Source organism: Erythranthe guttata, chromosome 10, assembly GCF_056151865.1.
Source record: "Erythranthe guttata isolate IM_541 chromosome 10, IM_541, whole genome shotgun sequence".
Taxonomy (NCBI): domain Eukaryota; kingdom Viridiplantae; phylum Streptophyta; class Magnoliopsida; order Lamiales; family Phrymaceae; genus Erythranthe; species Erythranthe guttata.
In genome coordinates, this window is record NC_142542.1 from 14326140 (window position 1) to 14379239 (window position 53100).

General features: G+C 33.9%; 5 protein-coding genes across 5 annotated transcripts; 1 reads left to right on the top strand and 4 right to left on the bottom strand.

Annotated features, from left to right (window-relative positions):
• Positions 1–4944: 4944 nt before the first annotated feature.
• Positions 4945–8486, bottom strand: LOC105964987 (uncharacterized). The gene is made up of 5 exons (XM_088824705.1): positions 8072–8486; positions 7373–7919; positions 6832–7258; positions 6702–6768; positions 4945–6587 (listed from the first exon to the last, which is right to left on the bottom strand). Exons 1-5 carry the CDS (start codon positions 8484–8486, stop codon positions 4945–4947), a joined length of 3099 nt encoding a protein of 1032 aa, XP_088680831.1.
• Positions 8487–16733: 8247 nt separating this feature from the next.
• On the bottom strand, positions 16734–19081 carry LOC148767619 (putative disease resistance protein At3g14460). The gene is made up of 2 exons (XM_088824707.1): positions 18710–19081; positions 16734–18627 (listed from the first exon to the last, which is right to left on the bottom strand). The coding sequence occupies exons 1-2, from the start codon at positions 19079–19081 to the stop codon at positions 16909–16911; spliced, it is 2091 nt and encodes a 696-aa protein (XP_088680833.1). The 3' UTR covers positions 16734–16908.
• A 9630-nt stretch (positions 19082–28711) lies between these two features.
• On the top strand, positions 28712–29896 carry LOC148767620 (putative WRKY transcription factor 46). Its single transcript, XM_088824828.1, has 3 exons — positions 28712–28945; positions 29064–29168; positions 29324–29896. The coding sequence occupies exons 1-3, from the start codon at positions 28719–28721 to the stop codon at positions 29484–29486; spliced, it is 495 nt and encodes a 164-aa protein (XP_088680954.1). The 5' UTR covers positions 28712–28718; the 3' UTR covers positions 29487–29896.
• A 680-nt stretch (positions 29897–30576) lies between these two features.
• Positions 30577–34057, bottom strand: LOC148767621 (putative disease resistance RPP13-like protein 1). Its single transcript, XM_088824708.1, has 2 exons — positions 31189–34057; positions 30577–30644 (listed from the first exon to the last, which is right to left on the bottom strand). The coding sequence occupies exons 1-2, from the start codon at positions 34055–34057 to the stop codon at positions 30577–30579; spliced, it is 2937 nt and encodes a 978-aa protein (XP_088680834.1).
• Positions 34058–39267: 5210 nt separating this feature from the next.
• LOC148767622 (putative disease resistance protein At3g14460) lies at positions 39268–41592 on the bottom strand. The gene is made up of 2 exons (XM_088824838.1): positions 41151–41592; positions 39268–41071 (listed from the first exon to the last, which is right to left on the bottom strand). The coding sequence occupies exons 1-2, from the start codon at positions 41523–41525 to the stop codon at positions 39353–39355; spliced, it is 2094 nt and encodes a 697-aa protein (XP_088680964.1). The 5' UTR covers positions 41526–41592; the 3' UTR covers positions 39268–39352.
• Between the last annotated feature and the right edge of the window lie 11508 nt (positions 41593–53100).

Consider the following 53100-nt stretch of genomic DNA (forward strand, 5'->3'; position numbering starts at 1 on the left):
AAAATCACTAATATTGTGTAATAGAGTAATATTAATATGTTGTTCGTTCAACATAAGTAAACATAATAAAAAGCCAAAATAATTAATATTGATGTGGTTGAGAGTAATATTATTGTCATCCACAGTAATATTACTGTAACAACAGTAATATTACCGTCAACCATAGTAATATTATTGTGTTTACAGTTATATTACAATAGTAGACAATAATATTATTAAGTTAATCTGTCTACAACTCAAACAAAACAAAAAACCAAAAAAATTATATTTATGTGGTTGTCAGTAATATTATTGTGTTAATTTTACAGCCAACGACAGTAATATAATTACGTTGACTTGCCGAAAAATCAAACAAAAAAACCCAATAAAATAATAATATTGTTGTGGTTGACAGTAATTGTACTATCAACGACAGAACAACTACTGTCACCGACAGTATAATTACTGTTATTGATAGTACAACTACGGTCCATGTTCAGCGGCAAGCGTAAAAAAAAGGGAAACAATTTAGGGAAAAAAATATTAAAAAAGTTAACGCCGGAAACCGGCACCAGAAACAAAAATTGAGAAAAAATATATTCAAAAAAAGAAAAGGTCGAAATTGGATTTTTGTGGTCAAAATTGATTAAGTTGAAGTTAATTTGGGGTTACAATTAGTAATTGGTTTTAATACATTATTTCGCATTTATTTATAATACATATTTAAGGGATAAAATTGGCGAAAGAGATATAACCCTTGAACCTAGAATAATAAAAATGGTTGGTCAGGGACTTTGCATAAAAACACTAAAAAAAAAGGGTAAATTACAACCACACCCCTCAGGTATGCTTAAATAATTTTAAGGTCCTTATGGTATCGATAATTACATTCACCCCTGAAACGTAGTTAGAAACTCTAATGGGATAAGGCATTGGATACATTATTCCGATAGGGATATAACGGACTATTACTTTTAGCTAGTGGTGGAGATAACAATAGAGTTATGGGGTGACATAGCTCCCCCAACATTTATTAAGTCACTCATAACTATTTGTTGTCTCCACCACTTCCTGAAACCAAATAGTCCGTTAGAACTATATCGTAATAACGTATCCAATGCATTATCCCATTAGAGTTTATAACTATGTTTCAAGGGGGGGAGTGTAATTATCGATACCACAAGGACCATAAAGTTATTTAAGCATACCTCAGGGATATGGGGGTAATTTACCCTAAAAAAAACAATATACAACACATGGTTTTTGATATAAGAAAAAATGCAACAGATAGTTCTGAAGCTAATTTTTTTTTTCAAGGTTTTTAGTTTATTTGACCCTTATTCAAAATTTTCATATAAAATATAACATACATTATATTATGGAATTACAAAAATAAATCAGAAAATTATATTATATATTTCGAAAAACAATAAAAATAATTGTAACTAAAGTCGTCGGAATCGAAATTTTGGTAGTTTTATTTAAAATTCCAATTCCGTGCAAAAAATGTATGGTTTAAATTCGGATATTTTTTGATCGGAATTTGTGGAATTCCAAAATTGCACTCCGACACCTCTAACTACATTACATTTTTTCTTTTTCTTTTTCTTTTATTTTATTTTATGAGATATATGTATGATGATGTTTTTTTTGGTATGTCTCGTGATTTTAAAATTATTAAAATATATTATTGAAATGATGTATAATGATGTTAATTTTAAATGTATTAAAAATGCCCATACTAGCTTATCATTGAATCAACTACTGCTGAATCTTTAGTGCATTAAATATTAAGGGGTCATTAGCAATACACCCCTCATTTAGATAAAAACTAGTGATATGTCCATACCATAATTCTTTCTTTATGAAAACCCCCTAGAATATTTATTTCCAATCTTACCCCTCTAGTAGTGTATCACGTTTTTTTTTTAATTATCCAGTAATTTCGAAATCCCTATTAATGAGGCACCTAATCCTGCTAATTAGGCTTAATTATATATTTTCCCTAATTTATCTCAATTATTCCTTTTTTCTCTCTTTCCATAATAATTTAATTCCTAAAAATCTGTTCCAAATTCCTAAAAAATTGCTACGAAATCAAAAAAATAAAATAAAAAAATACTCGGATTTTATTATTTTTATTTTTTATTTTTATATTATTTTTGGAATTTATTTAGTCATTTTGAATTTATTTTTAATTTTAATATTTTTTAATAAAAATATTATTTTAATTTTTTTTTAAACTTTTTTTAAACAAAAAATTGAAATTTTTCTCTCGACAGGTTTGCAACGCCGAATATGACTATGGTTGAATATGACTATATGTGACTATAAACTGTAGTCATATTCTTTCTTTGTATTGTTGTTTTTTACATTTTGAACTTAAAAGTTCCGATTATATGGCATAGTCATGTTTACCAAATCATATAAATAACCAAATCATATAAAACAACGAAGATTCCCTATTTTTTATTTTTTATTTTATATTTTTTTTATTATTTATTTGTTTTAATATTTTTTTAATATTTTCTTAAATTCTTTTTAAACGAAAAATTGAAATTTCCCCGACAAATTTACTACGCTGAATATGACTATAGTTGAATATGACTATTGCCTAATATGACTGTATGTGACTATATCAACTGTAGTCATATTCTTTCTTTATTTTGCCTGTTTTTGCATTTTCAACGTTAAATACCTGATTATATGGTGTAGTACAGTCATGTTTACCGAATTACATTAAAAAAAACGAAGATCGCCTATTATTTACAAAAAAATTCAATCAACATCCACACAAAAAAAATCATAATTTTGAATTTTGTTATTACAAGTCAACTTGTAGCCACACAAATACATCGAAAAAATCACATGTATCAATTTTTCAACTAAAAACAACCAACAACATCATTGTAAATTAGAATAAAAACCTACAAATTTTATATATGACTATGTATGGCTACATATGACTATATATGACTACATAGTTGATTATCTCCAATTAGTCTGTTGTTCGACAATTAATTCGAGAAAAAAAATATATCAATTAACCTTGACTGTAGTCATATTAAGTCTATATTTATTCAATAACTGTGCATTCAATGTGACTCCAATGTGACTCCGATGTGACTACACTCCTAGTCTATATATATATATATATATATATATATATATATATATATATATATATATATATATATATATATATATATATATATATATATATATATATATATATATATATATATATATATATATATATATATATTGTTCCAGAGCACAAACACTCGAGAAATTCAATCCCTTGAGCACAAAGTTTGCCCAATAAGCTTCTTTCACACTCAAACAGACAATTTTATTTCGATTATCTACCTACCTACCTATTTCATATTGTGAACAACCAAACTGTTATCAAATTTTATTCCATAAACATTTACAGTTAGCAAGTGGTGACCTAGATATCTATCCTCTTCAGTCTTCACACACACACACACGCGCACACACACACAGTGACTAAAAAATAAATACACACACATCAGACAATTTGATGCAGAGTGAGTTCTCACACACACACACACTGAGAGTGAAAAATAAACACACACACATCAGACAATTTGATGCAGAGTGAGTTCACACACACACACACAGTGAGTGAAAAATAAATACATAGACATTATATATATATATATAATATATATATATATATATATATATATATATATATATATATATATATATATATATATATATATATATATATATATATATATATTTTGTGGAAAGAGCGTGAAAAAAAAAACTCACCCTCAAAGTTCTTTCACATATAAACACCAAAAAATAGTAGCAATTCTTTTTGCACCAAGACAGGAACACCAAGTTGTGTGAGATTGAATTGAATCTCAGACATTGAGAGATCAATGTTTCGTAAGCGCAAAAAGTAAAAAAAAAATATCGACCAATAATTATATAAATCTGCATTAGTTGATCAGAGAAAAGAATCGAGAGGTGTCTGTAATAATATATGATGATACCCCAATTCTGAGAGAACGAGAGGAGAGAGAACCAGAGAGATATGGAGATATAAAGAGAGAATTAATGTAATCCTACAATCACGTGAGAGGTTATGGAAAATAAATATTGCAATTATTTAAAAAACCTACTTATAAGGGTAGTTTCGACTTATCATATTTTGTTGAGGGGGTTTCACTAATTAAGATTGGATTTTGGGTTTAGGCAAAAGTCTTAAAAGTCAAATGGGTTTTACTCATAATATTTTCCATTTGAGGGGGGTATTGCACATTTCCCCAAATATTAAAACAATTAACATGGATCATCCAATTAATTCGCTAAACTTAATATTATCCATTTGTCCATTCTTTTATTTTATAACTAGTAATACACCCGTGCGATGCACGGGGTATTCATCGTAAAAAAAAATATTGAATAATAAAAAAGTTTCTCAAAATAGTGATATTAATTGTTAATAAGTAAAAAAAAGAAGTAAAACATATTCAAAAATAAAAATAATTTGTATGGTGTAAGTTCAAAATAAGTTGATATAAGTGAAAAAAACTAAATAACGAAGGTTTTGATTTCCATATACAAAAGAGCGAATATATAGTTGGTCCCAAGCTTGTACAACCATAATGACATGAACGTTGAAAACTTGAATTGTTTGATACCAACCGCCCTAAGCCCATGCAACAAATCCGATACAATGCAACTGACCTGCATATGTTGTAAAATGGTCACACGAAATATGTAAATTGTTACCAAAACAATACCAATATAATTGTTTAATTGCATAAAATTATTGTAAAAAAATTACCTTCATGAAATATAGCGAGCGGAGTCCATAGCAAGTTCCTAGTACAATTAAAATAAACCTACGAATGAGGAATAACAAAACATAAAAATAATAGATAAAAAATGTCGTCAATAAATATTGTAATTTTTTAATACTTACCTTCATATACGCTGAAAAACTTCATTGTATACAACATTATTTGTAACGTTGGTCGTATCACCAGATTCCGAGTTAATCAAAATCTTTATGCCACTTCGACTCTTAACCCTCGAGAGTGCGACATAGAGCTGTCCGTGACTGAAAACAGGTCTCGGCAAGTACAGGCCCACGTGAGAAAGAGTTTGTCCTTGACTTTTATTGATTGTCATTGCGAATGATACCATTAACGGAAACTGACGTTGCTGGAATTTAATAGGCAATGTGGAGTTGGACGGTACCAAAGTCATTCTAGGAATGAACACCATATCACCAACATGTTTACCGGACAGGATTCTGCAGTTGAGAACGTGTTTTCCCATATTAATAATCTGAAGCCTTGTTCCATTGTACAATCCTCTGACCTGATCGATATTTTTTATGAGCATAACGGGAACACCTCTTTTCAATGTCAACTTATGCGGTGGAATTCCGGAACATGATATGGTGTTGAGAAACTCCGGTGAGTATATTTCTGCGTTGACATCCGATAACAACTCCTCCTTGCACATACTATCTGAGCTGAAATAGACTTTCTCCTCTCCAGTTATGATCGACAAAAAATGATCGTTCACAAAACCGACACTTTCATTAGTGGGTGCAAGGATTGCTCTGCCTTCGAAATACTCGGGAGTGAAAAGGTTGGTCACCAGATCGGGATAGACAAACTCTATAAGATCCAAAAAGGGATCTGCAGAATTCCGAATCATCATGTCATCGGGAATTTCAATTGTGGCATCACCGTCATTTATTTCGCCAGCATCGCCATTGCCGATTCTCAATATCCAGTCCGCAAATTCTCTTATTTCATCTGCATTGGCGGAAGAGGAGGACGACTCAAGTCTCATGTTCTTGTTTAACTTCATAACCTTGCATTGTCTCCACAACGGTGATGAATTGATTGTAGCATGCACAATGTCTTGTCTCGATGCTTTCAACTCAACTGGCAGAATTTGCCGAAAGTCCCCTCCAAGCACTACAACCTTGCCTCCGAATGGCATATCTGAATCAAGTATAGATTTCATTGTTTTGTCGAGTGCTTCGAAACAGTACCTGTGCATCATCGGTGCCTCGTCCCATATGATTAGCTTTGCTATAGACAACAATTCTGCCTGTGGGCTCTGTTGTTTGATGCTGCATGTGGAGCTCTCATGTACAATTATTGGCAGTCCAAATCTAGAATGAGCAGTTCTGCCACCTGGAAGTAGAAGCGAAGCAATACCACTGGAAGCAACATTTATAACTATTTCTCCTTTTGAACGGATAGCAGCCGATAACGTTTTCCATATGAAAGTCTTTCCCGTTCCTCCATGCCCATAAAGAAAAAACAGTCCACCTATGTCATTTGTAACAACATCCATGATATCATCGAACACTTTTTTCTGCTCATCAGTAATGGATGAAAGGTATTTTTTAAGTTCTTCACGCGTAGCATCAACGTCATAGTCCAACTCGTCGAGAACTAATCTATTTACCGTGTCGTCCGACATCGACCCAATTGGAATCGGCATTGGGGGAAAGTTACTCAGGCTTTTGTTGTTGCTTTGCAATATATTTTCTATTTCGATCAAAGCGTAGTTTCTCAGAGTATTGTCTGACACAGGTGGACCTTCAATATAATATAATATGAAAAAATAACATAATGTGGCGATTATAAAAATATATAGTTTTAATTCAAACGTGTGTAGTAAACGGTGTAAAAACATAAGATGTATTCTCATACCTGAATTAGTACGACATTGTTGCAGCATGTACGCAATATCCTCGGTGAATTCTTTCCAGCAACACTCCTACACATGTTCCAGTCTGCTCATATTATTTGCGACCAAAAGTACGACGAATAATCGTCTCACATAGTCACCACTGGCCCACTCGTTTGCATCCTTTATGCCAGCTATGTACTCCTTGTCGTCATCTAGTAGTCCAAGCGCAAAGCACGCATCTTTGAAAGTTGGGTAGACGTGATCCTCGACTTTCCTAAGATCATCGTAACACGTCCAACCTCTTTGAAAGTTCAACAACAGTCTCAAGTAATAGTCCTCACCCCTGCCCGGCGGTACATTGGTAACATTTCCGATCGAGAATCCTATCTTTCTCGGCATCCAACAGCGAGCTTTTTCCTTATAGACAAATTTCTGTGGAAACTCTCCATACCTCAAATTTCTAGCTTCAGGGTACAGCTTATTGGCTTGGAACCAAGCAAGGAACATCGTTTGCTTTGCAGTCGGTCTGTTCAGCACATCAACTAATGAGTCATTATCTGTGAACACACCAGACTGACTGTCCAGAAGATGAAAGCTTAACCTAATCACCGGTGGGTCTCTAAAGTGAATGTCAAAGCTAAATAACCTCCAAGCAGCCTCGCATGCCGAAAGATATCAGCAGTCGTAGTACATCTTTATCTCATCGCGACATTCAGGAGTTGCACCTGGATTATTTGATTGATAAAATGCCGCCGTGACCCGATCGTGTCCTTTGTTGACATACTTGAATAAATACTTTATCGATTTATTCTGGTTGCACAACTCAACATTAATGTGTGCTCTGTACTTTTTCAGTAGAGTACGGTTATAAGGCACGACGAAACCATTGTCGAGATATGTTTTCTTCTTAACCACGGTCCTCCCATTTTCTCTTCTTCTGTACACCGGATAACCATTTGCATCGGCCTCAGTACGGTTTACAAAACTCTTTGGAAATCGCTTCGTGCAAATCCCGTCCTTCATGCATGGAGAGTTTTGATTGGCCAGACCGCACGGGCCGTGAATCATATACTTCTCAACCAAATCGTACATCTTTCGGTCTGTTATCTTATCTGGGATTTCGGCACATATGATTTTATCTATGTCTTTTGATGTCTTCGGTTTGTCTTCATTGTGAAGCCAAATCAATATGTGTGCATGCGGGAGACCGCGCTTCTGAAACTCAATTGTGCAAACATCTGAACATTTTACATTTTAAACGTATTTGGTTAGCATTAATATACAAAAATATTCAATGTTTGACGTAATAAAATATTTATAATATTATAAGAGTAGACAATGTCTAAAATATATATTATGTTATACTTTTATCTTATAAATTGATACTTACATGCTCTAATGCGACCAAATATTTTGCCCTTATTCAAATCTGACATCAGACTGTCGAGTTTCATCTTAAAAACTCGAGCAAGAATATCGGGACGGTCTTCAGGTCTCAAATTAGTACCTCTCAACGCCCTTTGAATTTCCGGCCACTGTGGATTGCAGGTTATAGTGATGAACAACGATGGAAATCCAATCCAGTTGCATATTTGAAGAGCATCGACGAAGTTGTTAAACATGTATCTTGGACCTTGGGTAAAACTGCCTGGTAGAATAACCCTCGTGCCAATGGATCTAGCATCCGTATCTCCCTTCAAAATACTTTCCTCGATACCCTTGTACATGTCAACTCTTAACTTATCCTGGTTAAATCTTATGAATTTCAGTCTTTCCGATTCAACCATTGAAAATGCGTCGACCATGAACTGCTAGCACAATTTTTTTGAGTGCAACAGAACCGCGCTGTCACCAAATCTTTTCTGGATCCTATACGCAAAGTACTGCCGCATTGTTAACTTCTTGCGTATACGTGTACCGCTCACTGATGTTTCCCTCAGTGGTATATCATCACTCTAACCATCCTCGCTGTAAGGAAATATTAGCGGATACTGCAATGGAAGATATAAATGGCGCAACTCACTGATTCGCTGGAGTTTTTTCGACCGTGTCTCAACCACTATATCTCTAACACCCTTCTGGGTATCAAAATCACCAACAATGAGTCCCACGATTTCACTGGAGTTCGGGAGATTGTAAGTACGGCCATCCGTACTCCGTTTCTTTATGAGTCTCAATTTGACATCTTCCATTCCTGTTTGTGCGAGCCTGTCCCGGGCAGCTCTGTAAGACTGAGCAAGCATATTTGAGCTATCGACCATATCCTTCAATGTAGAAACAATCTCAGGATCCAATTCGCTGGAACTGTCTCCGGATCTGCAACGATAAAATGAAACATAAAGTAAATTTCTTGTAATATAAAAAAAATAAGAACATATAACTGAAAGTGCTTTATACCTGACTGCATCCATTCGATTCTTGACTTCATTCTCCGTGTCAAATATATAAAGTTGAGCAAACTTGGGACGCGATCCTTCATCTGGCAACAAACTACCCATTAAATGGTAGTTTTGTCCATGGAGTAGGAACGTGTACGGACCGGATCCTCTGTTTATCGTAGTCTGTATCTTTCCTCCAATAGATGTGAATGAGAACATCATATTATACGACCGTATGTGTTCTTGGAAATGCTTGCTTCTTCGATCGGTACCAAATAGGAGAATCTTTAGGGGATCTGGTGCTTCTATTAAATTGGGCAATTCGACTTTTCCTCCATTACAACACATTGAAAACTTAGGATTTGATGTACCCTTTTGCTTATCGATCATTTCCCCGTACCACATCATTGCGCCACATGATTGGCATTCGTATGACTGATCACCAAGATCATCGTATTCTGCGTAGGAAAAAGACATCTGTTATTACGATGAAAACAACATGTTTACTTAATTAATATTGGAGTACTTACCATCATCGTCGTCGGAATCGGTGAATGTTTCGTCATTTGATACATATTCTGATTCTATTTAAATAAAAAAATAATGATATCAATTGATTATTATGAACAATTTATTCAAAACGAACTTTACGTGATAAATGTGTTCGAAATTATAACACATACCTCCACTATCCGAAGTAATTTTCCGTATAGTCTGTAAATCTTCATCGACCATAGTTACAGGTTTTGAATTCATATCTAAGCCACGTGCAACAAAATGTATGGTTTTTTGATTCTTCGATATCATCTTTCCGGTACGAACCGAATAACTATAAATTATTCAATGAATAAAAAAATATTATACTTTTACAATGTTGGATATGGTAACATATTAAATACAAATGTGTTATATAATTGTATTAATGTTGTGTTTCATACATATTACGAAATGTACCTTTTGTTGGTTTCATAGTATGTATTAACAGAAATATTTTGCACACTGCCAATGTTATGTAACCCATCTATCTGGTACGAATTAGTATCCGCTGGAAAAATTATTAAAGACATCCGTAAGAAAATGTTGAATAATTCGTCTAATGATGATAATTAATCAATAGAGTGCAAACCTTCACAATTTGCTGCAACATTGTTATATGTCACCTCACGATTTCTCTTATAGCTTTTTTTGTCGTTTGTATCTGTACTTAACATACTTTTAATGTTTAGAGTTCGAGTTTTTCCTTTATACTGGGCAACTCTCTTTTTGCTGACAGTGTATTCCAAATCTGTTTACATAATATAAAAATGTAATTCTCCATTATAATTTATATATTAAATTATGCCACATATGTGTAAGCAAAAGATAAATCTTATTTCATTATAGGTGAAATACTATTGATTTATTTATATATATATATATATATATATATATATATATATATATATATATATATATATATATATATATATATATATATATATATATATATATATAACTATAGTTTGAGTTTCGTCATTACAAATGGTAATGTTGTTTGTACCTGTTGTTGCGACATCCTTCACAGCTCTTCCATTGTTTCTTTTAGTTCTACTTACTGAAACACATCACAGTAATAATTTAAATTCATTTAATACAGATAAATTCATATTAAAAAATGAAAAGTGGGATTAAGTAACATGAAATGTATGTAAACTACAAATATAATAGTTAATCATTACCATTTGTAATATCAGATAGAATTAAATTTGTGGGTGTAGTTGGTGATGTCGGTTTATTTGGTGTATATAATTCAAGATCTTTGAATCGAATTCCAGCTCTCTGCCTAGATCGAAACTCCTCTGTGTTATAAAAATTTGATTTATCGATTGAAATTCCGCAAGAACCTGCATTTTTTTCCGAAAATTCTTATGTATATTATCAGAATATATATATAATAAGGATGCCCAATACTAACTTTTATTGATTGGACATTGTTAAATGATATTTGAAGCAGATATTTGTATTAACCGAACATATAAATGCATAATTTAATTGACATGAGGGGTCTATTGGCTTCTTTCCCTTGTCATTTCTATTTGTTTGCATGTTATACGTGTATCCATCATCTGTATGAATAAATTAAAAGTATTATTACATCCAATGGTAAATATATTATTGTATAACAAACGTAGGGAAACACATTGTGACAATATATAAATACAAATTAACAAAAATAGAAAATAAAAAAAATGATACTAACCATTTGTCATAGCAGATAGAATTGAACTGTTTATTGTGGTTGGTGTTTTCATAAAATTAGATGAGCACAATCCCACAGTTTTATTTCCATTTACGCAACCATGGATCGATTGAAACTCCTTCATGGTCTCATTATTTGATTTATCTATCAAGTAAGACCCATATTAGAGTGAAATATTAATACCATGTTTAGTAAAATGAATACTTGTGAATATACACCATAAAGAAACAATTTTCACGAATTTATTTGCAAACAACAAAATATTTGTTACCTTTCACCGGTGTTAATGTTCTCTTATTTCGAATATAATTTAAGCGATTTGTCCTTGCAGCTTTTGTGTCATGACTGTTGTTCTGGTCAAAAACATCTCGCGGGGGAACGTTTTCTTTCATAATTTGATTGTATATTCGTAAAAAATAAGATTAGAATGTGATACAACAAAATGATGTAGCGTATTTATATAATTGCAATATTGTTATTAAATCTATTTAAGACCATAAAATCTTCAAATATTACGATTAATATAAAATGATTTATTAAGATCTAATTAATTGGTATGTTCCCGTATTAGTGGATTGTAATAATAACTAAATATATAATTTGCAAGATATGTAAGACAAGAAATCAATTAGTTAATAATATATCTTATTTATAAGAATATATTAGAAGTAAATATATTCCTAAATTAGATTTTTGGTGGAACCTATTTTTAAAAGATTTAATACTCCTAAATTAGGAGTATTCATCGTAAATTTAAAATAGATTTCACATTGTTTTTATATCCATTATTTACGTTTGTTCCATTAATACTAAACCATGATTAATTTACTATTATTAATCTAATGTAGTCAGACCACATTAGAATTCTTAATCGTACATTATAATATGTTAACTATTTTTTATTGCTGATTTTTATTTACGGTAATAAATGTAGGATTTAAGTATTAAGATATAATTAATTTATTTTTGTTATTAAATTTCAATTCGGACTCCTTTTCCGGTTTAATTTTGCTATTTTTTTTTTATTATTTTCGTTTTAATTTATTTTTATTATTTTTGATTTAATCTAATTTTGTTATTAAATTAATGGTAATACATATATTTGCGATTAAATTTTTAGTAGCAGTAAATAAAACTGAATTGGGTTAAATAATTAAAACAAAAATTTGTTTTAGTTTTTTTTAGTAAATTATTTAACTAAATGTAGGCTATTTTGTTTGGTTGTTTTCTCTTAAATTATTTGTTTCGAGCAATTCTTTTGATTAATTGTTTAACATAATTATCCAATTAAAAAAATATTATTTTATACTATTTAGAATATAATAGTATTTATTATTTTAATATAACTTTTTATATAAACAACATATAACAGTAGGTAAAAAAACATTCTTTTACGAAAAAAAGGGGGAAAATTAGAGAGGAGAGATAGCACTTGTATTTTAACGGATTAAATGAAGTAAAAGACACATTAGTGATTTGAGATAAAAACACATACGAATTATATAAAAGAAATCTTAAAAATAGAATTATAGATTATAATATTAAATATTAATTCAAATAAATAAATAGTGCAAAATACCAAAAAAACAAAAAAGTAAAAGGTCTTAGCGAATAAAACCACGAACTAAGTTCCACCGAAAAAAAAGTATGTCAAAGGAAACAATAAGTAATGTTTAAAACCAAGGTTGTTATAAACGCGAAAAATATAAAATTAAAAAATATAACAAAACCTTGCTTAAATGGGACATGCTCAAATTCATTAACATCAATCTCTTGTACTTCACCAATGTGGTTACAATCATCACATGTATAATCTTCAGATTGATTATTAGAACTAAATTTTTTCCACATTCCGTCCATACAATATATGTGCATCATATCCTTCCAGTCCATACAATATATGTGCATCATATCCTTCCAATGTATACAACTACGCAATCCTACTTTGAAGCCGATGTCGCCGCATATGACACATACCTTGCTATCCGTGGATCTATAAAAGTACCGAGTAAACAAATATATTTAATATCGGTGTTATTTTATTTTCCCATAAATTGAAATACAAAAAAAATGAAAAAAAATGTAAAACATACACATTGTTCCCCAAAAACGAAGAAGGCAATTTGATGCGTTTTTCGATATGAGACTTTTTCATGCCTCCTTGTAGTACCACATCTTGCATTCCATCCATAAATTTCGGAAGATAAATCTTTCTGCAAATGACCTAATTCGAACATCTAATAAAAAATAAAATTAACAATTAAGTATGCAAGATAAAGGAAATTGGTAATTATTAAACGGAAAACCATACAAAATATATATATAGTATAAAAAATCAAAAACTACGGTATAAACTAATCGAATATTAACTAAATAATGAAAGAATGTAATTAGGGTATACAACATTTTTTCTTGCCGTGTGCTTTGTTATATGAATGAGAAATAATGGATGTGGGGTGAGGTATTTATACTTAGGTTTTATGTAATAAAAGGTAAATAGTACACATATTTAAGGAAATCAGTTATATGCATTTTGAACAATTAAAATTATTTTATTTTAGAATATAAGAATAATAATTGAATATATTATGGATTGAGGAAAATATTGTTACTAAAATAGTGTGATGTTTACAAATTATAATATATAATTACATATATATTACGGATTTTAATTGATATTAGATGACAAAATTAATCATTACCATAATAACCTATATAATATTAAGGAAATATATAATTGTCATAAAAAATGTCATTTTCTAATAAAAAATGACAAAATTAATCATTACCATAATAACCTATATAATTTTTCTTTTAATAAAAAATAAGATTTTCTAATTGGAATAAAAAAAATATTAATAATATTTCTTTATTAAATATAAAAATATTTTTATTACGCAATTGACGTACTATGAATATATCTCTATTAATAGAGTGGTAATAACTAATAATTGTCCTATATTATAATAAGAATTCCTTAATTTCTTAGTATACACTTATTGAAATTAATTTCTTAACGTAATGTATGCCGTAATTTAGGTATTAAATTTATAATAATATACAATTAATTACGATATAATTAAATCTGTATTAATTTAAAACTATTAATTCCATAATTAACTTCCATAATTTCGAATAAATATCCACAATTTAATATCACTACCGTAAATAATATGAATTGATTCAGATTTACTAAATAATGTTTGATTTATTCCGATTCTTGCAATCAAATCCGATTTTGAAAGTGAAGTTATTTATGGTATATGTAATGACACATGGGCAATGACTGGGATGGCTACATGGACACCTACGTGGATGACAAATGTCGAAATTCGAGGCTATGAGGGTTTCAATTTATATATTATATAGATAAAACTTATTTATTATTTGAAATTTGAAATATATATATTAACATTGTATATTAATGTACATTTTGGTAGAATTTTATACATAATGTATAAAATAATATATTTTTTGAGTTAACTACGGATAATTTAATTTAAACTTAATAATTTATTCATATCTTGAAATATTCTATTATCAACATATATAAGAATTTAAGAGAAACAAGATCATTTTAACCATTAACGTGTAGAAGAACCCATACAAATATTGTATTAGTGAGCAAACATTTACATTTTTATATTCAATATGATTAAAATATTTTATTTGATCATTCATATTACACAATAATTAGAAACTTATTTTATATAAAATTAATCATATATAATTTTATTTATTTATAAAACAATTAATAATGTGATATTTTAAGCAATTAAATCTTAAATAGTGTAAATTATCAACTAAAGTAGTAAGAATAGTGTGTATATATATATATATATATATATATATATATATATATATATATATATATATATATATATATATATATATATATATATATATATATATATAGATATACTAGGGGAGTTGCACCGCGCATACGTAATGCCCCGTAGATATGAAATTTCAAAATTTGTTATATATTTTGACGGTCTATTATATACAATATCATACAATTAATTTATGCAAAGGACAGTACAATAAAATAAACATAGTTTCAAGTAGCATATAACATAAATTGCTTAAGATATTGCCGTAAGCACAAAAGAAGTTCTCAGTTCTCAGCATTAAGAAACAAAAAGAAACAGTTGCTAAGAAGAAAACAAAAGTTGCTAAGAAAAAAATTGGGTAAATTACATCCACACCTCTATGGCATGCTTAAATAACTTTAAGGTCCCTGTGGTAACGATAATTACACTCACCCCCCTAAAACATAGTTAGAAGCAATAATTGGATAATGCATTTGATATTTTATTCCGATAAAATTCTAATGGTCTATTAGTTTCAGGAAGTTTGGAGACAACAAAGAGCTATAAGTGATTTAAGAAATGTTGGGGAGCCATGTCACCCCCTAACTCTATGTTGTCTCCACCACTAGCTAAAAGTCGTAGTCCCTTAGAACTGTATCGGAATAACGTATCCAATGCATTATCCCATTAGAGTTTCTAACTATGTTTCAGGGGGTGAGTGTAATTATCGATACCACATGGACCTTAAAGTTATTTAAGCATAACTCAGGGGTTGTTGGTGTAATTTACCCAAAGAAATTAAATAAATATAAGGATAAATTACACCTACACCCTTGAAGTATGTTAAAATAACTTTAAGGTCTCTGTGGTATTGGTAATTACAATCACCCCCCTGAAACATTGTTCGAAACACTAACGGAATAATACATTGGATAAGTTATTCCGTTAAGGTTCTACCGGACTATTATTTTCAGGCGGTGGTGGAGACAACATAGAGAGCTAAGATATGACATGACTTCCCGAACGTTTCTTAAATCCTTATTACTTTATATAAGAAAGATTTATAATTTTTCATCATGGTAGCATTAATGCCCCTGCGGAAAACAAATATAGAGTGCATATCGGTCCCCAGGACATGAAATTTTGGCTCCGGTAATTAATTTAGGGGTGCGGATGTAATTATCAATACTAGAGGGACCTTAAAGTTATTTTAGTATACCTTAAGGGTGTAGGTGTAATTTACCCTAAATATAGTCATGACTCTCATGCATATAAATTATAGGGTAAATTATGAAAATCACCTGTACTTAGGCTAAATTACGAAAAGTACCCCAGATATCCGTAATTACCAAAATTCCCTCGACATTTGTTCCAATATATAGTACACCAACCCCCTTATGATGACTAGAGAGTAGTTTTGACACTTAAAAAGAAATTCCACGTCTGCAGGAGTACAATTGACATTTTTCGGAAAATATTGCCTAGACTCAAAAATATTTTATGAGGAATCAGACACCGTAAGGAGGTTGGTGCAAGACGGAAACAAACATTGGGGGTATTTTAGTAATTACGGATAGGTGGGGGTATTTATTGTAATTTGGCCTACATTCAGGGGGTTTGAAATTTACCTTAAATTATATATTATTTGAAAAAAAATATAACTAAACAAATGCAAAATCTAAGTAATCCATGGAAAAATAAATAAATAAATAAAATAATAAGACACGTGAAACTTGCTAGTTAACCAGAACCAGAGAAGTAGAAAGCAATGTAAAAATATAATTCAGACACAAACTTTTTAATGTAAAGATAATTTTTCAAGATCAATCCAAATGTTGTTTACATGTGCAATCTCTCGTCTTCCATCCTTGTAGTACAACCGCTTACTCATTTTAGGGCAGCAACGTACCCTGAGATCTTGAACCGAAGCCGGCAATTCAGGCAAAGAAATCATCTTTTCGCAGTCGTTTATTTCCAATGATTCGAGTGAGCGGAGATGCAACAGAGACGGAAGAACCGTAAGTTCCGGACATGATCCAATCGTAACATCTTTGAGGCATGGGAAATCACCATCCTCCATTCCAGACCATTCCACAAGGTTCGGCATGTCGTCGATACTCAATTTCTCTAGCTTCGGAAATGCAACTTTAACACGAGTTTCGGACTTTCTGCAGAATAGGGAATTAATATCCCTCACACTTGTCATCTCCACAAGATCGAGGCTCTTAAGAGACGGCAGTTCGCCAAACGAGGGCAACGTGTCGCAATTTATGCATCTTATGAGGAATATTGTGGAAAGATCGACAAAAGATGGATTGGTTATCCAGCTCGGAAGCTTCGAACCACAATAATCTGAAATGTCTAAAACTTTAAGGTTAAAATGAGGCTGCAGACATTCTAAGATGTCGGTTGCATCGGGGTTTTCGACACTACCCCAATACAAGTACAGATTATCTATGCGTTTCTTATCGCACAATGCAGCTGCCTTTGCTTCTTCCGCGTTAGATACATTATGAAGATTTAGGATAGAGAACGACCCGGCGATCTCGTTCATGTTTTTCAGCTCCGTTATTCCGCACCCATCGTCGGTTTCCCCCACGATGAACGCATCTAATGTTTGGAGTTTGGTTAAGTTTCCCATCCCACTAGGCATGACCCTCAGCTGGCCAAAAATCTGGAGGTCCAGGTGGCGAAGATTAATCAAAGACCCGAATCCCCGTGGCAGTTCGTCGATTCCAGGGCAGTCCCTCAATCTTAATGTCTGAAGAGAAAGAAGAAGATCGATCGACTGAGGCAATTGATCGATGGGAGTGTTGGAGATGTCTAGGAATCTCAAAGAATCCAAATACTTGATGGAACACGGTACGTGTGTTATGTTGCTCGAGCTCAGATCCAATGTTTTTAAGAGCTTCAAGTGGGGAAACCTTAAATTGCACATTTTATTCCTCGGAATACAGAGATTGACAACTAAGAGTGTGCGAAGTTTCTTGAATTTTGTAAGAGCATCATCAACTAAAGCGTCGCCATGTTTACGACAGTCCCATGTTAAGTGTAGGATTTCTTGGTTGGTCGTATCCAACTCATTACCATCTCGGATTCTTACGTAATCGCCTCGTTGGATAATGAACCTAGCAATTTTGGATTTGCCGTTGACTTGGTAATGGGAAAGATAAGCAGCAGTTGGCTTTGCAGGTACGATGATATTTTGATTAAGCAAAAAGTCGAAGCACAAATTACCCACGTCCTCCATTCGTTTCGTCACTTCGAGTTTGATGCATTCTTCGGCAATCCACATTTGTACCAATTTATCTTTTGAAAATCCGTAATCCGGAAGAAATAGGGCAAGATGCCGAATACAGTTCCAGTAATCTATTAGGGGAACTTGCGAATTTTCAATGTCTTCTTCTTCTATGCCATGTTCTTCATAAGCTTTTCGTCGTTTTGCTCTAAGATTAATTTGTTCTGTAGTTTCTTCAGAGGGAGATGCTTCATGTTTTATAGCAGCAGGTAACTTCATCTGCAAAGGTTAACCAAAAACTATACATATATACAACAGATTTAAAAAAAAAAAAAAATTAATAAAAAATTATGTAGGGTACCTTTTGGTTGAATGAAGTGGTGGCAGAAAGCTGATTGAAAAATGGATGGCAAAGAAGTTTCTCGACTGCCCATCTATTTTTTGATTCATCATCTTTGTGTGTCTTCATACAAGAAGAGAGAAACCTATACAACAGCTCGAACAGAAGATAGATCTTCCCCTTGATTTCGATAACCTCGACACATTTCAAGAGGTTCGGATGTTCCAATTTCATCAGAATCTCAATTCCGCCGCCGCCGCGGCGGAATTCCTTCAAAAAGTATTTCACGCCCGTCACCCGATCGACCACTTCGTAGATCTCATTGCCCGTTCCTTCTTCTCCGGTCAGTTGGTGTTTCAGATATGACATGTTAGCCAATCGGTTAGCTCCCATCATTCTTGGACAATATTATACTCTACCCATCTCTTTTTTTCAACAAACAAAATACTCTGTTTTTAACAACAATCATTATAATAATGGGTCATATTTAGGTAATCACAACAATAATTCTACATTATTCTCCAATTTGTACCTGTTTTACCGGGTTTTTTGCACTTTGCACCCTTGGATTACACCATTTTAGCACTTTGCACCCTTAAATTACAAAATTAGCATAATGCACCATTTAAACATAGCTTGTTTGCCACTTTGCACCCCAAATCACTTTTGGCTTAGAAAACTTACCTGCAACTTGCTCGAAAACATGGAAAATTGGCAAATTCATAATTTTCTTGTTATCTATCCTCTTCTCCCAATTGTTAATCACCCTTCCACCATTTTTATCTTTCATGATCCCTTTAATCAAAAACTCCTAATATCTTTTTAGACATTTCTTTCAGTGATAAATCAGTCAAATGACACAATAAGGCTATTGGGAGGTTTATTTGTTGGCAAGGAGGTGGTGCTTATTAGTTTCATGATGGGAGGAATTTTGTGCTCCCATTGAATAGTATGGATCTGAAAAATGATTAGAAAATAGCGTTACAATGGAATAAAACTTGATCTTCTGAAGGTGTGGTATCGAACTCTTGTCTATGTATTACGACCATTCTTGAGTTTTAGTTCAAAATTTACATATTATGGCAATTAGAAATTCGACAGCTAGCTGTCGAATTTGATCTGTATCAAATTTTTTTTTTTTTGAAAAAATTGCAATTTTTTTTTTTTTGTGAAATTAACCCCAAATATATTGCAATGAAAGATAAAAAACATATTCTAAGTGTTTTTGGACAAAAAAAAAATTTCAAATTATCAAAAATATTTTCATTTAAAACAACCAAAATCCATATAAAACTAAATTAAAAAACAAGTAAATCAAATAAAATCCATCAAACAACATCCATCTAAAAAAATACAAGACTAATCCTGTGTTTTTTTCTTCCTACTAAACACGCGTTTCACACCCGCCTGTGGGGCATCGGACGAGCTCGATGGCGGTGGAATTGGCCCTATCGAGCTACCTGGAGGTGGTGGTGGGGCATCCGACGAGCTCGAAGGAGGTGGAAGTGGGGCATCCGGCTCGATCAATCTGACAATATCATTTAGGGTCCCCCACATGACCGTATGAGCGTCGGATGGCGCAAGTCCCCGCACCTCGCTAAGTGTACCCTTCACCAACTCCAAAATTTGTGAAAGTTGGACCTCCTTATCGGTACCACCCTCTGGACGAGCTTCATGGGGTCGAGGTCGATCCGCCTGGGGTCGAGGTGGATGGGCTCCATGCCTACTCAGTTGTAACATGCATCTGGGTCGGAACCAATTCATGTAGTCCGGCGAAGTGTCCGCCTCCCCGAGTTCAATTTCAACGGACCCCGACTCCTCGTCCAGACAATACTCCTCCCACCGATCAGAGAATCGTTCGCCGTACGCAACGAAAATTGAGTTCTGGACCGGTCGACCTTTGCTAACTAGAGCTTTGTACATATCTTTTGACATGTATGCACGACCTGGAATGATTTGCACCCGGTTGAACTGCCTCAACACTCTGTCCGGATGATATGCCTCGAAGTGGTCCATGCAACATATCATCCCACTAAACCAAGCAGAATCTGGCATCGGGAAACGATCACGAATAGCCGTATACGGTGACCATAAAACCTAGTAAAATAAATAAAAAATTAGATTTAAAAACCTACTTAAGTAGTAATAACAAATTATTAAACTGGTATGTTACCTGATCGGGGATCAAATCATCTAATCGAGATCGCAGGTACGACGCTCGTTCAGGCGTTGAAGTAGTCTTTGACTGAGGCTCCCATCGGCTCGCTAATGGCCCCTCAAATTCCGTCTTCAATGTGCCACCCGCCAAATAAGGAAAGTGCTCGTAAATCCATGACTGAAAGAGCGTCAGCCAGCCAGCCATCGAGTTCGTTGATTTTTGTGAGGCTGAGGAAAGCTCATCGTACAACCGGCAAAGACATGCAGTGCCCCAAGCATACTCGCCGATCCGATCCAAATCAGATACAAGATTTAGGTACTCAACGCTTACCATGTTGCCTGTCTTGTCGCACAGTATAGTACACCCGAGCAAAAATAACAAATACGCCCGAATGGCGTATGTCCTCTTCTCCGCACTATCTCTCATGGTCACTTTGCTAAATTTAGCCTTCAACCATTCCAACTTGACCGCTTTCTTCTTGTTTACATCGTCCGGGTACTCACCTAGCAACTCGAACATCAAAGTACTGGGGATCGTTTTGGAATCACGGACCAAACGCTCGCAAGCTACGGTACGCCCAACAACTGGCAAACCGACCAACGTACTCACATCGTCAAGTGTGATGGTCATCTCTCCAACAGGTAAGTGAAATGTGTTGGTAGCTGGCTGCCATCTCTCTATGAAGGCTCTAAGTAGATGGCCGTCCACAGTATTGTACGATGCCTGTACAACTGACATTAAACCACATCTTTGTACTACCTCTGTAATAAACGGCGCCGGCTCCCAACCTTTCAAAGTTCCTGTGTGATTTCGTATTCGAAATTCTGAGCCGCGCTCCGAACGATCTGGCCCTCCGTTCACAATATGATAAGCAATGTGCTTATCAAATTTTGTGTACAATTCCGGTATCTCGGGACCTCGGACCGGTTCGTTGCTCGAATCACCAACTTCTACAGTCGAAGGTAGAGCCGGCACCGGATTCGTTGACGAAGAACCCTCTCCAGACTTCTTCTTGGTCGTGGTCTTTTTCTTGGTCGTGACTGGTATGCCCTTGCCTCTATCGGATAATTCCTTCCTCTTCTTACGGTTCGAGACAGTCGGAGGTATACGAGGTTCACGTGGTTCTTCCACTGCAAAATAACACACAAATAAAAATTAATATACATAATATAAACACAAGCAAATAAAAATAGGAAAAAAAAAAAAAAATTCACAGTTCAAATTCGACAGCTACCTGTCGAAAATTGGTTGAATTTTCGACAAGTCGCTGTCGAAAATTCAACCAATTTTCGACAGGTAGCTGTCGAATTACCAAAATTCCAAATTCAACAATTTCACCATTTTCGACATCTACATGTCGATTTTGGATGAATTTTCGACATCAACCTGTCGAAAATTCATCGAAAATCGACATATACAGGTCGAAAATGGTGAACGAAGAACCGACCCACGAATCTCAAATCAATGCTCAAATCGACTGAAATCAGATGCACCCATTACTAATTAACGATCATTCTAACCTAAAACAACCAAATCCTAATTACCCATATCAAACAATCAAATCTTAAATAAATATTAAAGAAAAAAAATCGAAACAACTATAACTTACTATTCGAAGACGACGACGGCGGCGGCTTTGGGCGACGTTGGGCGGCGTTCGGCGGTGTTTGGCGTCGGCGTCCGGCGGCGGCGATGGTTGGAGCGGCGGCGGCGGCGTCGGGCGGCGTGGGAGGGGTGGACGGAGGGAGGGGTGGACGGAGGGAGGTTTTTTTGTGTTTGAATTTTTTTTTCTTTTTTTTTTATTTTGTTTTCAAATAGGTAATTTCAAAGAAAAAATGATGTAATTAGTATTTTGTATGAAAGGGTATTTTTGTACTTTTATTTTTATTTTGGTATTAAAGTAAGAAAAAACTTATAAATATGTACTCAATTGTGGTTTTCAATTTGGTAGTATTCAACTAAGCAAAAATTAGTATTCAAAATAGTTGCCCCCTTGTTAATCACCCTTCCACCATTTTTATCTTTCATGATCCCTTTAATCAAAAACTCCTAATATCTTTTTAGACATTTCTTTCAGTGATAAATCAGTCAAATGACACAATAAGGCTATTGGGAGGTTTATTTGTTGGCAAGGAGCTGGTGCCTATTAGTTTCATGATGGGAGGAATTTTGTGCTCCCATTGAATAGTTTGGATCTGAAAAATGATTAGAAAATAGCGTTACCATGGAATAAAACTTGATCTTCTGAAGGTGTGGTATCGAACTCTTGTCTATGTATTACGACCATTCTTGAGTTTTAGTTCAAAATTTACATATTATGGCAATTAGAAATGGCTAAGAAGAATTTAGCTTTTTTTTTTTCTCTTATTAAAATGACGAAAGATAAAAATGGTAGAACGATGATTAAGAATTGGTGGAAGAAGATAGATAATTAGAGAATTACAAATTTGTCCATTTTCCAGATTTTCAGCAAGTTGCAAGTAATTTTTCTAAGCCAAAAGTGATTTGGGGTGCAAAGTGCCAAACAATTTATGTTTAAAGGGTGCAATCTGCCAATTTTGCAATTTAAGGGTGCAAAGTGCCAAAAGGGTGTAATTCAAGCGTGCAAAGTGCGAAAAACCCACCCTGTTTTACCCCATTCAAGCTCCACATTTTGAAACAAGATGATCATAAGATGTGTCTCTTGGCTTATAAATATCAGATTGTGGTGCATTATTAGAAACTATATTTTTGCACAAAACGAGTACAAACTAGAGAACATTTCTCGGAATCTAAAAGATTCTGTTGAATTTGAATATGACACCATAAATGATAAACGTGTAAGAAGATTCATAGTTGGGAGTTGGTTGTAATTATCCAAACATGAGGAGGGGGTTTCGTAATTTGACCCTAATAGTAATAATCTATTTTTAATGAAGAATTGGTCTAAAGTTTACATATGTGGTGTCGGATCTACATGACTCTTTCTAAATTGTCGAAAATAGCTAATTCAGTTACAAACATTGTGATCTTCTCTATTTCTTTGAACATATAAAAATATGTTTGAATCTTTCAATGTCGTGACAGGTATAAGAATGGCGAGCGTATCTTCTTCTTCTTCAGAGGAATACAAGAAACTCGTAAACGAGATTACCAAAGGGAAAGAAAAAGTGAAACATCTAAAAGAATCTTCTTCCAAAATCGGAGATAGTGTTTTAGAGAGTAAGTTCTTCAATATATTTTTGCTTGTTTAAATAGTAATATTGTTGTCGTTGATAGTCATATTAACTATATTACTGTTACTCTGTTGCACAGTAATATTTACACAACAAAAATCACTAATATTGTGTAATAGAGTAATATTAATATGTTGTTCGTTCAACATAAGTAAACATAATAAAAAGCCAAAATAATTAATATTGATGTGGTTGAGAGTAATATTATTGTCATCCACAGTAATATTACTGTAACAACAGTAATATTACCGTCAACCATAGTAATATTATTGTGTTTACAGTTATATTACAATAGTAGACAATAATATTATTAAGTTAATCTGTCTACAACTCAAACAAAACAAAAAACCAAAAAAATTATATTTATGTGGTTGTCAGTAATATTATTGTGTTAATTTTACAGCCAACGACAGTAATATAATTACGTTGACTTGTCGAAAAATCAAACAAAAAAACCCGATAAAATAATAATATTGTTGTGGTTGACAGTAATTGTACTATCAACGACAGAACAACTACTGTCACCGACAGTATAATTACTGTTATTGATAGTACAACTACGGTCCATGTTCAGCGGCAAGCGTAAAAAAAAGGGAAACAATTTAGGGAAAAAAATATTAAAAAAGTTAACGCCGGAAACCGGCACCAGAATAAAAAATTGAGAAAAAATAAGTTCAAAAAAAGAAAAGGTCGAAATTGGATTTTTGTGGTCAAAATTGATTAAGTTGAAGTTAATTTGGGGTTACAATTAGTAATTGGTTTTAATACATTATTTCGCATTTATTTATAATACATATTTAAGGGATAAAATTGGCGAAAGAGATATAACCCTTGAACCTAGAATAATAAAAATGGTTGGTCAGGGACTTTGCATAAAAACACTAAAAAAAAAAGGGTAAATTACAACCACACCCCTCAGGTATGCTTAAATAATTTTAAGGTCCTTATGGTATCGATAATTACATTCACCCCTGAAACGTAGTTAGAAACTCTAATAGGATAAGGCATTGGATACATTATTCCGATAGGGCATAGCTCCCCCAACATTTATTAAGTCACTCATAACTATTTGTTGTCTCCACCACTTCCTAAAACCAAATAGTCCGTTAGAACTATATCGTAATAACGTATCCAATGCATTATCCCATTAGAGTTTATAACTATGTTTCAAGGGGGGGAGTGTAATTATCGATACCACAAGGACCATAAAGTTATTTAAACATACCTCAGGGATATGGGGGTAATTTACCCTAAAAAAAACAATATACAACACATGGTTTTTGATATAAGAAAAAATGCAACAGATAGTTCTGAAGCTAATTTTTTTTTTTTTCAAGGTTTTTAGTTTATTTGACCCTTATTCAAAATTTTCATATAAAATATAACATACATTATATTATGGAATTACAAAAATAAATCAGAAAATTATATTATATATTTCGAAAAACAATAAAAATAATTGTAACTAAAGTCGTCGGGAATCGAAATTTTTGGTAGTTTTATATAAAATTCCGAATCCGTGCCAAAAATGTACGGTTTTAAATTTGGATATTTTTTAATCGGAATCTGTGGAATTCCAAAATTGCATTCCGACACCCCTAACTACATTGCATTTTTTCTTTTTCTTTTTCTTTTATTTTATTTTATGAGATATATGTATGATGATGTTTTTTTTGGTATGTCTCGTGATTTTAAAATTATTAAAATATATTATTGAAATGATGTATAATGATGTTAATTTTAAATGTATTAAAAATCCCCATACTAGCTTATCATCGAATCAAGTTAATCAACTGCTGAATCTTTAGTGCATTAAATATTAAAACAATTAATATGGATCATGCAATTAATTCGCTAAATTTAATATTATCCATTTGTCCATTCTTTTATTTTATAATAAAACTTATTTATTATTTGAAATTTGAAATATATATATTAACATTGTATATTAATGTACATTTTGGTAGAATTTTATACATAATGTATAAAATAATATATTTTTTGAGTTAACTACGGATAATTTAATTTAAACTTAATAATTTATTCATATCTTGAAATATTCTATTATCAACATATATTATTTCCTCTCCATGTACCATATGTCGTTCTACTTTCTCTGTTCTTGGCTTCTTCAGACGATTTGAGAGTCAAACGCCACCAAATGGCATACTTTGACAGTAAGACGGCTCATTCGCCGATGACCGTTGTATCTCAGAGTATAAATGTTTGTTGTAGAGATGGAGAGAGATGGTTCATGTTTTTCCTTCATTTTTTGTCTTCACTCTTCTATGAGTGAGCGATACAGTCTTAGTGATGGGTAAAACGGAGAGTTTTGAGTGTGTCTGAGAGAATTTTTTTAAGTTTTAGGCTGGTGAGTCAGATCTAGATTTCTGGGTTGACAGTAATATTACTGTAACAATAGTAATATTGCCATAAATCACAGTAATATTATTGTGCTTACAGTAATATTTCAATAACAGACATTAATATTATTATGTTACTCCATCAATAACTCAAACAAAATAAAAAACCCAAAAAAATAATAATATTGATGTGGTTGACAATAATATTATTGTGTTTACAGTTATTTTACTGTCCGACAGTAATATAATTACGTCGACTTGTCAACAAATCAAAAAAAATTAAAAAAATAATAATAATAATAATATTGTGTTTGACTCTAATTGTACTGTCAACGGCAGTACAATTACATATATGTATTGTCAACGTCAGTACAATTACGTTAATGTACTGTCAGTGACAATATAATTACGTTAATTTACAGCCAGTGACAGTATAATTACAGTCTGTTAATGACTGCACAATTACCGTCAACGTTTAGCGGCCGGCGGAAAAAAAAAACCACTAAAAAAAGTCAATGCCAGAAACCAGCGGCGAAAAAAATAGACCAGAGAAAAAAAATATCGAAAAAGTCAATGCCGGAAACCGGCAGCAGAAAAACAGACCATAAAAAGAAAAGAAAATCGTAAAGTCAACGCCGGAAACCAGCGGCAAAAAATAATTTCTGAATTTTTTTTTAAAAAAAAAAAGGTCAAAATTGGATTTTTGTGGTCCAAATTGATTAAATTGGAGTTACAATTAAAAATTGGGTGTAAAGGCTTGGGGGTAATTTTGTTATATACATTAATTTTTCATTTATTTATAAAAAATATTAAAGGGATGGGCTTATTGGCGAAAAAGATATAGCCCTAAACCTCGAGCTCATCGAGTTATTATTTTTTTGGCTCAAGCTCGAGTCCATTTTGCCGAGCTCGAGTCCATCTTCCTGTTTTGGCCAGATCAAGCTCGAGCTCGAGCTCATCGAGTTATTTTTTTTTTGGCTCAAGCTCGAGCTCGAGCTCATTTAGGTTTTTTTTAATTATTTATTTTTTTATTAAAAAAAATATTTATAGTAAAATGAAAAAAATTATAAAAAAATAATAAACTGTAGTTATATTGTTTTTAATTTTTATATATTATAATATTTTATCTTATTATGAATTATCTAAGTAATATAGATTTGTTTATGTTTGAATACTATAAATACTTATTATTAAAAACTATTTACTATTTAACTAATAATTAATATATATATATGTAAATTAAAAAAAAAAAAAAAAAAAACCCAGCTCGCGAGTTGTTGAACAACTAAAATTGGGCTCGAGCTTGTGCTTGTCCGAAGCTCGAACTCATGAGCTCGAGCTCGAGGTCAAAAAACCCAAGCTCGAGTTCGAGCCTTTGTCGAGTCGGCTCGGCTCGTTTACCACCCCTAACCGCCACACAGGTAGAAGTGAAATCAAAGAAATCTCTTTCTCCTCCACTGTTGCCTGCTGCCATTATTTTCTATTTTATGTTTTGTTCGTACGAATCAACCGGGCACCAAGCCTTGCGCGGTGCTTCATCACTAGTATATATATAGAGGTAAGAGGTGATATGACTCCCCGAACATTTTTTAAATGCTTATTACTTTATATAAGATTTATAAATTTTTATCATGGTAGCATTAACGCCCCGCGGAAAAAAAATATAGTGCACATCGGTCCCCAGGACATGAAATCTTGACTCCAGTAATTGTTTGAGGGGTGTGGCTGTAATTATCAATACTAGAGGGACCTTAGAGTTATTTTAACATACCTTAGGGGTGTAGGTGTAATTTACCCTAAATATAATCACGCATATAAATTATAGGGTAAATTACGAAAATCCCCTGGATTTGGGCTAAATTACGAAAAATACCCCAAATATCCGTAATTACCAAAATTTCGTCGACATTTGTTTCAATAGTACATTTTTGCACAAAATGGGTACAAACTAGAGAACATTTCTCGGAATCAAGAAGATTTTGCTTAATTTGACACCATAAAAGATGAACGTGTACGAAGATTTATAGTCGAGGGGGTTGGTTGTAATTATCCAAATATGAGAAGAGAGTGTCGTAATTTGACCTTACTTAAGAGGTGGCCCTAATTTAGTCTAATAATAATAATCTATTTTTTATAAAGAATTGGTTTAAAGTTTACATATGTGGTGTCAGATCTACAAAACTCTTTCTAAATTGTCAAAAATAGCTAATTCAGTTACAAACTTGTGGTCTTCTCTATTTCTTTGAACATATAAAAATATGTTTGAATCTTTCAATGTCGTGACAGGTATAAGAATGGCGAGCGTATCTTCTTCTTCTTCAGAGGAATACAAGAAACTCGTAAACGAGATTACCAAAGGGAAAGAAAAAGTGAAACATCTAAAAGAATCTTCTTCCAAAATCGGAGATAGTGTTTTAGAGAGTAAGTTGGTCTCGTACGAGGAGGCTCTATCCCTTCTTAAACTATTTGCTCCACAAGGACAATGTCAGTACAACGTTGTGTCATCCTCATCAGACGAAAGGTGATTAATATTTTTACTAAAAAACATTTATCATAAATGTATAAAATCCAAGGTGGTTGTTCTTCACTCTTCGAAATTTTCATCGATTAGCATATATTTTGTTCGGGTCTCTTTGCAGCGCACGGGTGACAGTGAGACCTAAGGTACCATCCGAAGAATTCGACGATGGATACAGTTGGAGGAAGTACGGCCGAGAATATATATTTGCTCCCCTTCTCACAAGGTGACGAATATGTATGCATGCTACTTGATCTAATCTACTTCTTTGTGCTCAATATACTACGGTCTCTCCCTTTCAAAATAATACACGTGTCTTTTAAGGTTTTTACACACACATGTTAAGAAATGATCGTTAAATATTTTTTTCTGAATGTGCAGAACCTATTACAGATGTATAGATCATGTGAGGGAAGGTTGTATGGCTATGAAAGAAGTGCGTATGTCAGCATATGAGCCGAATGCAGTTGATATCACATACAGAGGGAAGCATACATGCCTGAGGTCGGCACATGTACCACTCGAACAAGTCCTCGGGATTTGACTCTCAAAAATGGACCCTCACCGGACAAGTACTTCGTTTATGCTTTTATTACAACATAGGATTGAAGAAAAAATCTACTCCATTCATTGGGTGATCAAAGTTTTAGAGAACGATCGAGCTTGCGTTTTGACTAATGTACTCGGGGAGTTGTTTTTTGATAGTAGAGTTAGGAACGCTATTATATCCGGGCTTGCAATGCGATGAAATCGCTCGAGTTGTTTAACAGAATGGACTTTCATTGTTCGAAAGCATGAATTGAGTGGGGTCCACAAAAATCGGCCAGAGATCGAGCATTATGCTTGTGTGGTTAATCTTCTTGCAAAATTTTGATTTTCGGTGTTCTTTGTTTTTTTTTTTCAAGGATGAAATTTGAATTGGTTTGGTTTTCCAGTTCAAATGTTAAGGATTGATTTTTTTCCAAAAGTACTAATTACGACCGTATTCGTCTGATCTCCACCCCTATGTAATAATCAAGTTACGGGAAATGAATATCTGAAATGATGTTTCAAACTAACATTATTTGCTTTTTTAGACTATTCGGAACGCATTACACAAAATAAGAGTATGAGAAATAATTAACCAAAGAATTTAAGATATTTATTAAGGCACCTAGGTGCAATAACACGGCACTGCGGTGCCACACTACAGAGAATTAGGTTGCAACCTAAGCATCCGGGTGCGCTTAAACGGCACCGAGGTGCCTGTCTACAGAGAGAGAGAGGGCTTTCAAGGGCTCGTTATCTTTCTTATCTGGCACCGCGGTGGAAAATTACAGAAAGTGAGGTGTAGATCATCTTTTTTTTTTTTCTTCTCACCTGAAAACTGGGTGTGTAATTTAACAACTACATCTGACACAGTCACACGAGCACATCGATAAACACGGGAGAACAACAAAAATATGAGAGCCTAGCTAGAGCTGCTAAGATTCCAAAAAGCAATTAACATTGGAATAAAGAGTATTCATCTTGATATTTCATCTGCATACTCGAAAAGCTCAACAAAAGAATAATAAATCACAGAATTAAGGACAATTTCTAACCGAATATGAGTGAATAAAAATGAAAAATCTCATGTTTCCACAACATAAAAATCAAAATCCGGGTTCAGTAGGAGAGAAATCCTCAACTTCCACAACATCTGATAATGAGCTTTCAAAACCTGTGTCCAAGTTATCAAAGAAAACTAATCAGCAAAAGGTGTCATTTTTCATATATGGTTGAACTAAGAATGCTGGTAAATGAGCTATATTCACATTTTAAACTAAAAAATAAATCAATAGAAAGATATGATAATTACCTCCTTGCTTTTTGTCAGCAACAAAATCATATCATTAATTGCCGACACCAAATTCGGAACCAAAACTAGTGGTCGATCATAGAACTTAAATTGCAAGTCTATTACTGAATATACCTCTTACCTACATTCCAAATTTGGTCTTTACACATTTGAATCTAAAGCTTAGGGGTTATGATTCTCAAATATTCATTCGTCGAATCACATTACTGGACAACAATGTAAATAGCATGAGTTAAGTTAGGAACTACCTGTCCCAAAGATGACAGCCTAAGACTGATGCCCCCTTCACGTACACGCTATTCTCGGCTATCTGAAACACAAATAAACAAATCCAGTTGGACTAATCATAAATTGCAAAGCAAATAAAAATTCAAATGGAGCACAAATGTCTTTCGCGTACAAATACCTCTAGTACGGTCCTCTGAATCTGGATTAACAATGCTTTTCATGCTAGGAGACTTGATAATATGCAGAGTCTGACCGTCAATAGTTATCTTCTCAACCCATTCAATCTTTTTATAATCCCTTTCGCCTACGCTGCACGTATGTTTGAGCTTATCACATCCTGAGATCACCAATTCTTTAAGAGATTTGGGCAAACCATCAATTGGCAATGAAAGAAGTTTGGGACAATTAACGATTGTTAGACATTCAAGTTTTGTATCGGTAAGCACCGGCAACTCCTTTAGCATTTGGCACTCATTGATTTCAAGAATACGAAGATTAGGGAAACGACTTTCACCGGAAACTACAGACATTCCCCAAGCAGTCATTTTCTTCATCTTTACTATCTTGAGAGACTCCAGACATAGTAATCCGGAAAACCGACTACTAACAGTGTCCAACATAGGCATCTCTTCAATGACAAGCGATTTAAGATTTTCCAGTATCCTCAATTCGTTCAGGACGGAGTTCTTCGTACAACGCATCAAGTGAATAACTGAAAGCTGGGGCAGAGTGCTCAACCAATTAGGAAACTTTTCACCATTATAATTTGCGATCACCAACTCCTTCACATTTTTATGGGGACAAAGACCGTCAAGAACTTCTTCACCATTTTTTACTGCGGCCTTCCATACAAATTCGATCTTGTCAAGGAATGGCTTCGTGTGTAGGCTAGCTTCCTTTGCATCATCATGACTAAGTACATACTCAAGATTTACAATGCAAATGGATCCTCTTAGCATATCCATGTCTTTAAGATGTTGAATACCATGATGAATTTTACTCTTTCCCACTATAAACGCAGACAACGTTTCAAGATTCACCAATTTACGAAACTCCAATGGCATGTTTTGTAGCATACGTGCACTAAAAATAAGATGCCGTAGAGTAACGACGTTCTTCATGTTCTTTGGCCACTGCTTAAGTCCATCACATTTCTCAAGCTTTAGTGTCTCTAAAGCGGTGAGCTGCCCAAACAAATCGGGCAACGCATAGAAAGGATTCCCAGAAAGATTGAGAAGGCGAAGACGCTTCATTTCAAAAATCGAATGGGGCACATTATCAATACCCATATTGCTCAAATCTATCACTCTTGCGTGCTTCATATCTAAAAGAAAATCAAACGAGACCTTGGTTGTGTCACTACTTTTGGATGACACTATCAGAGTCCGCAAGTTCTTCTTGTGTGAGTTTTTTGGCACCACATTATGCACAATCTTGCGGTCCACAAACATATGACGGGTTCCTTTTGGGAAGACGAATTCTTCTTTGCTTGTTTGTTCAACTTCGAAGACGAATTCTTCTTTGCTTGTTTGTTCAACTTCCCGGGAAAGGCAGATATCACCGGATATAAACCGGATCATGCTGTGAATCACATCATGGATTTTGTAAGATTCTTGCCCCTTCGAATTTTGGTTTATGGAGAGACGGAAGAAAGCGGCCGATAGCAACTTCTTGAAGTAACCGCAAGCAACATCTTCCGGGCGCATCTTTCCCGTGGGAATTACTAAACCTTCTGCCATCCAGAGTAAAACCAATTCATTCATTGTGAATTCGTGAGAACTCGGAAAAAATGAACTATAAACCAAGCATGCTTTTAGCTCTAATGGAAGTTGAAAATAGCCAAGTGCTAACACCGGGAAGATTTGATTTTTAATCTCTGCCAAGTGCCATAAATCGCAGCTCAAAACGTACTCCCACTCGGTACGACCACGCTTGTAGCGGAGCATTGTACCAATAGTCGTCGCTATGAGAGGAAGCCCTTTGCACTTTTTTGCTATTTCCATCCGAATAGGCTCCAAGTGTAAGTCGTCTATATGCACTCGGTTCTTGATAATTAGTGAGCAATATTCATCGGTTAAGTCCTTCAAAACGATTGAAGGGGCGGTGCCGACAATTTGGGACACGGCCGTACTAGGAGTGGTAACCAAGACCTTGCTTCCTTTTAACCCGAACATGAACGGAGAAAACAATTGGGCCCAGTCCTCATAGTTTTCACTCCAATAATCATCCAAAACCAATAAAAACTTGTTCCCATGAATCAATTTCTGAAGTTTCATTTGAATGGAATCAATGTTCGATAACTCACATCTTTCTCCTAAGGCAGACTCTATTATAGACCTTGTGATGCTGATGATATCAAAATTTATACCCACAGAGGTCCACATCTTCAAATCAAATTTATCACCAAGTCTAACATCATCACCGTAAGCAATTTGTGCTACAGTTGTCTTTCCAATTCCGGCCATACCCACAATAGGTATGACAGAAACATCATCTCCCTCGTCGGCCAACAATGTATCAACAATATGTTTAATTTCTATGTCTCGTCCAACCACACGCATCTTGTCCACCACAGAACTGTAAGGCCTAGATTCTAAAACCTTCTTGGACCTCTCATTATTGTAAAGCGACTCAATATTTCTTTCAATTTTTTCCAACTTCTTCACTCGATTTGCTACTTTAGTGGCCAACTTTGAATCGAAAGTCGAAAGAAGCATGTTTCTTACCTCCGTTTCTCCTTCATTGGAGGAATTTTCAGAGAGCTTGGCTCTGTATTTTAGAACATCCAAATAAATTCCATCGAGCAAATCGTCGGTAGAGTACACGACTGAAACCGCAAATTCCAGTAAAACCTTCCATGCCTTTTCGTTAGAGGAAGTCCATCTAATTTCTTCCATGCTATCCAACATAGCTCTTATCTTCTCAATCTTTCTTTGCAGCTCCATTGTCGATTTATCAATATTCCAAACTGCAGAGAACTGCTTCGCAGCTTGACTTGCGAATTTCTGCCCTAGTATTCGGAGTGGAGTTTGTAGAAGAGGATTCATTTTTCTGCTGGTTGCGAATATGAACAAACACTAGCTTTGCTTTATTTTTAGTGAAAAGAAAGCAAAGACAAGAAAACATAAAACAAGAAGGAAACGGCTCTGTCTCTGTTTTGTACAAACTTTTTTTTTTTTTTTTAAGCAAACACCACAATGGTGCCACAGTACAGAGATTCAGGTTTCTCAGATGCGCTAATCCCGGCACCGAGGTGCCTGTCTACAGAGAAAGCTTCATTCAACCACCCAGGTGCGCTTCTCTTGCACCCTCGTGGAACATTACTGAAAGTCGTGTTTTTCTGTCGGATTACATAAATTGAATTTCTTTTTCTCATCCGGTAATTCTTTTTCTCTTATATATATGTCATATGTGTGTGTGGTTTAGTGTATTTTTAGTTTCTTATTTACAAAAGCATTTGTATCCCCATTCACTAGTGCGATGCAAGGGATCAATTTTCTTTTTCTTTTCTTTTTTTAATTCTTTTTTGAATAAAATAAAATTAACAAAAACTTTTAACAGTTGATATATAATATAATATATACCAAAAACATTAAAAATAAAAATTCCATTTTAGTTAATTTGAAGTTATCTTGGTCACGGACCTTCCAGAAAAACAAGTCCCATATATAATTTGAAGTTATTTTTTTACATTGTTTCTAAATTACTTTAAACTAATTTTAAAAAAAAAATCAAAATAATTAACGTATATGGAAAGCAATATAGTTAAATTACATGGAACATCAATATAGTGATTAAATTGTTATCCAAATTCTTGAAATGTGAAGTGTTGACCATATTTAGGGGTGGAAATCGGGCGGAATAGATTGGAAATGGTTTTTTCCGAAAAAATCCATTATAATTTTTAAATGCCTCGAAATTGGCGGAATTTCGGAAATTTCAAAAATTGTATTACTTTATAATCTCTTGAAACAAATTTGGACATAAAGAGAATTTACACAATGTCTTCACTCTTTTTCGGAATTCTATAGCGAAATGCATGAAAATCCAAAAACTAATTTACCAAAATTGCAATAAATAGAACCATATGTAGAAAAAATAAAAGTTCATTACAAATAAGTCCATCAAGGAATACTTATTCACTAAGGGGTCCACACAAAAAAAAATTTTGCCAAAAAATCATGATATTGTCAAGAGGTCTGTAAAAGACTAAAATACCCCCCCACATTTTAATATGCTCTAATTTCATCATTTTTATTTAATTTAACCTCAATTTGACCCCAAATTTCTCAAATTATTCAATTTTGAGTACAATTTCGTTCGTCGCCGCCGTTGACTATTTTTTTTTTCTCCTCCTTTTTTTGCCGGTTTTCGGCGTTGACTCTTTCGATTGTTTTTCTTTTTCGTTTTATTGTTATTTTTCTTCTTTCTGCCTGCGGTTAACGCCGGTCTCCGGCGGTGTTGACTTTTTTTTTTTTTTTTTTTTTTTTTTTATTTGATTTTTTTTCTTCAATATATTTTTGCTTGTTTAAATAAATAGTAATATTGTTGTCGTTTATAGTCATATTAACTATATTACTGTTACTCTGTTGCACAGTAATATTTACACAACAAAAATCACTAATATTGTGTAATAGAGTAATATTAATATGTTGTTCGTTCAACATAAGTAAACATAATAAAAAGCCAAAATAATTAATATTGATGTGGTTGAGAGTAATATTATTGTCATCCATATTACCGTCAACCATAGTAATATTATTGTGTTTTTAGTTATAATACAATAGTAGACAATAATATTATTAAGTTAATCGGTCAACAACTCAAACAAAACAAAAAATCCAAAAGATTATATTTATGTGGTTGAGAGTAATATTATTGTGTTAATTTTACAGCCATATACATTATTTCGCATTTATTTATAGTACATATTTAAGGGATAAAATTGGCGAAAGAGATATAACCCTTGAACCTAGAATAATAAAAATGGTTGGTCAGGGACTATGCATAAAAACACTAAAAAAAGGGTAAATTACAACCACACCCCTCAGGTATGCTTAAATAATTTTAAGGTCCTTATGGTATCGATAATTACATTCACCCCCTGAAACGTAGTTAGAAACTCTAATGGGATAAGGCATTGGATACATTATTCCGATAGGGTTATAACGGACTATTACTTTTAGCTAGTGGTGGAGATAACAATAGAATTATGGGGTGACATAGCTCCCACAACATTTATTAAGTCACTCATAACTATTTGTTGTCTCCACCACTTCCTGAAACCAATAGTCCGTTAGAACTATATCGTAATAACGTATCCAATGCATTAGAGTTTATAACTATGTTTCAAGGGGGTGAGTGTAATTATCGATACCACAGGGACCATAAAGTTATTTAAGCATACCTCAGGGATATGGGGGTAATTTACCCTAAAAAAAACAATATACAACACATGGTTTTTTATATAAGAAAAAATGCAACAGATAGTTCTGAAACTAATTATTTTTTTTCAAGGTTTTTAGTTTATTTGACCCTTAGTCAAAATTTTCATATAAAATATAACATACATTATATTATGGAATTACAAAAATAAATCAGAAAATTATATTATATATTTCGAAAAATAATCAAAATAATTGTAACTAAAGTCGTCGGGAATCGAAATTTTTGGTAGTTTTATATAAAATTCCAATTCCGTGCCAAAAATGCACGGTTCTAAATTCGGATATTTTTTAATCGGAATCTGTGGAATTCCAAAGTTGCATTCCGACACCCCTAACTACATTGCATTTTTTCTTTTTCTTTTTATTTTATTTTATTTTATGAAATATATGTATGATGATGTTTTTTTTGGTATGTCTCATGATTTTAAAATTATTAAAATATATTATTGAAATGATGTATAATGATGTTAATTTTAAATGTATTAAAAATGCCCATACTAGCTTATCATCGAATCAAGTTAATCAACTGATGAATCTTTAGTGCATTAAATATTAAAACAATTAACATGGATCATGCAATTAATTCGTTAAACTTAATATTATCCATTTGTCCATTCTTTTATTTTATAATAAAACTTATTTATTATTTGAAATTTGAAATATATATATTAACATTGTATATTAATGTACATTTTGGTAGAATTTTATACATAATGTATAAAATAATATATTTTTTGAGTTAACTACGAATAATTTAATTTAAACTTAATAATTTATTCATATCTTGGAATATTCTATTATCAACATATATAAGCGTTTAAGAGAAACAAGGTCATTTTAACCATTAACGTGTAGAAGAACCCATACAAATATTGTATTAGTGAGCAAACATTTACATTTTTATATTCAATATGATTGAAATATTTTATTTGATCATTCATATTACACAATAACTAGAAACTTATTTTATATTAAATTAATCATATATAATTTTATTTATTTATAAAACAATTAATAATGTGATATTTTAAGCAATTAAGTCTTAAATAGTGTAAATTATCAACTAAAGTAGTAAGAATAGTGTGTATATATATATATATATATATATATATATATATATATATATATATATATATATATATATATATATATATATATATATATATATATATATATATATATACTAGGGGAGTCGCACCGCGCATACGTAATGCCCCGTAGATATGAAATTTCAAAATTTGTTATATATTTTGACGGTCTATTATATACAATATCATACAATTAATTTATGCAAAGAGACAGTACAATAAAATAAACATAGTTTCAAGTAGCATGTAACATAAATTGCTTAAGATATTGCCGTAACCACAAAAGAAGTTCTCAGTTCTCAGCATTAAGAAACAAAAAGAAACAGTTGCTAAGAAGAAAACAAAAGTTGCTAAGAAAAAAATTGGGTAAATTACATCCACACCTCTGAGGTATGCTTAAATAACTTTAAGGTCCTTGTGGTAACGATAATTACACTCACTCCCCTAAAACATAGTTAGAAGCAATAATTGGATAATGCATTTGATATTTTATTCCGATAGAATTCTAATGGTATATTAGTTTCAGGAAGTTTGGAGACAACAAAGAGCTATAAGTGATTGAAGAAATGTTGGGGAGCCATGTCACCCCCTAACTCTATGTTGTCTCCACCACTAGCTAAAAGTCGTAGTCCCTTAGAACTGTATCGGAATAATGTATCCAATGCATTATCCCATTAGAGTTTCTAACTATGTTTCAGGGGGTGAGTGTAATTATCGATACCACATGAACCTTAAAGTTATTTAAGCATAACTCAGGGGTTGTTGGTGTAATTTACCCAAAGAAATTAAATAAATATAAGGATAAATTACACCTACACCCTTGAAGTATGTTAAAATAACTTTAAGGTCTCTGTGGTATTGGTAATTACAATCACCCCCCCTGAAACATTGTCCGAAACACTAACGGAATAATACATTGGATAAGTTATTCCGTTAAGGTTCTACCGGACTATTATTTTCAGGCGGTGGTGGAGACAACATAGAAAGGTAAGATGTGACATGACTTCCCAAACATTTCTTAAATCCTTATTACTTTATATAAGAAAGATTTATAATTTTTCATCATGGTAGCATTAATGCCCCCGCGGAAAACAAATATAGTGCATATCGGTCCCCAGGACATGAAATTTTGGCTCCGGTAATTAATTTAGGGGTGCGGCTGTAATTATCAATACTAGAGGGACCTTAAAGTTATTTTAGTATACCTTAAGGGTGTAGGTGTAATTTACCCTAAATATAGTCGTGACTCTCAGGCATATAAATTATAGGGTAAATTATGAAAATCACCTGGACTTAGGCTAAATTACAAAAAGTACCCCAAATATCCGTAATTACCAAAATTCCCTCGACATTTGTTCCAATATATAGTACACCAACCCCCTTATGATGTGATTTTTCACGAAAGCTTTTTTACTAGAGAGTAATTTTGACCCTTAAAAAGAAATTCCACGTCTGCAGGAGTACAATTGACATTTTTCGGAAAATATTGCCTAGACTCAAAAATATTTTATGAGGAATCAGACACCGTAAGGAGGTTGGTGCAAGACGGAAACAAACATTGGGGGTATTTTAGTAATTACGGATAGGTGGGGGTATTTATTGTAATTTGGCCTACATTCAGGGGGTTTGAAATTTACCTTAAATTATATATTATTTGAAAAAAAATATAACTAAACAAATGCAAAATCTAAGTAATCCATGGAAAAATAAATAAATAAATAAAATAATAAGACACGTGAAACTTGCTAGTTAACCAGAACCAGAGAAGTAGAAAGCAATGTAAAAATATAATTCAGACACAAACTTTTTAATGTAAAGATAATTTTTCAAGATCAATCCAAATGTTGTTTACATGTGCAATCTCTCGTCTTCCATCCTTGTAGTACAACCGCTTACTCATTTTAGGGCAGCAACGTACCCTGAGATCTTGAACCGAAGCCGGCAATTCAGGCAAAGAAATCATCTTTTCGCAGTCGTTTATTTCCAATGATTCGAGTGAGCGGAGATGCAACAGAGACGGAAGAACCGTAAGTTCCGGACATGATCCAATCGTAACATCTTTGAGGCATGGGAAATCACCATCCTCCATTCCAGACCATTCCACAAGGTTCGGCATGTCGTCGATACTCAATTTCTCTAGCTTCGGAAATGCAACTTTAACACGAGTTTCGGACTTTCTGCAGAATAGGGAATTAATATCCCTCACACTTGTCATCTCCACAAGATCGAGGCTCTTAAGAGACGGCAGTTCGCCAAACGAGGGCAACGTGTCGCAATTTATGCATCTTATGAGGAATATTGTGGAAAGATCGACAAAAGATGGATTGGTTATCCAGCTCGGAAGCTTCGAACCACAATAATCTGAAATGTCTAAAACTTTAAGGTTAAAATGAGGCTGCAGACATTCTAAGATGTCGGTTGCATCGGGGTTTTCGACACTACCCCAATACAAGTACAGATTATCTATGCGTTTCTTATCGCACAATGCAGCTGCCTTTGCTTCTTCCGCGTTAGATACATTATGAAGATTTAGGATAGAGAACGACCCGGCGATCTCGTTCATGTTTTTCAGCTCCGTTATTCCGCACCCATCGTCGGTTTCCCCCACGATGAACGCATCTAATGTTTGGAGTTTGGTTAAGTTTCCCATCCCACTAGGCATGACCCTCAGCTGGCCAAAAATCTGGAGGTCCAGGTGGCGAAGATTAATCAAAGACCCGAATCCCCGTGGCAGTTCGTCGATTCCAGGGCAGTCCCTCAATCTTAATGTCTGAAGAGAAAGAAGAAGATCGATCGACTGAGGCAATTGATCGATGGGAGTGTTGGAGATGTCTAGGAATCTCAAAGAATCCAAATACTTGATGGAACACGGTACGTGTGTTATGTTGCTCGAGCTCAGATCCAATGTTTTTAAGAGCTTCAAGTGGGGAAACCTTAAATTGCACATTTTATTCCTCGGAATACAGAGATTGACAACTAAGAGTGTGCGAAGTTTCTTGAATTTTGTAAGAGCATCATCAACTAAAGCGTCGCCATGTTTACGACAGTCCCATGTTAAGTGTAGGATTTCTTGGTTGGTCGTATCCAACTCATTACCATCTCGGATTCTTACGTAATCGCCTCGTTGGATAATGAACCTAGCAATTTTGGATTTGCCGTTGACTTGGTAATGGGAAAGATAAGCAGCAGTTGGCTTTGCAGGTACGATGATATTTTGATTAAGCAAAAAGTCGAAGCACAAATTACCCACGTCCTCCATTCGTTTCGTCACTTCGAGTTTGATGCATTCTTCGGCAATCCACATTTGTACCAATTTATCTTTTGAAAATCCGTAATCCGGAAGAAATAGGGCAAGATGCCGAATACAGTTCCAGTAATCTATTAGGGGAACTTGCGAATTTTCAATGTCTTCTTCTTCTATGCCATGTTCTTCATAAGCTTTTCGTCGTTTTGCTCTAAGATTAATTTGTTCTGTAGTTTCTTCAGAGGGAGATGCTTCATGTTTTATAGCAGCAGGTAACTTCATCTGCAAAGGTTAACCAAAAACTATACATATATACAACAGATTTAAAAAAAAAAAAATTAATAAAAAATTATGTAGGGACCTTTTGGTTGAATGAAGTGGTGGCAGAAAGCTGATTCAAAAATGGATGGCAAAGAAGTTTCTCGACTGCCCATCTATTTTTTGATTCATCATCTTTGTGTGTCTTCATACAAGAAGAGAGAAACCTATACAACAGCTCGAACAGAAGATAGATCTTCCCCTTGATTTCGATAACCTCGACACATTTCAAGAGGTTCGGATGTTCCAATTTCATCAGAATCTCAATTCCGCCGCCGCCGCGGCGGAATTCCTTCAAAAAGTATTTCACGCCCGTCACCCGATCGACCACTTCGTAGATCTCATTGCCCGTTCCTTCTTCTCCGGTCAGTTGGTGTTTCAGATATGACATGTTAGCCAATCGGTTAGCTCCCATCATTCTTGGACAATATTATACTCTACCCATCTCTTTTTTTCAACAAACAAAATACTCTGTTTTTAACAACAATCATTATAATAATGGGTCATATTTAGGTAATCACAACAATAATTCTACATTATTCTCCAATTTGTACCTGTTTTACCGGGTTTTTTGCACTTTGCACCCTTGGATTACACCATTTTAGCACTTTGCACCCTTAAATTACAAAATTAGCATAATGCACCATTTAAACATAGCTTGTTTGCCACTTTGCACCCCAAATCACTTTTGGCTTAGAAAACTTACCTGCAACTTGCTCGAAAACATGGAAAATTGGCAAATTCATAATTTTCTTGTTATCTATCCTCTTCTCCCAATTGTTAATCACCTTTCCACCATTTTTATCTTTCATGATCCCTTTAATCAAAAACTCCTAATATCTTTTTAGACATTTCTTTCAGTGATAAATCAGTCAAATGACACAATAAGGCTATTGGGAGGTTTATTTGTTGGCAAGGAGGTGGTGCTTATTAGTTTCATGATGGGAGGAATTTTGTGCTCCCATTGAATAGTATGGATCTGAAAAATGATTAGAAAATAGCGTTACAATGGAATAAAACTTGATCTTCTGAAGGTGTGGTATCGAACTCTTGTCTATGTATTACGACCATTCTTGAGTTTTAGTTCAAAATTTACATATTATGGCAATTAGAAATGGCTAAAAAGAATTTAGGTTTTTTTTTTTTTTATTAAAATGACGAAGGATAAAAATGGTAGAACGATGATTAAGAATTGGTGGAAGAAGATAGATAATTAGAGAATTACAAATTTGTCCATTTTCCAGATTTTCAGCAAGTTGCAAGTAATTTTTCTAAGCCAAAAGTGATTTGGGGTGCAAAGTGCCAAACAATTTATGTTTAAAGGGTGCAATCTGCCAATTTTGCAATTTAAGGGTGCAAAGTGCCAAAAGGGTGTAAAAAACACAGGATTAGTCTTGTATTTTTTTAGATGGATGTTGTTTGATGGATTTTATTTGATTTACTTGTCGAATTTGATCTGTATCAAATTTTATTTTTTTTTGAAAAAATTGCAAATTTTTTTTTTTTGTGAAATTAACCCCAAATATATTGCAATGAAAGATAAAAAACATATTCTAAGTGTTTTTGGACAAAAAAAAAAATTCAAATTATCAAAAATATTTTCATTTAAAACAACCAAAATCCATATAAAACTAAATTAAAAAACAAGTAAATCAAATAAAATCCATCAAACAACATCCATCTAAAAAAATACAAGACTAATCCTGTGTTTTTTTCTTCCTACTAAACACGCGTTTCACACCCGCCTGTGGGGCATCGGACGAGCTCGATGGCGGTGGAATTGGCCCTATCGAGCTACCTGGAGGTGGTGGTGGGGCATCCGACGAGCTCGAAGGAGGTGGAAGTGGGGCATCCGGCTCGATCAATCTGACAATATCATTTAGGGTCCCCCACATGACCGTATGAGCGTCGGATGGCGCAAGTCCCCGCACCTCGCTAAGTGTACCCTTCACCAACTCCAAAATTTGTGAAAGTTGGACCTCCTTATCGGTACCACCCTCTGGACGAGCTTCATGGGGTCGAGGTCGATCCGCCTGGGGTCGAGGTGGATGGGCTCCATGCCTACTCAGTTGTAACATGCATCTGGGTCGGAACCAATTCATGTAGTCCGGCGAAGTGTCCGCCTCCCCGAGTTCAATTTCAACGGACCCCGACTCCTCGTCCAGACAATACTCCTCCCACCGATCAGAGAATCGTTCGCCGTACGCAACGAAAATTGAGTTCTGGACCGGTCGACCTTTGCTAACTAGAGCTTTGTACATATCTTTTGACATGTATGCACGACCTGGAATGATTTGCACCCGGTTGAACTGCCTCAACACTCTGTCCGGATGATATGCCTCGAAGTGGTCCATGCAACATATCATCCCACTAAACCAAGCAGAATCTGGCATCGGGAAACGATCACGAATAGCCGTATACGGTGACCATAAAACCTAGTAAAATAAATAAAAAATTAGATTTAAAAACCTACTTAAGTAGTAATAACAAATTATTAAACTGGTATGTTACCTGATCGGGGATCAAATCATCTAATCGAGATCGCAGGTACGACGCTCGTTCAGGCGTTGAAGTAGTCTTTGACTGAGGCTCCCATCGGCTCGCTAATGGCCCCTCGAATTCCGTCTTCAATGTGCCACCCGCCAAATAAGGAAAGTGCTCGTAAATCCATGACTGAAAGAGCGTCAGCCAGCCAGCCATCGAGTTCGTTGATTTTTGTGAGGCTGAGGAAAGCTCATCGTACAACCGGCAAAGACATGCAGTGCCCCAAGCATACTCGCCGATCCGATCCAAATCAGATACAAGATTTAGGTACTCAACGCTTACCATGTTGCCTGTCTTGTCGCACAGTATAGTACACCCGAGCAAAAATAACAAATACGCCCGAATGGCGTATGTCCTCTTCTCCGCACTATCTCTCATGGTCACTTTGCTAAATTTAGCCTTCAACCATTCCAACTTGACCGCTTTCTTCTTGTTTACATCGTCCGGGTACTCACCTAGTAACTCGAACATCAAAGTACTGGGGATCGTTTTGGAATCACGGACCAAACGCTCGCAAGCTACGGTACGCCCAACAACTGGCAAACCGATCAACGTACTCACATCGTCAAGTGTGATGGTCATCTCTCCAACAGGTAAGTGAAATGTGTTGGTAGCTGGCTGCCATCTCTCTATGAAGGCTCTAAGTAGATGGCCGTCCACAGTATTGTACGATGCCTGTACAACTGACATTAAACCACATCTTTGTACTACCTCTGTAATAAACGGCGCCGGCTCCCAACCTTTCAAAGTTCCTGTGTGATTTCGTATTCGAAATTCTGAGCCGCGCTCCGAACGATCTGGCCCTCCGTTCACAATATGATAAGCAATGTGCTTATCAAATTTTGTGTACAATTCCGGTATCTCGGGACCTCGGACCGGTTCGTTGCTCGAATCACCAACTTCTACAGTCGAAGGTAGAGCCGGCACCGGATTCGTTGACGAAGAACCCTCTCCAGACTTCTTCTTGGTCGTGGTCTTTTTCTTGGTCGTGACTGGTATGCCCTTGCCTCTATCGGATAATTCCTTCCTCTTCTTACGGTTCGAGACAGTCGGAGGTATACGAGGTTCACGTGGTTCTTCCACTGCAAAATAACACACAAATAAAAATTAATATACATAATATAAACACAAGCAAATAAAAATAGGAAAAAAAAAAAAAATTCACAGTTCAAATTCGACAGCTACCTATCGAAAATTGGTTGAATTTTCGACAGCTACCTGTCGAAAATTGGTTGAATTTTCGACAAGTCGCTGTCGAAAATTCAACCAATTTTCGACAGGTAGCTGTCGAATTACCAAAATTCCAAATTCAACAATTTCACCATTTTCGACATCTACATGTCGATTTTGGATGAATTTTCGACATCAACCTGTCGAAAATTCATCGAAAATCGACATATACAGGTCGAAAATGGTGAACGAAGAACCGACCCACGAATCTCAAATCAATGCTCAAATCGACTGAAATTAGATGCACCCATTACTAATTAACGATCATTCTAACCTAAAACAACCAAATCCTAATTACCCATATCAAACAATCAAATCTTAAATAAATATTAAAGAAAAAAAATCGAAACAACTATAACTTACTATTCGAAGACGACGACGGCGGCGGCTTTCGGCGACGTTGGGCGGCGTTCGGCGGTGTTTGGCGTCGGCGTCCGGCGGCGGCGATGGTTGGAGCGGCGGCGGCGGCGTCGGGCGGCGTGGGAGGGGTGGACGGAGGGAGGGGTGGACGGAGGGAGGTTTTTTTGTGTTTGAATTTTTTTTTCTTTTTTTTTTATTTTGTTTTCAAATAGGTAATTTCAAAGAAAAAATGATGTAATTAGTATTTTGTATGAAAGGGTATTTTTGTACTTTTATTTTTATTTTGGTATTAAAGTAAGAAAAAACTTATAAATATGTACTCAATTGTGGTTTTCAATTTGGTAGTATTCAACTAAGCAAAAATTAGTATTCAAAATAGTTGCCCCCTTGTTAATCACCCTTCCACCATTTTTATCTTTCATGATCCCTTTAATCAAAAACTCCTAATATCTTTTTAGACATTTCTTTCAGTGATAAATCAGTCAAATGACACAATAAGGCTATTGGGAGGTTTATTTGTTGGCAAGGAGCTGGTGCCTATTAGTTTCATGATGGGAGGAATTTTGTGCTCCCATTGAATAGTTTGGATCTGAAAAATGATTAGAAAATAGCGTTACCATGGAATAAAACTTGATCTTCTGAAGGTGTGGTATCGAACTCTTGTCTATGTATTACGACCATTCTTGAGTTTTAGTTCAAAATTTACATATTATGGCAATTAGAAATGGCTAAGAAGAATTTAGCTTTTTTTTTTTCTCTTATTAAAATGACGAAAGATAAAAATGGTAGAACGATGATTAAGAATTGGTGGAAGAAGATAGATAATTAGAGAATTACAAATTTGTCCATTTTCCAGATTTTCAGCAAGTTGCAAGTAATTTTTCTAAGCCAAAAGTGATTTGGGGTGCAAAGTGCCAAACAATTTATGTTTAAAGGGTGCAATCTGCCAATTTTGCAATTTAAGGGTGCAAAGTGCCAAAAGGGTGTAATTCAAGCGTGCAAAGTGCGAAAAACCCACCCTGTTTTACCCCATTCAAGCTCCACATTTTGAAACAAGATGATCATAAGATGTGTCTCTTGGCTTATAAATATCAGATTGTGGTGCATTATTAGAAACTATATTTTTGCACAAAACGAGTACAAACTAGAGAACATTTCTCGGAATCTAAAAGATTCTGTTGAATTTGAATATGACACCATAAATGATAAACGTGTAAGAAGATTCATAGTTGGGAGTTGGTTGTAATTATCCAAACATGAGGAGGGGGTTTCGTAATTTGACCCTAATAGTAATAATCTATTTTTAATGAAGAATTGGTCTAAAGTTTACATATGTGGTGTCGGATCTACATGACTCTTTCTAAATTGTCGAAAATAGCTAATTCAGTTACAAACATTGTGATCTTCTCTATTTCTTTGAACATATAAAAATATGTTTGAATCTTTCAATGTCGTGACAGGTATAAGAATGGCGAGCGTATCTTCTTCTTCTTCAGAGGAATACAAGAAACTCGTAAACGAGATTACCAAAGGGAAAGAAAAAGTGAAACATCTAAAAGAATCTTCTTCCAAAATCGGAGATAGTGTTTTAGAGAGTAAGTTCTTCAATATATTTTTGCTTGTTTAAATAGTAATATTGTTGTCGTTGATAGTCATATTAACTATATTACTGTTACTCTGTTGCACAGTAATATTTACACAACAAAAATCACTAATATTGTGTAATAGAGTAATATTAATATGTTGTTCGTTCAACATAAGTAAACATAATAAAAAGCCAAAATAATTAATATTGATGTGGTTGAGAGTAATATTATTGTCATCCACAGTAATATTACTGTAACAACAGTAATATTACCGTCAACCATAGTAATATTATTGTGTTTACAGTTATATTACAATAGTAGACAATAATATTATTAAGTTAATATGTCTACAACTCAAACAAAACAAAAAACCAAAAAAATTATATTTATGTGGTTGTCAGTAATATTATTGTGTTAATTTTACAGCCAACGACAGTAATATAATTACGTTGACTTGTCGAAAAATCAAACAAAAAAACCCGATAAAATAATAATATTGTTGTGGTTGACAGTAATTGTACTATCAACGACAGAACAACTACTGTCACCGACAGTATAATTACTGTTATTGATAGTACAACTACGGTCCATGTTCAGCGGCAAGCGTAAAAAAAAGGGAAACAATTTAGGGAAAAAAATATTAAAAAAGTTAACGCCGGAAACCGGCACCAGAATAAAAAATTGAGAAAAAATAAGTTCAAAAAAAGAAAAGGTGGAAATTGGATTTTTGTGGTCAAAATTGATTAAGTTGAAGTTAATTTGGGGTTACAATTAGTAATTGGTTTTAATACATTATTTCGCATTTATTTATAATACATATTTAAGGGATAAAATTGGCGAAAGAGATATAACCCTTGAACCTAGAATAATAAAAATGGTTGGTCAGGGACTTTGCATAAAAACACTAAAAAAAAAAAGGGTAAATTACAACCACACCCCTCAGGTATGCATAAATAATTTTAAGGTCCTTATGGTATCGATAATTACATTCACCCCTGAAACGTAGTTAGAAACACTAAGGCCCAGTTTGGTTGGGCTGATCCGGGTGGATAGTTCCTCTAATCCACTCGGATCTCAGCTTTGGTTGAGCCCAACGGGGTCTGGGATTGCACTTGGGCCCGGGTCCGGATCAAGGATTTACCGGATCTCCCATCAGGCCGAAGGAGGTGAGATTGGGTAATCTCATCCAACTCTCAGCCCAATCAAGTACAGTATATTACCTTTATGCCCTGAATATTTATTTCTAATTACAAGACTACCCCATATATATATGAATTACCCCAAAAATTATTGTGTTAGCCCTAGAATTTTACCGGCATAGCAATACACGCCGTTCTTCGTTCTGCTTTTCTCCACTGTGGTCGGTTTTTTCACCGAGGTAATTTTTCTGATAATCAACTCATCTAGGTTCTCTAACACGCTTCTTTCTTCGTTTTTTAGGCCCCCCTAAACCGGTTGAAGAATAATCAACTCATCACAGATTGATTTCTTATTTTTCATACTTCATTAGTTATTTTTTTTTTTTTTGGTTTTTTCCGATAATCAACTCATCACAAATTGATATCACAGATTTCTTCAAATGCATCCGAGTATTGTTGAAGAATTTTGGGTTTATATGGGTTTCGATTTTTTTTATTGTTCTAATTATCCGTTCCTTCATCTCGTAATTAAGGTATTCTTCTACCGGTTACTATACATTAACGTAATTGAAACCCATAATGCGAACCAATTTAATGCACCTCCTCCATTTTCATTTATTTTGTAGTTCGATTCAAATGCCCGGTTGATGCGCTATAAATCATGGCCATATTTCAAAGATTGGACAATCATCTTTGGAAAAGATCGGGCTACGGGGGAAAGTGCCGAGGCTCTCGCCCATGCGATCAACGATATATCGAAACAAGATAAAGAAGCGGGCGACGATTCAATGGGTGGAGACCACATACCGCAACCTGCCATGCACTCCAACGAGAATGACTCGGAGAACATGTCCTCATTGCACGGTGAAGGTTACATGTCTAACATGCAAGGTGAAGGGACTTCAACCTCACATCAAAGTAGGGGTAAAAAGAAAGGCAACAAGCGTTCCCGAAACGATGACCTCGATGGCCGTATCGTGGATATGATGGCGGATATGACTAGGACTTTTGTGGAGACTAAAACATTCCTAGGCGAGTTGGCCCACCGTATCGGTTTTGAGCACGATGCGTCAACTACACATGTAAGAAGGTGTTGGATGCCCTATCGCCGTTATGTTTAGGTGTCGAGGATAAGATTACTGTCGCTAAAGCCGTTTGCAATAGCCCAACCGATCTCGACATCTTTTTTGGATTAAATGAAACCGAAAAGGGGGTTATGGTTCGAATGATCCTCGAAGGGCGCTACTTCGGTTAGCTAGAATATCATCCACTCACAAGGTGAAGAAATTTTTTCCCGTATTCGGACCCTATCTTGCGGCGTTATTTGCATTGAAGACATTTCTGTTAGTTTTTCCGTATGAACTTATAAATTTTGTGTATTATGGCCGATTATATGTCTGTAAATATTCTGTTAGTTTGGAGCTACTATGCCTAAATGGTAAGCTGAAAAAATATTTTGTTATTTAGGAGCTAATGGTCAATTTTAAACAGGTTCACGGGTTGTGTAATATTCCAAGGTTTTTGTCAATATGCATGTGTTATATTCACACTGCAACAGGTTATAGTTGCAGGCCTTCGTGCAGATTTTTGTCAATACGCATGTCTTCGTGTTTTTTTTTTTAATTTCATAGTAATTGGTTTATGCAATTGCGAAAGTTTCATTGTGCTCGGTCATTGGTTATAGTGTGATCAATTACAACTTTAAATTCTATATGAACAAACATCTGTATCAACAAATTTAAACAAACAATGTTAAATATATAAATATGTATTAACTAAGAAAAACAGTAGTATGAACAAAATGTAAACAAACAATATTAATATATATTATCGCCCATGGGTACGAAAATGAAAATTAAAATTACAAACCAAAATACAAAGTCAGGAAAATCAAATACTAATACTGAAAATCTTGCCGACTACATGGAAGTGGGAAAATAATACGGGAAATACCAATAATAATAACACGGAAAATATTATGAAAAATATTAGGAAAAACTAGCCGAGATAATGGAGATTGGAAAATTTGAACTCCCATTGATCAATGGAGTCTCCAAGTACAACACATGCGTCAAAGTATGACCTAGTAATCGTTTGCCCCGTCGATTGGCCCCTTGCCGTTATCCTTATTCAATGGGTGCTGCAAAGAAATATTTTACAGTGTCAGGTGTATAATATAAATAAATATAAAGGGGTTGCAAGGGGTGGAAATGTAATTATCCGAAAATGTTAGGGTTGATTTCATAATTACAGTAAAATGGGAGGAAAGAATGAGTGGTGTAAACAATATTTTTAATATTGTCAGGTGTATAATATAATAATAAAAAGGGCTTGCAAGGGATGGAAATGTAATTATACAAAAATGTTAGGGATGATTTTGTAATTAAAAGTGAATGGGAGAGGAAAAGAATGGGTGCAACAAGCAATATTGTAAAAAATACTGGGGTAATATAATATTAAAAAGGGATTATGAGGGGTGGAAATGTAATTATCCGAAAATATTAGGGCTGATTTTATAGTTACAGGAAAATGAAAGAAAATAATGGGTGCAGTTGGCAATAATTTAAAATTTTCAGATGTATAAACTAATAATAAAAATACCTTCCAAGGGGTGGTAATGTAATTAACCAAATTATCCCACACAATCCTCCCAACCATTCCTGAGATTGGCTCATTCGGATTCAATCATACAGTTCCATATCCAACCAACCAAACCCGAGATACCATCCATACTTCACTAATCCATACAGTGTCATTTTCCAATTAAGCCCCAATCCCATCCCACCCCATCCCTCCAACCAAAAGGGGCCTAATAGGATAAGGCATTGGATACATTATTCCGATAGGGTTATAACGGACTATTACTTTTAGCTAGTGGTGGAGATAACAATAGAGTTATGGGGTGACATAGCTCCCCCAACATTTATTAAGTCACTCATAACTATTTGTTGTCTCCACCACTTCCTAAAACCAAATAGTCCGTTAGAACTATATCGTAATAACGTATCCAATGCATTATCCCATTAGAGTTTATAACTATGTTTCAAGGGGGGGAGTGTAATTATCGATACCACAAGGACCATAAAGTTATTTAAGCATACCTCAGGGATATGGGGGTAATTTACCCTAAAAAAAACAATATACAACACATGGTTTTTGATATAAGAAAAAATGCAACAGATAGTTCTGAAGCTAATTTTTTTTTTTTTTCAAGGTTTTTAGTTTATTTGACCCTTATTCAAAATTTTCATATAAAATATAACATACATTATATTATGGAATTACAAAAATAAATCAGAAAATTATATTATATATTTCGAAAAACAATAAAAATAATTGTAACTAAAGTCGTCGGGAATCGAAATTTTTGGTAGTTTTATATAAAATTCCAAATCCGTGCCAAAAATGTACGGTTTTAAATTTGGATATTTTTTAATCGGAATCTGTGGAATTCCAAAATTGCATTCCGACACCCCTAACTACATTGCATTTTTTCTTTTTCTTTTTCTTTTATTTTATTTTATGAGATATATGTATGATGATGTTTTTTTTGGTATGTCTCGTGATTTTAAAATTATTAAAATATATTATTGAAATGATGTATAATGATGTTAATTTTAAATGTATTAAAAATCCCCATACTAGCTTATCATCGAATCAAGTTAATCAACTGCTGAATCTTTAGTGCATTAAATATTAAAACAATTAATATGGATCATGCAATTAATTCGCTAAATTTAATATTATCCATTTGTCCATTCTTTTATTTTATACTCCCTCCTTCCCTCAATACTTGTCACTTTTGCCATTTTTTCACATTTCAAATTATTTGTCATTTTACTATTCCAATGAATAATTAATTGCAATTTTTCAATTTTGCCCTTTCTCACTCATAATTAATTGAATTATAATTATTTAAAAAGTAATTAATGGCATGGGCATTTTAGTGATTTACTATATTTTTTGTTATTATCTATGCATATTTATTGGATTTCTTAATATATGTGCAACTACCAAAAGTGACAACTATTGAGGGAAGGAGGGAGTAATAAAACTTATTTATTATTTGAAATTTGAAATATATATATTAACATTGTATATTAATGTACATTTTGGTAGAATTTTATACATAATGTATAAAATAATATATTTTTTGAGTTAACTACGGATAATTTAATTTAAACTTAATAATTTATTCATATCTTGAAATATTCTATTATCAACATATATTATTTCCTCTCCATGTACCATATGTCGTTCTACTTTCTCTGTTCTTGGCTTCTTCAGACGATTTGAGAGTCAAACGCCACCAAATGGCATACTTTGACAGTAAGACGGCTCATTCGCCGATGACCGTTGTATCTCAGAGTATAAATGTTTGTTGTAGAGATGGAGAGAGATGGTTCATGTTTTTCCTTCATTTTTTGTCTTCACTCTTCTATGAGTGAGCGATACAGTCTTAGTGATGGGTAAAACGGAGAGTTTTGAGTGTGTCTGAGAGAATTTTTTTAAGTTTTAGGCTGGTGAGTCAGATCTAGATTTCTGGGTTGACAGTAATATTACTGTAACAATAGTAATATTGCCATAAATCACAGTAATATTATTGTGCTTACAGTAATATTTCAATAACAGACATTAATATTATTATGTTACTCCATCAATAACTCAAACAAAATAAAAAACCCAAAAAAATAATAATATTGATGTGGTTGACAATAATATTATTGTGTTTACAGTTATTTTACTGTCCGACAGTAATATAATTACGTCGACTTGTCAACAAATCAAAAAAAATTAAAAAAATAATAATAATAACAAAAATAATAATAATAATATTGTGTTTGACTCTAATTGTACTGTCAACGGCAGTACAATTACATATATGTATTGTCAACGTCAGTACAATTACGTTAATGTACTGTCAGTGATAATATAATTACGTTAATTTACAGCCAGTGACAGTATAATTACAGTCTGTTAATGACTGCACAATTACCGTCAACGTTTAGCGGCCGGCGGAAAAAAAAAACCACTAAAAAAAGTCAATGCCAGAAACCAGCGGCGAAAAAAATAGACCAGAGAAAAAAAATATCGAAAAAGTCAATGCCGGAAACCGGCAGCAGAAAAACAGACC

Excerpts from the sequence above, each read along its gene's own strand:
- LOC105964987 (XM_088824705.1), bottom strand. The coding sequence starts at position 8,486 with ATGGTCGACGCATTTTCAATGGTTGAATCGGAAAGACTGAAATTCATA. Across the intron at positions 7,920-8,071 it reads ATTTGGTCGCATTAGAGCAT|ATGTTTGCACAATTGAGTTT; the intron begins GTAAGTATCAAT and ends TAAAATGTTCAG. Across the intron at positions 6,769-6,831 it reads AGTGGGCCAGTGGTGACTAT|GAGTGTTGCTGGAAAGAATT; the intron begins GTGAGACGATTA and ends GAACATGTGTAG.
- LOC148767620 (XM_088824828.1), top strand. The coding sequence starts at position 28,719 with ATGGCGAGCGTATCTTCTTCTTCTTCAGAGGAATACAAGAAACTCGTA. Across the intron at positions 28,946-29,063 it reads TCATCCTCATCAGACGAAAG|CGCACGGGTGACAGTGAGAC; the intron begins GTGATTAATATT and ends GTCTCTTTGCAG. Across the intron at positions 29,169-29,323 it reads TTTGCTCCCCTTCTCACAAG|AACCTATTACAGATGTATAG; the intron begins GTGACGAATATG and ends CTGAATGTGCAG.
- LOC148767619 (XM_088824707.1), bottom strand. The coding sequence starts at position 19,081 with ATGGGAGCTAACCGATTGGCTAACATGTCATATCTGAAACACCAACTG. Across the intron at positions 18,628-18,709 it reads CCACTTCATTCAACCAAAAG|ATGAAGTTACCTGCTGCTAT; the intron begins GTACCCTACATA and ends TAACCTTTGCAG.
- LOC148767621 (XM_088824708.1), bottom strand. The coding sequence starts at position 34,057 with ATGAATCCTCTTCTACAAACTCCACTCCGAATACTAGGGCAGAAATTC. Across the intron at positions 30,645-31,188 it reads TTCAGAGGACCGTACTAGAG|GTTTTGAAAGCTCATTATCA; the intron begins GTATTTGTACGC and ends ACTTGGACACAG.
- LOC148767622 (XM_088824838.1), bottom strand. The coding sequence starts at position 41,525 with ATGATGGGAGCTAACCGATTGGCTAACATGTCATATCTGAAACACCAA. Across the intron at positions 41,072-41,150 it reads CCACTTCATTCAACCAAAAG|ATGAAGTTACCTGCTGCTAT; the intron begins GTCCCTACATAA and ends TAACCTTTGCAG.